Below are 54,758 nucleotides of genomic sequence, written 5' to 3'. Positions count from 1 at the left end.
GGGGTGCTGCAAGGGCGCGTCGATGGCGTGGCCTCTCCGGCGATCGAAAGGGCAAGGCGAGGACAGCATCTTGTAGGAGGCGTTCTAGCGATGCTCCAGGACTAGCTAGCGCAGAGAAAGGGTGAAAGGATGGCTCGGGCGCGTGCGATGAGTGCGGCAGTACCCGCGGTACTTCACCGGCGAGGACGACGGTGACGAGGCATCCGCAGTCGTTCGAGTGTGGCTAGATGGTAGAGGGCATGCAGTAGATGCTCGACGCAGTGGTAGGGATGCAGGAGGAGGACGGCATCGCTCGAGCGCGCGACGTACTGGCGCGTCCAGAGCGCGCTCACCGCGTTGGCTGACATGCTTTGGCAGGGTTTTGGACGCGGGCGTTCTGGCCAATGGCGTGTGTTGGCGATCGAGTGCAAGGTACTGGCGTGATCCTTGAGTTGCAGAGATGCTACAGGACAAGGAGAAGAGTTGAGAGGGAGGCTAGATAGAGGGATGCCCAAAAGTGGCCGGGTGTGCATGACATGGCATAAATTAGGGTTCTTCTCCACTTTAAACGACGGGGCAAGTACAGGGTTTGATGCAGGGAGGCTCAGAGAGCAACAATGATCAAGAGTAGAAAGGGGTTTAGGCTAAGGACCGATGGACAAAGGGATGTGTTACAATTCAGAAATTCTGCCTGCCAAGTGTTCGATCAAATGGCCGCATGGACTTTAAATTTGAAATTTGAAATTCTTTTTGGTGGAACTCATACATATTAATTATAGGTTAGTTTGGTGGTGGTGGGGTTCAATTTGGAAAAGAATTGCAGATTTTCAAATTGGAGGTCATCTTCATATTGATTCAAAGTCTCCTCTTGTCAACTTCCTACTGGTCAACCTGGTCAACTTTAACCCTGATGGTCAACATGAAAGTTGTAGACTTTGACATGGTCTTGGATGACATGGCATTGGTTGACTAAGTTTAGTTTAAGAGTTGAGAGAACCAGAGGGGTAAAGTAGTGAAGAAAATATTTTTGGGCCATATGACCATTATCATATGTATGAAGAAATTTTGATTTCCTTGTGTTTGATTCTTGATCCAAGGATGCAATTGTGTTAGTTTATCATATTAAAGTATTTTACAAGCAAGAGGGCAAGCAATTATGGCCTAGGGTGAAGATTTGCAATTTGGCATATTGTGTATGTAAGTGAAATATGAGTTTTTCCCATTTTCTTCATTTCTTCTCAAACTAGGGTTTGATCATCTTTGTTAGAGTTCAAATAGCAATTGATAATCATACTAACACTCATCATGGCAATTGCACAAAAGAAAATCACTCAAAAGCATGAAACTATATGTGGCACTATATGAAAGTTTTTGTTTGTTGCAAATTTTGAGTAATCGAAACTCTCTCTTGATTTTATTATTGTTGAAACTTGGGATGTTACACTATGCATGGCCACCGGAATATTTTGAGGAGATTTTTTTTATTGGAACATTTGAAAACGGCCCCCTTTTGCCAGCCAAGAACCACATGCCTTCATCTGCATGCCACCTCGAGTCGGTGGAAACAAATATAGCTACGTACACTGTAAGTGCATTGTCGGAGAGGGCATATGCACCGCTTGATTGTCGACCAAACAAGCTGCTAGCAGCAGCATGCCAGTCTTGGTTCTTGGATAACACGGCACCGGCATACGCTCACAAAAGACAGCTAATACGCTCACAAAAGACAGCTAACACGGGGTGGCGTTGAAACCTAACGGTTGCTTAGCTAATAAGGTATTAGTGCAGAGGGTAATAGAACTTTTTAATCTTAGCACGGGTTGACGATCGTCTGAGCAAAGCATGCAGCAGTGCAGCACATGCCATGTCCCACGGCAACAACAAATGACTACCGTGCAACTATACTCCATGGAAGATTCACTCATTGACTTGAACTCGTCAATATTTAAAAGAATTTGATCTGAAGGTGCAGTGCTCAACCGCACGACACAATGTATATTTTGCTCATGTGGTTGAAGAACCGATCTGCCATCATATGGTTGACCTTAATTAACAGCTAACGATACTCAATTGCTCCACTACCTTAGGACTACCACTGTTAGTACTGTTTACTGAAGATCTACTATTTAATCTCTTGGATTTGGTTACTAAGCACCACGTCGAGCTTACTAAACACGGAATGAATTGGCGGTACACATGAGCAATTACATTGCTCTGTCTCTTTTGCTACACCCCACGTCGAGCTTAGGACTAACGCTATTAGAAAATGGAGTAATGAAATACCACCAGCAGCACGTTCGTTCCTGGATGAATGGCTGAGACAGCACCAAGCCGGCGGGTCAACTGGAGGAAGTCGTCGGACAGGCCGTCTAGGCAAGCGCGATCGTGGGGAAGAGAGAGCTGCGGTAACGAGGGAGGAGGGCGAGGTGGCGCTTACGGCGCAACCGGCGGTAGACATTACCTGGATTCTCGGCTCCAACTTCTTCCCTGAATAGCTCCATCTGTGGATAAGAAGCAAACGGCCAGATCTCACATGGCAGCGGCCGGGAGGTGATGATAAAAAACCTAAACAGTGGATGGGCCTAACAGCAATGATCGATGTATCGGGCACCTCTGTCTGTGACAATGTAATTCAGATCAGAGCAAACGCACTACTAGTAAATCTTATCTCTTGCTTAATTTGACAAGATGGCAGCCTGCATTTTCTTTTCCACGTTGCTTGTTGCTGTCACAGAAGCCAAGACAAAACGACATACGCGCCCAGCTTTCCACGCAAGGATGAGGAAAAAAGATCGCCCAGCCCGGTCCATGACAATGAACTTTGCTCCCTTGATCAGGATGGTGATCTTGTACTTGTCTCACTAGTGCAGTGCTATTTTCAATTCAAATTTGTGTAGAATCATTGTATCATGTAGAATTGTTTGGGGATTAATTATAAAATTGAGGAGTTGGAGATAGGAGGGAAGGAGCCAAACAAGATAAGAAGAAGTGAAGTGGAGGCCATCTGCTCATCATGTGAGGCAGAGGGAGACCAGTCTCCATCATCTTGAGCTGGAAGTGGGGAAGCCCCGCCCACTGATCATGGACAGCACCGTTAATCATCCATAGCTTTTGCCTTTTTGGTTCGAGCAAACATAACTCATAGTACTTTCATATCATGTGGGCTCAGTTTTGTGGGCACAGTTCTAGTAGATCTGAACTCTCAAGTGAGTGATGCTGCTGCTGTGCACTTGACGCTTCCCCAAACAAAGGACATGATCAGGCTGGGGCTGTGCTTCTAGAAGCTTTATCCTGTTGGGATCATAGGCTGTCGTTTGGGAGTGAATCATTCTGTGTGTGGCTAATTCGAGCGATGTGCCAGAGACAAGAGCTTCCAGCGCACTAGCTTGCGCGCTGCACCGGTGCATGGTGGCAGTTTGGTTAGGGATGCTTTTCTCGCAGATTTGACTATGCGTGGACACTGGGGATATTTTGACGAGATCACGTATATTGTTCTATGCCAGAAAGCTCTCTCCACTCATAACCTCCTACTCGTTGATACAGGGAAAGTTCAGATTTTATTTCGTAGACGATTTTTTCATGGAAGGAAACGATGACAACTACTAGTAAAGTGTGGTTTTAACCTCTCCCCGAATAAGTTGAGCATGATAAATCTTAACTGATAGAGTTGGTTGGACGGCCACAAAATGGCAGCAGGTGACACCAAGTTTTTTTTTGTCCAAATCATTGCCATTTGATTTCTTCCTACAAACAACCGATCTATTGCAACATAGATCCCAAACATAAAAGAATTGTCCCAAATGATAGTCCGACACTATACAAGGGCAAGTACAACTAGATGATGCCTCCCTATTCTTTCGATATCAAATACCCCCTCCATCCAAAAATAAATGTCTACAATTTTTGTGGATACGGATGTATCTGTAACATATCTACATACATCTGTTCTAGATGAAACTAAGACATTTATTTTTAGAGGGAGGTAGTATTATAATTTCATGCGCAAAGGCGATTTTTTTTTTGTAAACGGTGCTTATCTTCTCTTAGCTACACGATGATCTCTTAACACTTAGAATAAAAAAAACAATTCTCGCACATGATTTCACCCTTGATGAAATATTTTATAATACTCCATCCAATCCATATTATTTTCCATTAAAATGAATGTGTGTACAATTAAAATGTGTCTAGATACATCTATATTAATGTCAAGTAATATGAATCGGTTGGGAGTATAATTTTGATCGCCATATTGCACTAGAGGCATCAAACATATTTTTTTATAAAGGAAATATACTAATATCATGAAGATACCAATTACATCCAGCCTCTGCAACGATGCAGTACCCCTAATGATAACACCGATGCACACAGCCAAAAAAAAGAAGCTAAAAAAAGTCTTGCAACACCAGCATAAACACCACCAAGACAACACCTGAAATTCAGGTCCTCCAAAAACGACGCCTCCAAGAGGAAACAGTGCCTAAGCGCCGTTGTCGCCCAATCGAGGATCTTAGATTTTCATCCTGAAGATAGTCTCCACTCTCAAAACAATGCTTTCAACAAGACCATAACCACGCACAACCATACAAGGACATACCTTGGATTTTCACCCTGAAAGGTAAGACTTTCAGTTCGCCTCTGTTGTCTTCCTCACATGCATACTGTTCCTACGAAACCCGAAACACCAAGCAAAATCCTCACCACCGTAAAGATTCGAACCGCCATTACTAGTTCTCAAATCCTGGATTCGATGACATTCCCGCCTCTAACTTTACCATGAACCAAAACATGTCACGTGATGGCAACAGATAGCAGAGCTTCACGTCGCTTCCTCCTGAACCAAACGGTCGTGTGCACGACCAAATCCCACCCGATCCAGCAATCTTCATGCATAAGGCGAACTAGGAAGCTCGCCGGCGGAGCCTTCCGAAACTCGTCACTTTGGCCAGATTAAGGAGGACCAACATCAAGCAAATCATCGTCTAGATGCGAGAGAAATCACAGAACCGTCACTTTTAGTCGCTGGGCATATGATTGGTTCTTAAGGTGTCAAGTAGTGGATCCTACCAAAGTCCCACTTATTGTTCAATTAGTGATTTCTAGTTTAAAATTTAGACCCAAAATAAAGTATTTCATTCAATCCATGCATAATAAAGAGTGATTTTCATGTGAGCCATCTTGGCTCACTGGAAAAAGATTTATTCTACCAGTTTATAGGAAACCCATTACTACATGCCACGAAGTCGAGTCGGTGGAAACACATATAGCACCTGTGCGAAACAAGAGTGCTCAACGGCGGGCACGGCAAAGAAGAAGCGGTGACAGCCAGGTTAACGTTAACACCTAACGGTAGCTTTGCTAATTAGAGATAGCTGCAGAGAGTAAGATTACTTTAATCTTGTATTGGAATCTAGGCACCGCGTCGACTGAGCGGTGGAGCGTACAGCTCGACTGCGTGCATGATACAGTATGGTTGAAGAAGAACCGATGATTGATACCATATGGATATGGTTGACCTTAACTCCTAACGATACTTAATTAGCTGCTCCACTACCTTAGGACTAACCGTATTACAGTAGTATTTTTTAAACATATATTTAATCTTTATTTGGTGGTTATAGTGCATAGTATCATATAGTAGTATCATGCATATGCTACTTGTCTATGATACTATCTCTATATTGGGTGGTATTATAGAGTAATATCATAATCTTCTAAATTTATTATTTTGTAGAATCTCAATACAAATATGTGTATAAGATCTATTTAGCACTAACTTTTCTCGTAACATGCGCTATGATACAATATCCACCTATGTTACTCTAATTCTATCACTCCTCCTTAATTATATGCCACATCAACATATTTGTGGGTCTAGGGGATGCATAATACTACCTAACATACTAGCACTATGGTCAGCCTAAGCATTCACCGATCTTAACCAGGGGCGGACCTGGGCCCCGGGCAGCCTGGGCTACGGAATATATTTTATTATCTATTTAATGATATTAATTTTGTATTTGCAGTATATGATTTTTGGTAAAAGCTTAATTAAACTTGACATAGTTTGACTTTCTAAAAAAATATAAGCTTTAAGCTTTAGGATGAAGGTAGTAACATTCAAAGGTTATCTTATTTCTGATATTCCAGATATACAAGAAAATAGCAGCAGTTAATAAGGCGCCAGACTTTACGAAAGGTTCGTAGGACAACAGTTGGATCCCAAACACGAACCTAAAGCACCCCAAACCACTTCGGACATGGCACAAGAAAAGAACAGATGATTAGCACTTTTAATGTTGTCACGAAAGGAACATTTCAGAGATCCAATCCATTTTCTTTCCGTTAAATTTTCTCTACTCAAGATATCATTGTAATGTAAAGGAAAATCTGAATTTTTAAAGGTAATTTATATTTTGAATCCATTTGTTATGAGCTCCAGTAATATTTCTTTTCCCTAAAACCGGTACATAAACATAGTAGAAAAACACTTATTAGATATAGCTCCAAATGATAAAATCTGGTGCGGTATTAACAGGGAGCTGTGCAACAGAAGCTTTGATAGAAATCCAATGATGCAAAAACTCAGGGGTCAAATGTCTTCTAAGAGGAATACTGAAATTAGAATTCTCAACATGATAAATGCTAACTTCTTGGGCCATAGAAATACCAAATAACTGAGGATACCTCACAGGAAGTGCCATATTATCCAACCAGGGATCCAACCAAAATCTAACCAGGTCTTCCTTCAAAATAAGTTTCTTTTACTTTCATCAAAGCTTTCCAACAAGGAGAATCATTGACTATAGTTTTGGCAGAAGCCATAGTTTTATTTCTAAGATACATTTGTTTTTATAGTTCTTTGCCAAAACCCCATCTCAAGTTTCCAATTTCCACCATCACTTAGTAAGGAGAATAATGTTTTGTTTTCTAAGACCTTTAACCCCTAGGCCTCCTTTGCTTTTGGATCTGCACACTCTTTTCCATAAATATAACCATATAATAGGTTTTTTCTTTCTCGTTCCAACCCAAAAGAATCTCCTTCTATGTTTATCCAACTTCTGCATAAAGGTTTTTTCAATAAAAAAATACCCATAGAATAAGAAGGTATCCCAGACAAACATATTTCAAGAAGGGTTAATCTTTCTAGAGATGAGGGAGAATTTAAAATCCAAGCATCAAGTTGTTTGATTAAGTTAGCATCCAGAAAATCTGAATCAATATTTTTTTCAAATTTTAAAAAATTAACCAACACTCCTAGATACCACTAGTAGAAAAAGGGGCAATAGGCCCGGTCCATTTGGGCCTTCAGACCCGGTTCCCGAACCGGGACCAATTAGGCGGGACTAAAGGGGGTACCCTTTAGTCCCGGTTCAAAGATCAACCGGGCCTAAAGGCCTCGACACGTGGTGCGGCCAGGGAGCTCGCGGTGGAAGGCCTTTGGTCCCGGTTCGTGGTACGATCCGGGCCTAGGTTTCTCTGCCGCGGCAGAGAATTGCTATTTCTCTGCCGCGGCACAGATTTAGGCTGTACCAGCGTTGCTCTGCCGCGGCAGAGAAACAGGGCGTTTCTCTGCCGCGGCAGAGTTTCAGCAATGCATATATATCATTCAAGAAACCACAAAAAATCGTCATGAATATATATAGACATCGTCAACAGTACACGACATAGTCAACACAGTACACGTAACGCATGCATATTTACAATTCAACATCTCCTCTACGAAGATCCTCGATCGTCACGATCTGCCGCGGATAGTGCTCTCCACCTGGGGTAAGGGCCTCGGTAATAAAGAATCCCGCGATTTCCTCTTGAATTGCTTTTATTTGATCCGCTGTTATGAGAGTGTCCCTGCAGGCGTGTCATCTATATTTAAAAAAGGAGATCAATATATGAATGGAACTCAATACAATAGATGGTACTAATTAAGATTAATTGTGAAAATTTGTTATCGTACACGAGTGTGGTGTATTTGGGCATCCCCACCCTTGGGACAGGACATGTCACGCATGAAGGTGCAGACGTAGTGTCCACATAAGTTATTCCCTTGTTCCTGCCTCATACACTTTAGGAAAAAATAGTTCGATCAAACTAATAATCAAGCATCGTATTGAAAGTAAATATCATATATAAAGTTTCACGGACATAGCTATATATATAGTACTACTTACAGGGTAATCTTTAAATGTAAGCTCCGGTTTCCATTTACCCGGAACGAGTATTGATGAACCGTTTCCAAGCCCTGCCCGGCAAAAAATAATGAGTAAATGAGTAATTGATTAGTTGATGATATCTTCGAATTAGAGCAGATGAAGATGCCAATACGAAATTGATTGAAACTACCTCTGGAGGATGGCAGCCATGTCCGCCCATTCCGCATATTCTTTACGTTTCGAGTCCATGACTTTTACGACTCCAAGGTGAAGATCAATGATTAGGAGAATAAAGTGGAAACTGCACAAGCATAGCTCAATGCTTACGAGAATAAAGTGGAAGGTGCACAAGCATAATGTATGTTATATATAACACTCACTTGAAGTTGTAGGGAAAGAATATATCCTCTTTGTCTGCTTGCTTCTCTAAAAACATTACGATGTTGTCCTCTCGTGTCCTTGGCGAAGTCTCGAACCGTAACTTCATGAACTGTGTTTGGGTCTATGAACCCCAACGGTAGGAGCTTGCCTCTTTTGTATTCCAACTTCTTCATTCTGCATAATTAAATGTATAGCGTACACAAAGAATATAATGAGGATAATTGTTAGTGCAAATGAATGAGCTACAAACTTAATTACACAAATAAATCACTTACAGTGCGTAGCAATCGATGACAGCTTTGTCGAGGGCGTCTTGATTGAATAACCGAAACAGTTCTTCTAACTCAAGGTTTATCTCGTCTTTCCCCGGAAGTAATGCTCATCTCTAAGATACACCGTGAGGTAGGCATCACCTCTTCGACAGGCTTTCAGGTACCATTCATGTAACCTTCGCATCTGAGTCCCTAGACGCGCGAGCTCGCCAGGTTTGACGAGATCAGATCCGTATCTATACGTGTTTACCACTTGAGCCGTTGGATAGTAATCTTCGTACTCAACTGATGCTCCCCGAGCTCTAGCCGCCCGTTCGATCATCGATGCCGTCTCCGGATCATGATAGGGCTCCACGACGAAGTGGGGTGCGGCCTCGAATGTCCTCGCTGTCCAAGTTGGGCGACTTTTTTGCTTCTTTGCTCGCTCTAGAGGACTGTCCAAGAGAGCGGTCATAATCAGCTCTCAGCTCAGGTCTCTTCATTCTCGTCTCGGCAAAGTGCTTCACTGTCCGCGGTGGAATAAACATCTTCTTCGGCGCAAGAAACGCATTTTGCTCTTCGGTCTGCTTCATGTGGTAACAACTCCGGAGTCCGTGCCCTCATTGGAGTTGATGATCTCTTCGGAGCTGTAGGAGGTGCCGCGGACCGCTTCCTCTTTTGCTTAGGTGGAGGCGGCGGAGTCTCCTGACGAGGAGGAGGAGGCGGCGGAGTATTTTCACGCGGAGGAGACTGGTCATGGATAGGGGAATCATCATCGCGCAGAGGAGAATCATCACGCGGAGGAGACTGCACAGGTGGCGGAGGAGGCGGAGGTGGCCTCGCTTGTTGGCTTCTCACCCGGAAACACAATGTTCTCCTTCCGCCATTGCACGGTGGTTCTACGGGCTTCTCCCGAGTTCTTTGATTTCCCCATCTTCACCCGCGGGGTGCTCAAGCACCAACCCCTCATACTCTCTCAACACTTCATCCACCATCACAACAACAAAGTCGTCTTGGACCGGACGGCAATGGTAAGACCTTGTAGGTAAGAGGATGCCGACCGCCGCCTTGAAGGATAGGTTGAAAACTTTAACATGCAGCTCACAAGGACGGCTCTCGGTGAGATCATCCACGGGGGGTAGCGAGGAGGCTCGACCACCTGGTCATCATCATCATCATTATCCACCTGTCGAGAGGAAGCCACACTGCTTTTCCGGTGTGGTTGAGATTGCAGCGGGGCGAGGGCATTGAGCAATGCAGGATCTACAGCCTGCCCCCGAGCCATCTGAGATGTAAGTACTTGGGTTACCATGGTTAATTGGGCTTTCATGGTGCTCATATTCTCCTCTAGGTTAGCCAGACGGTCTGTTTCCCTTGCCTTCCTCCTCTCATGGCTTTTATCAGGAAATCTCTTCCTTTCCGCAGGAAAGCCATACTTCCACGGAACGGAGCCTTCTGTGCCTCGTGTTCGTCCGCCGTGTTCTTTGTTCCCAAGGGCGCGTGTCAGCTCATCGTTCTCTCTTTCGGGATGGAACAACCCCGCCTCCACGTCCCTATGTGCTCTTTCCAGGGCATCAATGGGAACCTTCAGATGAGCTTTCTTATAGATGCACTTCCCTGTTTCTGGATCCAACGTTCCCCCAATCCCGTAGAACCACTCCTCGCACCGTTCGATCCAACCGTGTGTCCCAATCTGATCCCTTTACTGGTCAGTTCCGCCTCAGCTGCCTGCCACTTAGGACGGTTAGCCACCGTATCCACCGGACCCGAATTTGGTGATATAGCTTCAACGCAGCATTTGCCTTATTTATTTCCGACCTTCTCTTAAATTCTTCCGACTCCGTGTCTGTACTTCACGAATTCGTCCCGATGATTTTTACCTTCTCACCGTCCGGAGTCTTCTTTAACTTGATAAGGCGGCGCAATCTTTTCTTGTGGCTCTTGAATAGTTCGGCCATCTTCTTCTTGCCAAACTCGCGGAGGGCCTGCTCCATCTTGGCCTTTTCAGCGTCACCCCCTCTTCGGGTACTATGTTGAAATGTGACATGAGCTTGTTCATAATGCTGTTTTTGGCTACATCATTGATATAAAGACCTTGAGCTTCTTCCTCTGCAGAGCAGCACTAGTCCCTTCGGCTTGTGCCATTCTCGAACGGTGATCGGGACGTGGTCCCTAACAAGCACTCCGCATTGAGCTATAAATGTCTTTGCACCTTTCTCTGGAGCAATCGGTTTACCATCCTTTTCGATGTGGGTGATGTCGTGCCTAACACCGTCATCCAACTTTTTGGCCGGGCCTCGATTCCTCGACTTTACAGAAGAAGTGCTCGATCCGGAGGGCTAAAAAAGAAATAGTTCATAGTCAGTACAATTTAATTAGTTAATGCATCTAGTCGATCAACAACGGCTTAATTAATTTATATACCTCGGTGATAACTACAGTTCGGGAGCCATTATGATGATCTTGTTCCTCACCGGCGCCACTAGGATCTTCTTCCTCAATATTCTCCGCTCCCTCACCGGAGTCATTCAAATAAGTTGCGGTGACATCGTCACCGCCATCATCCGGAATAACGTCGTCGTCGCGATCATCCGAGTACCGTTTGCTATGAGTTCCTCCATGAAATTTTCTTGAATTTCATCTCTGTCCATGCTTTCTACAACGACCCGCAAGCTATACATAGGAACCATCGTATGATCAAATTAAGGATAATGCGAGAAAACGGAAAATGGAGTTACATATGTAGTTCTTAACTAAGGATCGATAATATAGTGCTGAAAGCAGATATTGCAGTTACATGCATACATAGATCGGGTTCATGTTTATTTAACCCTAATACATATCAATCACTACTACAACCACTCAACCGCGCAGACCGGGTCCTAGAGGGCACCGACCGGGTCCTGAGCCGCGCTGGGTGTACCCCCAAAGCCACGGAACAACAACGGGAGCATAGCTAACATGAGATCCCCGCATAACGCTCCATCCGGTCCTATACATGTTGTCTAACGCGTACATGTAACGGCGAACGTGCTGGTCCTCCGCTTCAATGCGCTGAGCTACCTCCTCCGGCGGGGCCGGCTCCCTCTGAAACGACCGTGGCCCATAAGACCTCCACCAAAGAATATCCGGGTCGACAACGGGACACGGAATCCGCACCAAGGTGCGCGACCCGGAAGCTAAGACCTCCCAGTGCCACCCCGGCGGAGCCCAGTCCCGGACCTCCCCCATCTGCTCCATCTCCTCTAGAAGAGTCAGACCACGGCGCGGCGGCGGTCGCGGCATCGTAGCTACGAAAACAAATCATATATGTACTAATATAAATAAAAAACATGATATTGTGCTAAATAAAAAACTTCACTACTTTTGTACTAACGCTGCGTTCCACGACCCCGGATCGATCGATCCGGATCGGGGGTCGGGAACGACAGCGGGAGCGGTAGCGGGAATTGAATGACCCTGTTTTGGGGGCGTCGGCAGGGGCGCCGGCAGTACCGGCACCGCCACGGACTCGGCGCTCCTCCTCGCTCGCTCTTTCTCTATTTCGCGACCCTAAGTCTATGTCGCGGCGGCACCGCTACGGACTCGGCACCGCCACGGTCTAAGTCGTCGGCGCGCGCGGGGGGCGGCGCCGACATAAATGAATTTTACTAACTTTTTTATAACTAATTTTACTAACACTAACTAACTAATTTTCTAACTTTTCTCTAACTAATTTTACTAACACTAACTAACTAATTTTACTAACACACTAACTAATTTTACTAACACACTAACTAATTTTACTAACACACTAACTAATTTTACTAACACACTAACACATTAACAATATATACTAACAACTATACTAATTAACAACTATACTAACAAATTTTATAATTAACTATACTAACAATTAATAATATACTAACAATATACTAATACACTAATTAACAAAAATAAATAAGAAAAAAAAGGGGGCCGGGGCGCGCGCGGCTCACCTTGCCGGCGGAGGAGGGGCGCGGCGGTGGAGGAGGACGCGGTGGTGGAGAGAGGAGGCGGCGGCGGGCGTGGAGGAGGCGGCCGGCAGTGGAGGAGGAGTCGTCGGCGGCGGGCGGAGCGCGGGCGGCGCGGCGGAGACGGTGCGCGAGGCGGAGGGCGGCGACGGTGCGCGAGACGGAGCGCGGGCGGCGCACGGCGGCGGCGGCGGCGGTGCGCGAGGCGGAGGGCGGCGGCGGTGGTGCGCGCGGCGGTGGCGACGGCGGCGGAGGCGCTGTCGGGCGGGGCAGCCTGGCGGCGCTGTGGTCTCCTCCTCGCGGAATTGATTTGCGCGAGGAAGGAGACGAGCAGTTATACTGCCCCCCCCCCCTTTGGTCCCGGTTCGTGGCACCAACCAGGACCAAAGGCCCCCCTTTGGACCCGGTTTGTAATACAAACCGGGACTAAAGGCCATTTTTGCTGCGTTTTCGCTGCGCGCGCAAAAAAGGCCTTTAGTCCCGGTTTGTAATACAAACCGGGTCCAAAGGCCACTTTTTTAAAAAAGTTTCATTCCCGCCTTATTTCAAATGAAAAAAAAAGCCACCGCACTGCCACACGTGTCCACCGCCGCCACCGCCATGCATGTACAGGCCACCGTCGCCACCGCCGTGTACTGGCCACCGTCGCCACCGCCACCGCCTGGCCACCACCGTCACCGCCATGTACGGGCCACCGCCGTGTACGCCCACCACCGCCACCGCCATGTACTGGCCACCACCGCCACCGCTACACGTGTCCCTTCCCCGTGCCACGTGTCGCCGCCGCTTCCACGTGCCTCGCCCCGCCGCCACCGCCGTGCGACGTGTAGATCCCGCTTCCCCGTGCCACGCCCCGCCGCTTCCCCGCGCCACCTGTCGCCGCCGCTTCCACGTGCCACGCCCCGCCGCTTCCCCGCGCCACCTGTCGCCAAACTTGCCGCGTCGCTGTGCTATAAAGCGCCGCGTGCGCGCGGAACCACACGTCGTTGTCGCCTCCGTTCATTCGTCGCCGGGATGCCGCCGCGCCGTCGCGGCTCGTCCGGCTTCCGTGGCGTCCGAGCGCGTCCGAACGGTAGGTTCTACGCCGAGATGCGCGCCGGTGGCTTCCGGCTCACCCTCGGCACGTACAACACCCCGAGCTGGCGGCGCGCGCTACGACGCGGCCGCATGGCGATTTCGGCGGCCACGGCGCGACATGAACTTCCCGGACGTCGAATCGCTAGAGGAGGCGGAGTTCCTCGCGCCGACGCCGTGCCTCGTCGACGACGAGGACCGTCGCCGCCACCGCCGGTGCAGCGCCGGATCGCAATCGCCGAGCACGACGAGGAGTTGATGCGCCGGTGGAGGGCGCAGCTCCCCAACGACGTCGACAACACCGCCGCGTTCTTCGCCGACCTCCGGCACAACGCAGGTCCAACAGGCGCCACCGTCGGGCCGTCGCCGTGTTCGAGCTCGATAACCCGAATACAACTTGGGCCGACAACGACCCTCGGTGGGACGACATTTGGACCGAGACAACCTCCGACGACGAGTAGATCGACTAGACTAGTTGTTTATCTATTTTATTGTATTTTCAATAAAGTCGTTGTGGCAGACGCTGATGATGAGAAAAGTTTCCCGCCAGATTACATGTGGAATTAAAGTACAGAACTCAACTGAAAATTAATTAAGATATATGGCCAGATAGTACTCGTGCCTAGCTCAACTGAAAATTAATTAAGATACATGGCCAGATTCGACTGTTCGAGTCATTCAGTCATACTCGTGCCTAGCCCTATAGTACTCGCCACTGTAGTCGTCGTAGTCGCTGTCATCATCGTCGCTGGCATCGGGGTCGCGGTAGTCAAACCTCGGCGGGAGAGCATGCGTGGGCTGGGACTGAGGGTAGCGCAGGCGGGGGCCACGGTGGGCCATGACGCCCTGGAGAGTCCGGTCGCGCCACCACAGCCGACGGCCGGCCTCGTTGAAGTTCGAAGGAGGCGGGCCGCCCTCCTCGTGCCTGGCGAGCGCCCTCTCACGCCGATTGATGAAGAAGCTTTCCCAAGTCGGGCTATAGTCGGGATGCCACTGGGGATTCCTCCGCTGCTCTAGCGTGAGCTCGAAGTAGTAGTGGTTCGTGATGGCCATCTCGCGCGCCACACCTAGAGGGACAGGAGGGACCGGTACCCCTCCGACGCTCAGCAACCAGCCGGTAGGGACGCGGTAGCCCGGCAGGCAGGGGTAGTTCGACGCGCAAAGCGCCTCCGCCTCCCGGAGGGTTAGAGATACGATGGAAGCCATGTGACCCGGTGATGAGGTTTGCGAGATATGAGTCTAGATGTGATATGTAAATGGAGGCCAAGCCAACATATATATAGTGAAAAAATGGCGGGAGGACAGAGGCGGGAAGCGGTGGAAAGCGCGGGAAGAAAAATAGGCGGGAACGCAGGTGGCGCCAAAACTCGTCGGTGGGATAAGGACGTGTGGGTAACCTTTAGTCCCGACCGGTGGGTACAACCGGGACTAAAGATCCTTTTTTGTGTCATCTAACAAAACTGTCGGTGGGATAAGGACGTGTGGGTAACCTTTAGTCCCGGCTGGTGGGTACAACCGGGACTAAAGATGTCGGCGAGATAAGAACGCATGGGTGGACGCACCGCTCGATGAGATAAAGCATGTAGTGCACGACGCCCGTCGAAGGAACAAGACAAAGTAGAAGAGGTGCCGTGCCTATAAAAGGAGCATCGATACGCCTTGCCAAGTAGATCAACAAGCCAAGCGAGTTTCATTCCCATGGATGAAGGGAAGGGTTGGGAAATCTCCGTGGCGCAGCTTCTCGAAGATGTCGTTGGTGCACACGCCCTACGACATCTTCGGAAGCTGCTCCTCGGAATTTTTCCCTGCAAGCCCCTAAACGACTACATCTCATCTAACGGTGTTGGGGAAAGGGTTGGGAAATCTCCGTGGCGCAGTTTCTCGAAGATGTCGTTGGTGCACACACCCTACGGCATCTTCGAAGCTCGCGCCTTGGAATTTTTCCCTGCAAGCCCCTAAACGACTACATCTCATCTAACAGTGTTGGGGAAAGGGTTGGGAAATCTCCCGTGGCGCAGTTTCTCGAAGATGTCGTTGGTGCACACGCCCTACGGCATCTTCAGAAACTGCGCCTTGGAATTTTTCCCTGCAAGCCCCTAAACGACTACATCTCATCTAACAGTGTTGGGGAAAGGGTTGGGAAATCTCCCGTGGCGCAGTTTCTCGAAGATGTCGTTGGTGCACACGCCCTACGGCATCTTCGGAAACTGCGCGTTGGAATTTTTTCCTGCAAGCCCCTGAACGACTACATCTCATCTAACAGTGTTGGGGAAAGGGTTGGGAAATCTCCCGTGGCGCATCTCCACTTTTAATATCTTACATACAGTTACATGATTACACAAAAATAAATGGGAAATTGATTGCCATGTTGAGATACTCATTTGTGCCATGAACATTCTTCAATTAACTTGATGATGGAGCATCTTCATCATTTAATTAATCTTCTTCGGCTGTAACCATGGAGCATCTTCATCATTTAACTTGATGCTTGGATCAATGTTCACTCGAAGGGTGGAATTTCATCAAACTGATTATAATCTTCCGACATGTCCGTCTTGTCCTCCACTCCCACGATGTTTCTTTTTCCGTAAAGAACTATGTGGCGCTTTGGCTCATCGTTTGATGTATTTGTTTCCTTATGTTTCCTTTTTCTTGGTTTGGTAGACATATCCTTCACATAGAAAACCTGGGCCACATCCTTGGCTAGGACGAATGGTTCGTCTCTATACCCAAGATTGTTGAGATCCACTGTTGTCATTCCATACAACTTGTCTACCCGAACCCCGCCTCTGTTTTGTTGACCCATTTGCACCTAAACAAAGGGACCTTAAAAGAAGGTCCATAGTCAAGTTCCCATATATCCTCTATGTAACCATAATATGTGTCATTTGGGCCTTCATTCATTATTGCATCAAACCGGACACCACTGTTTTGGTTGGTGCTCTTTTTATCTTGGGCGATCGTGTAAAATGTATTCCCATTTATCTCGTACCCTTGGAAAGTCACTACGATCGAAGATGGTGTCCGGGCCGACAAGTACAAGCTGATCTTCAATATCTTTGTTATTCAGGAGATGTTTTTGCAACCAACCGCCGAAAGTCGACATGTGTTCACGTCTAATCCAATCGTTCGACCGCCCGGGTTCTGGGAGCGTAGAAAGTTCTTGTGGTCACCGATATACGGAGCCACCAAGGTGGAACTTTGTAGAACTATGTAGTGTGCTTGAGTCAAAGAAATCCCGTCCCTACATATCATTGATTTCCTTCCTAGCGTGCCTTTTCCACTTAGTCTCCCTTCATGTCGCGATTCAGGAACACCAATCGGCTTAAGGTCAGGAATAAAGTCAACACAGAATTCAATGACCTCCTCTGTTCCATAGCCCTTGGAGATGCTTCCTTCTGGCCTAGCACGATTATGAACATATTTCTTCAAAACTCCCATGAACCTCTCGAAGGGGAACATATTGTGTAGAAACACAGGACCGAGAATGGAAATCTCATCGACCAGGTGAACGAGGAGATGTGTCATAATATTGAAGAAGGATGGTGGGAACACCAGCTCAAAACTAACGAGACATTGGACCACATCATTCCGCAACCTCGGTAGAATTTCTGGATTTATTACCTTCTGAGAAATTGCATTGAGGAATGCACATAGCTTCACAATGGGCAGTCGAACATTTTCCGGTAGAAGCCCCCTCAATGCAATCGGAAGCAACCATGTCATTATCACGTGACAGTCATGAGACCTCCCTTTATATTGGACATAGCTTCCTCTTAATTATTGTCAGCAACTTTCCAAATCCTGAGTCAGTGACACCGTTCTCTGCCTTCCATTGCAACAATTCCAGTGTGCTGCCTAGCTTTTTATGGCCATCTTCGCAAGTTGGGTATAACAATTTGTTGTGATCTTCTATCATCTTGTCGAAGGCCAACCTTTCCTTTTCAGTTTCACATTCTCTCCTTGCATCAGCAATGGCCCGGCCAAGATCATCATCGGCGAGGCTCATCCGGTGCCTCTTGATCTTCTACTTCATTGTCTTCATTGCCTTCTGCAGTATCATCGTATTCGGGAAATTGGGATAACCGTCATCATCCTCTTCCTCTTCGTCATTGTCTTCCATCATAACCCCTCTTTCTCCGTGCTTGGTCCAACAATAGTAACTCGGGCATGAAACCGGATCGCGAAGGTGGTCTGTGAATGAGACTCGAGTGAGCGTAATTTACGGTATTCTCGCAGTCCACACATGGACAATACATGAAGCCACCATGTTTGTTTGCCTCCGCCACAGCCATAAAATTATCCGGGCCCGCAGATGAACTCGTCAAACCGTTCGGTCAATGTACATCCATTGCCGATTCATCCGCATGATATAATTAAGCTGATCAAAACCATTACGGAACATCACGATGTATATATACACATGCATTTTATCAATTGCGGATGAAAAGGATAAAGTTGTTAACCTCGATGAAGAAGAAAAAAGCAAGTTAAGTGTGGCTTGATTTGTGTAAACTCAAGTGGCAAATCCTCTTAAGCATTTCATCGAACACCTCTTGTGCATGTGAAGAAGAGAGGAAAGCAATACACCCCTCTTGTGAAGATAGTGAAAAAATGGCCAAGTGTGGCTCACACTTGGGCAGGGGCAAGGTTATATAGCCAGAGGCGGGGCCTTTGGACCCGGTTTGTATTACAAACCGGGACTAAAGGGTTCCCCACGACTGACACGGCCCGCGGCGCCTGCGGTGGACGCTTTAGTCCCGGTTTGTATACAAACCGGGTCCAAAGGCCACTACGGGACGAGCGCCAGCGGGTAGGGTCGTCCCGGCGAGAACGAACCGGGACCAATGCCCCCATTGGACCCGGTTTGGTTCAGCACTGGGACATTTGCTTGGGACCAAAGGCCTCTTCTCCACTAGTGTACTTCATAGGAAGCTTACAAACTTACAAATTGAACAGATCAGAACATAAAGCCATTGTATTAATGGCCCCACCAATGTTAATAATCTCACTCTTCATGTAGTTTATCTTTAAGCCTAGCATCATCCCAAACATATACAAAAGTAACATAAGGTTACTAGCTTGCTCAGGGTCCTGATTGATACACAAAATTGTATCATCAGCACTTCGTAACACAACGGCACCCTTATCAATCAAATAAGGAGCAAAACCAATGATAAGGTTATTTTCCTGAGCCTGTAAAACCATCTTAGTAAGGCATTGAAATGCAATGTTAAAAATGGTGGGAGAAAAGGGTCTCATTGTCTCACCCATTTAGCACTCTGAAAAATATAAGCCCATAACATTGTTCAGTTTCACACTAGCGGTACCATTATGCAAAAAAAAAGAAAGATCAAGAGCACCATTGCTCAGAAAACCCTCTTGCTCCGCGGCAGTCAATCAAGAAATCCTTAATCTTGAGAATGTCTCAAACTTGATTCTTAACATGAGGATGATGCATCAATTCATGTAAGGACAACAGTCCATCCGTAATATGTCTTCTTTTAATAAAGGCATTTTGATGATATCGGATATGGATACCTTAATACGGATTCATGACCGAGTTCGACGCGAAAATTATCCTATTCGTTGATACACCTAATCCAGATGGGTGCATAAGAGCAGCCTATCCTCATTTCAGAAAACACAAGGACCCACTGATTACACCCGACAAACAAATATGTAGCTGGGTTTATTGCAAGAGAATTATTTATTGAAATGCTGTTGTGATAACCTGTACGTGCGCAACAATGTTTCTCCCTAAGAAAAGACGGGATTCTGTTCAATGGCGCAGGTGCACATCTTCTTCAGTTTTTGATTTGTGAAGTGTACTTCACACCAAAACGCGATAGACAAGTGTGTCCACCAATGGCACAGAAGCGACGCGGCGGACGCACCTGGCACCCAACCATGGTTGATGCTCGTTGCTCCCCCATCTCCATGTGCGGCCGCCGGCTGGGGCGGATTGTGGTGGGCAGACGACGTCGGTCGACAAAGTCATGGCTTTCCTTCAGGATCAGCGAGGACAAGGTCATGTGTGGAGAAATCCATCCGATGTTTACACATTCCTCAGCATCACACGCGTACAGAAGCCATGGAGAAGACGAAGCCGGCAAACTCCGGCGGAGGGGGCACCACGGTCCAGTTTTTGGACTTAACATCGAACACCCAGAGCGCGTGCCCGCCGGACTCGATGGCGCCGGTGACCACCACCCGCTCGCCCCCTCCGACGGCCACCGCCCGCGCAGTGCCGGCCTTGAGCCCCGGAGGGTAGGGCCCCACCTCGATCCAGCCTCGGCGCTCCCCGCGCCACTCCATCATGGCCGTGCCCTCGATGCACCACACCCGGCCGCGCACCACCACGTGCGCCGCCGACGGCGGGGCGCGCACGCGCTCCAAGCGGCGCCACTCGCCGGTCGCCGGGTCGAACCACTCCGCGTCGCGCTCGAACCCGCCCTGCCGGCCCGTGCGGTACCCGCTCACGGCCATGAACTTGTCGCCGGCGACGGTGGCCATGCCGTCGCACTCGTCGCGCTCCTCCGACATGTCCGGCAGCGGGTCCCAGCCATCGGCCTCCACGTTGTACGCCTCTGCGGTTTTGAGCGCGTTCTTGAGCTTGTCGTGGCCGCCGGCCACATAGATCTTGCCACCCGCCTCGGCGCACGCGAAGAAGGACCGCGCCGACCGCATCGGCGTGCCCTTGTGCCACACGCCTGTGGCAGCGTCAAGAACGTGGACGTCCGCCACGGGCTCGAAGGTCTTCGAGTCCCAGCCGCCCATCACCGCCAGGCGGGTGCCCACGGCCGCGCACTGCGCGAACATCGGCATCGGCGGCGCCGCGCGCTCGCGGTGCCACTCGCCGGTGGTGACGTTGTAAACGGCCACCCCGTAGGCCGAAGAGTCGTCCTTGGGGGCGTCGTCCCCGGCGGCCGGGCTGCCGAACTGCAGGAGGTACACCAGATCCTCGTTCGCGCCGGCCTCGGCGCGCGCCATGGCGAACTCCGGCGCCGCGGCGGCGCTCTTCCACCCTCGGCACACCCGCCGCATGGAGCGGAAGGCGTCGTGCGGGACGCGCGCCAGGCAGTCGACGGCGATGTCGTCCGGCATCCCCGGGATGAGCTCGATGTGCTCGACCATGCACTCTTCCACACGGCTCTTTGAGTTCCTCATTTTCACTTTCTTTCGAGAGATTGATGCTTTGCTTCTCGATACGGATGGCTCACTCACCTCCTCTGCCTCGGCTTAAATAGAGAGGAAGGCTAAGCAAATATAAAATGTAACAACTTGATGATAATAATAAAAAGCTACATGTGATTGTCTATTACAACAAAACCACGATGAGATTGGTAGTAAAATTTTATCTTGTGTTCTCAGGCTGGACACAAAAGTTGATATTGATAGGAATTGTAAACCATGGGTGTTATGTTTTTTTTTTTGTTTTTTTTTTTGCTAAATAGAAGACTCAAAGTCTTACTTTTCTTAAGGTGCTATAAAGTGAGAGGGGTCATATACAACTAAAAACATACTCGCATTTGTTATTAACTTCGTGTTCAGTTAAATTTTACACCATTTAATTTACACCGTGATTTGTACTAATCATGATTTGCAACATGATTTGCAACCGAAATTTGATGACATCATCTGACTGAGGATGAATATAGTTCCTAATCGACTGAAAAAGAGTCATACCCTTTGTTTTCACGGGGAAACCAAAACCAATTTGTTTTGGAAAAGGTTGTTTCTAGATCTGTTTGCCTACCATTTCAGCATCAGGAAACATCGAACAATCATTGAAATAATTTGCTCGAGTTCATCAATAACACCATATGAGGTGCCGGTGTATGTTAGTGGGTAGAACTATCCATTTAAATTGCCTTAGTAGTACATCGACCCAATATTGATTGCTACCAAGGGATATGTTATTGTGGGTTGCCACCTTATTATGGGGTTAAGAACACGTGCTTACGGTGGGTTTTTTTAATAATAAAAGCATAAGCTATGTCTCATGATCCGTAAGAAACATATAATTGCAAGATTTTACTACTATACTGTATATTGAAGTGATACTTATCACTTTACTTGTCATCTATACAATGCATCATAATTGGCATATCGATGTTTTGCACACAAACAAACAACCAAACTTGAAGCAATGCATCATTGCACATGCCAGTCGAGCCATTAACTCATAATATTGCATTATTTGTGCATTTCTTTCTTAACGGGCATCCAAAGTGAAATATATGGTAGATTTAACACACTATTGTATAGCGACATAATGTTTTAATCACAATTGTCACGTAATGCAGCTACCTGATTCAAATATTATAAAACATTCTAAGTGAAACTTATGCAAGTTTCACGCGACACTAGATGCAAATCATAAAGGCTAGTGATAGATACATGGTTTAGTATGCCACCGCGATATCATCGAATTGCTAGAAGCAAACATAAAAGGCATCAAAAGAAGTGATGTCAAAACCGATACATCACTTCCATGCCACTCACTCGCTAGACTTTGATGATATGGACATCTACGCCTTTGATGTCAAATCGTACATGTCAGTACTCACTACCACATCATTTGCGGTCATAAAGTGGTATCCAACCGCAACAAGTACTTCATTGTGCATGCAAGTCCAACTATGGGAACACTGATGTTCTAGATGCATTTCGTGCCCTACGGGCACAAAAACTACAAGATATGCTAGGTTATGTATATTATTGTTATATTGTATAACCACTCGAGGAATTACTCGTATTTATCACATCTTGTAGTTGTTCAATTCAGAATGATAAAGGGTTCCCAAGTGAAATCAACGTGAAGTTCCACCGTGATACTGTCAATCCAATCATAATGGCTAGTAATTGAAGCTTGGTTTCATGCAATTGATAGATAAGCAAACATAAAGGCATCCAAAGTGGTGATTGCAAATTTGGCATGCCACTACCATGCCAGATTTTGATCATACTATTAGGCACCATGGTTATAAGTCCATTTCAAGGACTTGGGAAATTGAGAACTGCCGCATAATCTCAAATGTATCTTGTTGCTATCATGTTGCCTCACAAAATGTTGGCTTTAACATCGGTAAGACAACATTTTTATTCTAGAAATTAAATCATTTTTGTCCTATTTGGTAATATGTAGGAACAACCTAGTGGGGAGGGCCACAATGGCACACCCTGCTGAACAGGGTACCAATCTTCCTTTGCAGAAATTTCAACAAGGGCTCCTACCCTTTTGGACTAGTTTAAATTTCGTAAAAAAGAATGCTGACATTTCGGTAAAATTTATAGACAAACAAAAGTAAAAGGTTACCATTTCAACTATTAGGAACGGGTGTGTCTTCACCGTTGACATCCGGAGGATGAAGAGATCAAGAGAGAACGGTGTCGAAGGAAGCAAGCAAGCAATTTTCGTTGGAGGCAACATGCATGTGTATTTTAAAAAAAAAAACTGAAAATAGTGAGTGCATACCTTCTCAACCCGCGTCCAAATTATGAAACATTTCCCAAGTGACCAATTGGATTTTCTTTATATAGAAGCCCACAACAAATGCTATGGTGAATGCCATCTTTGACAAATATGCAATCCAGCCAATGAATCTCCTTTCATTTTTATGTGAATATATGGACAGTCCAAAAGTAACACGGGTTGGGGCACTATCCAACGGCTGGCTTGGCACTTTTTTTTAAACGGAAGTAAAAAACTTTGCCTGGTCTCATTAGTTAAGAAAGAGTTTTAAAGCGACACCATACAAGAGAGCAAACGTTCAAGCAAGAGATCAAAAGGATGCTCGAAAACTAAAGCGCACTCTCCAGGCATGAGTGATCCCAAAAGTTTTGCTCACCCGATGTTCCAGAAGGACATCTCCACTTTGATCTTTGCCATAACGAAGGTATGCATGGTGAAAGTGTTGTGGAAAACTATAACGTTCCTCTCGTTCCATATTTACCATGTATAAGGTGAGCATAATGAGAGACACCAAACGAACTTTCTTCTAGTGCACATGGTGTATTTGATTATATAAGATTTGTGAGCAGTTCTCCTCAAATGCATCTTGTTTTGCTAGAAAAGTAATACTAGTTCCTTGGAAAAATGGTAAATCCAGGAAACCAAGAACCCAAAAAAAAAAAAAAAAAACTGAAAAGTCGACATACAAACCCGCAGCTAAAGGGAAGGTTTTGGCTGGACGAGCGCCCCCAGAAGCTGAAGGGAAAAAACCCTTGCCCAAGTTGCTTCCATCTTGATAAGCACCGCTGATTTTAGACTAGTTCAATTTACTTATTCAGCAATCCAGAAGGCCATGTTGCAAGAGAGATAGAGATGGGCGGTCCTAAATACGGTCGGCACCACGCCGTGAATCTGGCGGCGCGGGTCAACTGGAGAAGTCGTTTGGACAGGCCAGAGGGACCGTGGTTCAGGGAAGTGCATGCGACCGTGGGGGAATACAACTGCGGCGACGACGGATGAAGGCGAGGTGGCGGCAACCGGCGGTAGACACCCGCCGTTGTTTACTTGTTTACTCTGATTCAGCATAGCATGTTCCCGACGGAGCACCTGGTTTGTTTCTCCGATTTCAGCCTTCTTCTTCCTCTGTGACCAAAGAGGCCACATGGCAGCGGCCGATGAAAAATCAAAAAGCTTGGGGGTAACAAATGAATGATGCATCGGCATCTCCCAGATAACAACGACAATAACAGAACAAACGGGCAAGTAAATCTTATCTCTACCTTTGACAAGATGTGGCTGCCGCGAGTGCATTTTATTTTTCCCAACTTGCATGTGTTGCTCTCCTCTCACCCAGAGAATCACGGACAAGACGACATACAAGCGCCCAACTTTCCACGCACAAGGAAAAGTAAAAAAACGATCCGGTCCATGACAACGAGCCTTTTTGCCTCGATAGGATGGTGATCTTCACTTGTCTCGCTGCAATTTTCAATCCAGTGTTCTGTCTTCTCATGTAGAAAACCACTTCCTCCGTTTCATATTAACTGTGTCAGATTTACCTAGATACGGCACATACAGTTTAACCGAGGTTCTATTCGGGGGAGTGCATTTTCTTTTCCAACTTGCATGTTGCTCTCACTCGGAGAATCATCGCAGACAAAACGACATACGCGCACCCAACTTTCCACGCACAATGAAAAGGAAAATGATCTGGTCCATGACGGTGAACTTTGGATCATATCAATGGCATCCATGACAATGAACCTTTAATTTTTTCGATAAAGAATGAACCTTTAATTTTGTGCCTGGATCAGCATGGTGATCGTGCTTGTCTCAAGTTGACAACATAGGGATACACGCATGGCCTATAAACCCAATCGAAGTGAGTAGAAAAGCATTTGGTGATTAATTGTGAGTTTGAGAAGGCATGGTCGGGAAGGTGGTATCATGACTCCATCATGATAAGAATAGAAGCAAGGCAAGGGAGCCAAACAAGATAAGAAGAAGTGAAGTGCGGTTCATCTGCTCATCATGTGAGGCGGAGGGAGACCAGTCGCCATCATCTTATTTTTTGAACCTATCATCTTGAGCTAGCTGGAGCGGGAATCCCAGCCGACCAGCCCACCGATCATGGATGGCGCCGTCAATCATCCACAGCTTAATTTGGCCTTTTGGTTCCAGCAAACAGACGGCGTACTTTTGTATACCGTGGGCCCAGTTTGGTGGGCAGCAGTTCGGCTAGATCTGGAGGGGGCTGAGTGAGCACTGATGCTGCACTGCATGCTCACTTGACGCTTCGCCACACAAAGGACATGATCAGGGCACGGCTGTGCTTCTAGAACCTTTATCCTCTTGGGGAGATAAGTTGTCGATTTGGCCAGAACACTTTGTGTTATTGATTCCAGGAGCACTAGCTTGTTAAGCTGGTAAAGGATGCTTTCTCTCTCGGATCTGCCTATATGGCCACTCGGATCGTTTCGGGGAGAGCACGTACTGCGTTATACAAGAAAGCTTTAACCCTTTTCTCGTTGCTCTGAGAAAAAATCACATTTTATTTCCAAAAATAAGAACTTCTATAGAGTGAACCGATCTCAACGAGTAAACTATAAGGTTTAAGCTTTATAAGTGCTAGGAAAATTTACATTTTCATGATACTGATAGAGGCGGAGAAAGTCATTCTGACTGCGATCGGAGGTTTGCAATGACATAGAGGTGTATTACTTGCGATAAAGACTTGCTACACCGGTTCTTCCTATGTGTCGAGTGTTTGATGACTTGTAATAGTGGACTTGGCAAGAGGGGTGGTCAGATTGGTGGATTGCATTTTTGGTGGTTCTATTCGAGTATCCGATAGCGATTTTCAGGGTGAACTTACAAGGTATGGTCATTATTGGTTGTACCTAATAGTGGTCTTGCTAAAAGCATTGTTTTGTGAAGTTGGACTTTCTAGAGGGTGAAAACCAAAGATATTCGATCGGGCGACGCAACGCTTGTGCATTATTTCCTTATTAAAGGTGTTGCTTTTGATGAATCTCTTTTGTAGTCCGGGTGTTGTCTTAGGTTGTGGATGGAGTGCTGTTGTTGCGGGTGTTTTATCACAGTGACGAGTGTCTTTTTTTTAGAAACACAGTACAAACGCGGACGCTCACATACACGCGCATAAACTTACCCATATGAATGCACATCCTAACCCTATGAGCACCTTTGGAAGACTGAGCCGGCGGATCGGATCCTGAAATTGACGAAGTCACCACAGGCGCCTCGCTGTCAACGGGAACGTCGCCTCCTACTGAAAGAATATTGCACCTTTATGAGACACACATATATCAAACCTGGGGTTTAAACTCTGGTGGGCTGGCTAACCACCCAACTTCAGGTTGGTTATTTATCCATTTTTCATTTCTTTTGTCTTGGCTATGCTCACCCTTGATGTCTTTGGACATATTGTTCTTGCAGGGGTCCAGAATGAAGACTGCGAGGAGAACATGTCCTCCACCGTAGGCCAAAACTCAAAATAGCACTCAAGTCTGTTTATCTGAGCCATAATCTCTTGATTCATCGACTTTGTCAGGTATCCCATCAGAGGGTAAACTCGAGCAAGCCAGGTCGCATAGGGCATGTTTGGAATTTTGATCTTCTTCTTGTCTTCATCCTCAATCTCCATGGTTTTGACCATGTTTGGATTTTTTTGGGGCGGCGGTGGACCAATGGATCCCGATATGCATGGTTTTGTTTAGTTTTGTCGGTGGTGGATCACGGGATACCACGGTCAGGTTGTTGAAGGCGGCGGTGGATCAATGGACCGTGGTACCATGGTTTTGTTTGGTATTGCCGGTGGTGGATCATGGGAGACCACGACCAGGTTGTTGAACGCGGCGGCGGATCACTGGATCACAATATCTATGGTTTTTCCGGTAGTAGATCACGGGAGACCACGGCGCGGTTGTTGAAGGCGGCGGCTGATCGTGGCGAGTTTGTGGGTTTGGGTTTTGCGTGGCAAGACCACTGGGGGATTTTTTTTTTTTTTCGGGTGATATGTCTCGATGTCAAGGAGGAAGCTGCTCGGATACCATGTCGAATTCATGCACTAGTCAATTGTTCCAAAAGTTTAAACTGATGGAAGAAAGGCTACACAATATATTTATATTCAACACCTTGAAACTATGAGTTTCTTAGTTATAGAAAGCACGGTTTTGGGCGCCGTGAGCTTTGAGTAAGCTCAGGATCCAAAACACCGCCGCACTAGTCCTGATCATGACTTTTGATCCAAAACACTGCACTAGTCTTGACCATGAGTTGTCAGTTTAATTTTTGAAGACATTTCTCTTAATTAATAGACTGCATATATCCGCTAGCTTATACCGCGGGTTCCGGTGAAGCGACATCCGGATCATATATAGCTAGTTGTGTGCGCGAGAAGAAGAAGATGAGCAAGGAGTAGAGCTATCCATTGCAGGCGATACGTGTGTGGTTTAGGCGCCCCGCCTCGTACCGATCGATTCATCCACAGGTTAGCTCGTCGTCTTCGTTGTCGTCGAGAGTGATGTCAGGATGGAGAGTTGCACTTGCCTAGCCAACCGGACAACGAGAGGCTAGCTAGCTACATGTCAAAGAAAAATCTACATTATAACTTGGTGTGCCGGGTTGAATACAGAGAACCGATAAGATGACAGCTAGCCACCGACCATATATGCATGTTTTTTTTTCGAAATGGGGAATAAAACCCCGGCTTCTGCATCATGATGATGCACACGGCCTTTATTAAATGTATGATAGTACAAAGTTAAAACACCTCAGGCATCGCCAAGAATTGATACAAGAATCAACCAGCGAAAGAAAACAAAAGAAAACGGACTACACATCACTGTATCCGCCTATTGTGCCGCCAGCCAGCCTGGCACAAGATATCCTGAGCGACCATCTGGAGCCGTGTGCATCCAATAGCCATAGCATCCCGCTGTCCCTCCGGTGACAGAAGAGCCCACAACTGGACCCAATGTGACACCATATGGATAACCTATACTCGAAGACCCATCTCTCAACTGTGCATTTCTCATAGCTTTTTCCATTTGAAGCATATCCCCACCAGGCTGGCCACCCAGTCTAGCACTAGTCCTCACATCAAGCGAAGGCTGAGGGATTCCTCCAAATGCAATAACCTCCTCCATATATGCATGTATGGTTGACATTGTTAGCTCCTAACCATTGTTAGCTTCTATAGAGATGGACATGTAACGTTCTGTCAACCTTTTTTATTTGGAACCAACGAACTCTCATGTACTAATAGAAAGCCTTTGTTTCATCAGAAAAGCAATACTACACACAAGGCAAGGAGGAAAACAAACTGAATGAAATGCCACGTGTTATTGCAGTGGACGGGTTGAAAGAAGAGAATATCCACTGCGGCTTGAAAGCAAAAGTCGTCTCCGGCTCTACAAAGCTAAGCAAGACCACTGATTCACTGAATCAGGTCGGCACAGCAATTCGTCGTTGTCTACACCGCGCGCCGGTGTTTTCCGGCGGGTGGACCCCACCCACGTGCTGCGTCGTCGTGGGCGGGACGTGCTAGTCCCCGTCGGATTTCAGGATAAGCAAAGAGGAATGAGCCACGGTGGCAGCCTGATCCGTGCGGTCGGCAGGTCACGTGACCATACTTGGTTAATCATTCATTCACAGGCACAGTTGATTTTAGGCACAGCTGGACAATGTGAGCTACTACGGTTGATTCCTCACGATAAAGGCCAAAACTGTCATTTAGATCGAGCTGGGGACACTAAATCAGCTGTCCGACCACCTTTGTACGTTTGGTTTAGGTAGCTCAGCAGCCTGACATATTTGGCTTGCCCAGGAGCTGTTTGAAAATATCTTCTCAATTTCATTGGATAAGCCAATATATAAGCGAAAGAGACCATGCAAGTTAATCTTTTTGCAAACAATAGAGGGCTAATTTAGGAAATCAAATGGTTCACACGCAATAGTAACCAACTTATAATGCGAAATGACACAAGTTTAATGCGAAATAGGCATAGAAATATAGATATGCGAGGAAGATCACACATTGGGCTGGAATATGATGGCTCACTTCTTCTCAACTCAAGCCCTTTGTGCCAGATCTATGTGGCTCAAGTCGACCAGCATTATCTGACTGTTCTCCGTGAGCAACTTGGCATCGGACTCCCTCTTTTGGAATTCAATAGCTTGTTTTCTGAGGTCGGTGAAGGTGGCACAAGTGGCCTCTTACACTCGGCGCCGCTTCTCCTCCCTCTTGACAAGGGGTTCCTCCTTCTCATCCATCTCCGCCTTTAAGGTCTCACTAAATACAAGTATCGAAGCATCGCGCTTGAGATCATCCTTGGTGACTCCTTGGTCGAGATGGAAGGACACCATTTCCTGGGGCGTTGGGTTGGCCTGAAGTTCCACGGCTGTCCATTGACGTTACGGCTAAAATTTCTCTCTTGCCAACCACCAACGCGTTTTATGTGCAATCAAAAAGTTGATCCCGAATCATTAATACAAGGGGAGGGAGACTTGTTTTAAAGGGTCATGAATTTGTTTTTAAGGGTAGGTTCAATTTACAAAATTTGAAATACACTAGTTTCATGTAAAATTAAAAAACACCATTTATTTTACAAGTTCGAGAACCGGCACCGGCGCGACGCACTAGTGAAGAAGATTGCGGGAGGTTTGGTATACATGGACACCATAGATATCTTTTTCAAAAGGAAAATCAAATATCTAATATCTAAGTTTTTAAATGATTTTTATTGAAGATGGCGATGTATATCACAAACATGGAAATAAAGTGTATTTTGTGGTAGATGGAAAGGAAAAAATATGTGGATTTGAATCCATATTTCTGAATATCCTAAAATACCTGGTTTTGTCATTTTTGTGGTTTTTTTCGAAATGGGGGTATTCCCCGGCTTGTGCATCGGCCTTTTCTTAGAAATTCAAAGTAGCATTGTTTACAACTCACACATCATCAAGGATTGATACAAGAATCAATCATCGAAAGAGTAACATATTATAACTACAAATCAACATAACCTTCTAGTATGTCGCCAACCAGCCTGGCACAAGATATCCTGAGCGACCATCAGGAGACATGTGCATCCAGAAACCATGACATCCCGCTGTCCCTCCGGAGAGAGCAGGGCCCAAAGCTGGACCCAATGGAAAACCATATGGATAACCTGCAAGAAATGAAAAGAGGATTTTTTCATTAAAAATTATATAATTCCTGCTCCTCCAAATAGACCAACATAAAGCAGAAACCTCAATCCGGATATACGCTTTAGATTGTCTATCTACTCCATTTAACCAATTACCAAACATATTGGTAATATTGGTGGGAGGTGGAAGATCATAGGTAAAATTAACTGTACGCCATAAGAGCTTAGCTAAAGGGCATTCAATAAAAAAGTGTCGGATGGTCTCCTGTTCCCCACAGAAAACACATTTTGTACACTCATTTCAATGAAGTTTAGCTAGATTGTCATTAGTTAGCAACACCTTATTACTCAAGAACCACATAGAAATCTTAATTTTTAGCGGAATTTTAACCTTTCATAGATATTTTCTCAGAAAGGGGGTATGGTCACACATAAGATCTTCATACATCGACTTCACTGTAAAAAAACCATTTGGTGTTAACTTCCTGACAAAACGATCTTCCTCTTCATTCAAATGTACAGCCATGAGTTTCCGACATAATTGCAACCACAAAGTCCATTTATTACCATTTAACACTCTTCTAAATGTAATATTCAGCGGTGATTGTCCTAACACATGTGCAACTGTGACATTCTTATGATGGAAAATATTATATAGCGACGAATATTGTTGAGCCAATGGACTCTTCCCTAATCAGGTATCTTTCCAGAAGCGGATCTGCAATCCATTACCCACTCTGAAAAAACCCCTAAAAAAGAACTCATGTTTGACCTCCATTAGACCTTTCCAGAATGGAGAGTCAGTCGGTTTAGCTTGAACCTCCGATAATGTTTTCTGTCTTAGGTATTTGTTATGTGGAAATTCCTTCCACACCCCATCCTCATTAAGAAGTTTAAAAAGCCATTTACTCAATAAACATCTGTTTTTGATTTCAAGAACTTCAATACCTAAGTCCCCTTGACCCTTCGGTCTACAAACAATGTTCCATTTTGTAAGACGGTATTTTCTTTTGTTTTCGTCGGACTGCCAAAAGAATCTAGATCTATAGAAGTCCAAACATTTCCTTACCCCAACAGGTATTTGATGGAAAGACAACATAAACATCGGTAAGCTAGTTAATACTGATTTAATAAGCACTAACCTATCACCATAGGATAGTAACTTCCCTTTCCAGCATCCTAATTTACTCTCAAACCGTGTTTCTACCGGATACTAATCTGCATTCCTGAGTTTTTTTGTAATGGATTGGAATACCTAAGTATCTAAAAGGAAGTTGTCCAACATCACATCCAAAGATCTGTTTGTACTGGTCTTCCTCCTCCTTTGCCTTTCCGAAACAAAAAATCTCACTTTTATGAAAATTAATCTTGAGTACCGATAATTCTTCAAAAAGACACAAAATTAGTTTCATGTTGACAACTTTGTTGATGTCATGTTCCAAAAAAAAGGATAGTATCATCAGCCTATTGTAGTATAGAGAGACCTCCTTCAACAAAATGAGGAATTAATCCTCCGACTTGACCATCCTCTTTGGCTCGTTCAATTAAGATGGAAAGCATATCCACTACAATATTAAAAAGCATTGGAGACAAAGGGTCCCATTGCCTTAGACCTTTTTTTTGTTTGGAAATAATGACCAATGTCATCATTTACCTTCATCCCAACACTACCTCCTTGCACGAATTGTTGCACTAATCTACCCCATTCTGGAGCAAATCCTTTCATTCTTAATGTTTGTTGTAAAAAAGGCCATTTCACCTTATCGTATGCTTTCTCAAAATCAATCTAAAATAACACTCTGTTCATCTTCTTACTATGTAGCTCATGAATCGTTTCATCAAGTATGACTACCCCTTCCAAAATATTTCTACCTGGCATGAATGCTGATTGAGTTGGCCTTATAACTCTCGGGGCAATCCCGGATATGCGATTAGTACCAACTTTAGTGAATATCTTAAAACAGACATTAAGTAAATAAATAGGTCTATATTGTTGAATCTGAACCGCATTCTCTTTCTTGGGTAATAATGTGATAACTCCGAAATTCAATTTATAAAGGGGCAAATCCCCATTAGTGAACTGTGCAAACAGAGCCATCCGGTCATCTTTTATTACTTCCAAATTTTTTTGATAGAATTCGGCTGGAAAGCTATCCGGCCCAGGAGCTTTATTCAGTTCCATTTGTGAGATAGCTTGGAATACCTCCTCTTCAGTAAAAGGGGTCGTCAAGATCTCATTTTCAATAGTTGAAATTTGCGTGATATCATGAATCCCGTCCTCAACTAAAGAAATATTTGCTGGTGCCGGTGCTCCAAATAACTTCTTATAGAATTCAGTAATATATACCTTTAAATTATCTTCCCCAACAATAGTCCCCTCTTGCTATTCAAGTTGGAAGATTTTCTTCTTTCGGTGTCTACCATTTGCTATTAAGTGAAAATATCTCATATTATTACCCCCTTCGTGAATATATTTGACCTTCGCTCTATGAGCCCATTTGGACTCCTCTTCTCTTCTTAGTTTATTCAAACTATCATTTGTCTTTTTTAATTCTTCCCTTTCATTTGTATTCAAAATGTTTGTTTCCTCTTTCAAATCTAGATAGTCAATAATGATCAATAATCTCTCTTTCTCTTTCTTGTACTTTCCACTCTGATTTTTTGCCCATCCCTTAAGAAATATTTTTATATGTCTTAGCTTATTCAACCAAACCTCCATCAGACTAGCTCCACCTATAACTGAGTTCCACTCCTTTACTACCATGTCAAAAGAAAACCTCTGGACGCAACCAATGTAGCTCAAAAGAGATTTTGCTTGATTACCCAGGTGTGCTTTCACTCCTGAATCAATTAGTATTGGAGTATGATCAGATTCAGCTCTAGTTAGAGCTCTAATAGTCACCAAAGGAAATTTTTGTTCCCACCAGATTGATGCTAGAACTCTATCTAGATTTTCATATGTAGGTTCATTTCTCCTACTTGCCCATGTAAATTGTCTCCCAGTGAGAAAAATTTCACGCAAGTTCAGGTGCTCGATAATTGCATTAAAAACAAAAGGCCAAAACGCTTTGAAATTATCATTATTTTTCTCATCCCTTTTACGAATAATATTGAAATCACCCCTACCAACATAGGTAGCGTTTCAGATTCACAAGTTCTCACTAATTCAGCAAAAAATTCTGCTTTGTGCTCATCTTGGGCAGCCCCATAGACCGGCTCCAAAATCCATTCAAATCCATCTCTCTTACATTTGATATGAAGCTTAATACAAAAATCTCCCGTACTTACTTTTAACACTTGTAGCATATCGGAGTTTATTCCCACTAGAATACCTCCTGAGAGGGCATGCTGTGGTAAGCAAAACCAAGAGAAATTATATCCTGGCGCTAATTGGTTCAAAAAAGGAATCAAGAAATTAGATCTCCCAGTTTCCAACAAATCTACGAAATCTAATTTATATTCTCGAATCGCCTCTTTGACAAACAAATGCTTCGCAGTATTGCCAAAACCTCCTAGATTCCAATTAATCCCTTTTAGATTCTGCATTATGAAAAATGTTTTTTAATTCTTTTCCTAGTACTCTTACGGATATTGCTAGTATCATAAACTTTCCTTTGTCTATGTTTTTAACCTTCACCACTTGTTTAAGATGTTCCAGGTGATCATTCAAATCCAGGGGGATATCACCATCATCAATCAAATCCTCACAGAGGGTGGCTACTTTTGACAATACAAGAGTCTTCAGACCTTCCTCCATATTCTCAATCTCATTATTTTTTTTTCCAAAATTGTTAAAATACGTTCCTCTTCCACCATTTTAAGCCCTTTAACAGATTTACCTATCTCACCAGCTGAATTACCTAAGGATATACCTAAGCGATCCGCTCTCTTAACTATCTCAGAATCTGGAATATTAATAATAGAGTGCATGAGAATAATGAACTGACCTGAAGAGAAGTACTCATCACGCAACTGCGCCTTCTTCATTGCCTTTTCCATCTGAGGCATGTCTGCATTTTTGTGGTGTCCATAGTAAAACGAATTCCGCACTGCAGTTTTGCATGCTTGTAGGATATATCACTGAAAAAATCCTGAATTATTTTCATTTTTAAAACTTATAATATTTTATTTTTTAAAAAATTTAGAGGTATCACTGGGCTCATGTGCCAAAAGAATTCGTCGGAGGTTTTTTATACGTTTTTCCTATTTGTTTTTTTACCTATGCATGCACAACTGAAGAAAGAATTGATAAGAACAAGATGACATGTAAAGCTAATTGTCTGGATAATCACAATCGAGTGCTGCTATTACCAAACCAACGCTGTCGATTTAATTTTGTTTACATCCTTCCTTTTCAGACGGCTGATCTAGATGGCAAGATAAGTTGCCTTTCCTCATTCCAGGAGCACAAAGGTCCCACTACGAAGCTGATAAGCAACCATGTGTGGGAAAGTGTAAGTAACAGCTTTAATCTCCATGTTGAGCGTCACAGCATCTAAAACAACGCCCACACTTAACCGAGAGGATACGTAAAACAACCAAGAAAGCATTTAGATTCAGGTCTCCTTCAAGACTGGAAGGAGCATAATACAACACCGTTTGTCAGACAAAGGTTAGCCTGCATGTTCTTGTCATTTGTCAAGATGCGTGAATTTATATACGATTCATAAATCCTAATTATGGACCACCCTCACACTTTGTCTGATCTTAACAGCAGGCTACGTACATATGGTATTAGAGTACTAATGCAGTATTACATAACGTAAACATGTTCTTTCCTTTCAAAATAAATAAAAATAAAATAGACATGTTCTAACTCTAATTAACCTTCACTCCGGCACCTTGCATGTACTGAAAGTCTAAAACCGATCACGTATTCTGGGTTCTGTCTCATCGATCTATCAGACATCTAAGCAGGCACTACGAAAGCTCAATCACTCTACAGTTTATAATGCTTCTAGAAGCATTTCAACACGTCAGCAAAAGTGGCATTCCTGAGAAACCGTAGAAGCACAAAAACCCACTAGTAGAAACAAGGGCTTTGGTTTTTTGCCTCAGATGTCATTTGCACCGGATTTGGTACGAACCGGTGCTAAATGGGGTCATTAGCACCGGTTCGTGGTGAGCAGCGGGCCGAGGGACCTTTAGCACCGGTTCGTGTTACGAACCGGTGCAAATGATCTATCTTTTGCACCGATTCGTAACACAAACCGGTGCAAAAGGTTCGTCGCCAGGCACGTGTCAGCCGAGGAACCTTTAGCACCAGTTCGTGTTACGAACCGGTGCAAAAGATAGACCATTTGCACTGGTTCGTAACACGAACCGGTGCTAAAGGTCCCCAGCCCTATTTCAGCTCAGCTACCCGGCCAAACAGCCCACTCACTTCATTTTTGCTAGGAGAAGGTGTGTGTGTTGAGTGCTAAGTTGCTTCTCTTTGGCATGCACATAAGGTGCTCGATGAAATGTGTGAGAGAGTGATGCCGCTTGATTTTACACCCAACAAAAATGAGATGAGGTGCCGGAGCGACACTTAAGCTTTCTCCTCTTTCTTTCCTCCTCGATCAAGGTTTAAGCAACAACTTAACCCTTTCATTTGTACGGTGCTAATTTCCACTATTTATAAATATTATGATGTTTTGTAATTTTTTATTGATAAACTTAATTAATTATTTGTTGTAGATGAACCGGCGGCAATGGATGTACGTTGACCGACGTCTACCCGAGTTCAGATCGGGCCTGGAAGAATTTATCCGTGTGGCTCAGGAAAACCCACGAGCGGATGGTTTTATGTGTTGTCCATGTGTTGATTGCCATAACTTGAAGCAATACCCCGAATGGCAAGTCATTCACTCACACCTGCTTTGGAAAGGTTTCATGCCCAGCTATAATTGTTGGACCAAGCATGGAGAAAGAGGGGTTATGATGGAAGACGACGAAGAAGAAGAAGATGATGATGATATGTACCCTAACTACGGTGATACTGCAACAGGGCATGATGAAGATGAAGATGCAGGAGGAGGTGATCAAGATGAAGAGGCATCAGATGAGCCCGTTGATGATGATCTTCGTCGGGCCATCGCCGATGCACACAGAGATGCGAAACGAGAAAACGAGAAGCGAAAGTTAAAGGGCATGTTAGATGATCACAAAAAGAAGTTATACCCAAATTGCGAAGATGGCAACACAAAGCTCGGTGCCACCCCGGAGTTGCCGCAATGGAAGGCGAGAGGTCGGTATATGTGACAAGCCATTTGAGAAGTTATCGAAAATAATGAAGAGGAGGTTTCCAAAGAATAACGAATTGCCCGACAATGACGTACGAAGCAAAGAAGGTTCTCTGCCCTCTAGGATTAGAGGTGCTCGAAGATACATGCATGCATTAATGACCGCATCCTCTACCGCGCTGAGTATGAAAATTTGGAAAAATGTCCGGTATGCACTCGCACTTCGGTATAAGATCAGGCGAGATGACCCTGGTGATGTTGAGGGCGAGCCCCCTAGGAAGAGGGTTCCTGCCAAGGTTATGTGGTATGCTCCTATAATACCACGGTTGAAACGTCTGTTCAGAAACAAAGAGCGTGCCAGGTTGTTGCGATGGCATAAAGAAGACCGTAAGAAAGACGAGATGCTGAGACACCCCGCTGATGGGTCGCAGTGGAGGACAATCGATAGAGAGTTCCCGGATTTTGCAGATGACGCGAGGAACTTAAGGTTTGGCCTAAGTACGGATGGAATGAATCCTTTTGGGGAGCAGAGCTGCGAGTCATAGCACTTGGCATGTAACTCTATGTATCTATAACCTTCCGCCTTGGTTGTGCATGAAGCGGAAGTTCATTATGATGCCAGTGCTCATCCAAGGCCCAAAGCAACCCGGCAACGATATTGATGTGTACCTACAGCCATTATTTGAAGAACTCTTACAGCTGTGGAGCAAACCAGGTGTACATGCATGGGATGAGTACAAACAGGAGTCATTTAACCTACGAGCGTTGCTTTTCGTGACCATCAATGATTGGCCTGCTCTTAGTAACCTTTCGGGACGGACAAACAAGGGATACAATGCATGCACGCACCTGTTTAGATGAGACCGAAGGTGCCTATTTGCATAAATGTAAGAAGGTTGTGTACCGGGGCATCATCGATTTCTTCCAAAGAGGCACCCCGTCAGAAAGAAAGGCAATCATTTCGGAGGTGAGGCAGATCGCCGGGTGAAGCCTGAACTCCGTACCGGTGATGCTTTACTTGATATGGTCAAGGACCTAAAAGAAATCTTTGGAAAGGGTCCTGGCGGTCAATCTGTTCCGAATGACGACGTTACCGGACACGCACCCATGTGGAAGAAAAAATCTATATTTTGGGATCTACCCTATTGGAAAGTCCTAGAGGTCCGCTCTTCAATCGACGTGATGCACGTGACGAAGAATCTTTGCGTGAACCTGCTAGGCTTCTTAGGCGTGTATGGGAAGACAAAAGATACACCAGAAGCACGGGAGGACCAGTATCGTATGAAAGTCCGAAAAGACAAGCAAGAACAGGATTACAAGGATATAGGGAGTCGCTTAAGTCCTGCCAGCTACGCTCTTACCAAAGCAGAGAAGGATATCTTTTTTGAAGTCCTTTATAGTATCAAGGTCCCGTCTGGCTTCTCCTCCAATATAAAGGGAATTATAAATATGGAGAAGAAAACATTCCAGAACCTGAAGTCGCATGACTGTGATGCGTGTGGTTGGCACGTCCGTTGGGAACCCCAAGAGGAAGGTGTGATGCGCACAGCGGCAAGTTTCCCTCAGTAAGAAACCAAGGTTTAATCGGACCAGTAGGAGTCAAGAAGCACGTTGAAGGTTGATGGCGGCGGGATGTAGTGCGGCGCAACACCAGGGATTCCGGCGCCAACGTGGAACCCGCACAACACAACCAAAGTACTTTGCCCCAACGAAACAGTGAGGTTGTCAATCTCACCGGCTTGCTGTAACAAAGGATTAACTCGTATTGTGTGGAAGATGATTGTTTGCGAGAAAACAGAGAGAACAGTATTGCGATGAGATTGTATTTCGATAAAGAGAATTGGACCGGGGTCCACAGCTCACTAGAGGTGTCTCTCCCATAAGACAAACAAGCATGTTGGGTGAACAAATTACAGCTTGGGCAATTGACAAATAAAGAGAGCATGACCATGCACATACATATCATGATGAGTATAGTGAGATTTAATTGGGCATTACGACAAAGTACATAGACCGCCATCCAACCGCATCTATGCCTAAAAAGTCCACCTTCAGGTTATCATCCGAACCCCCTCCAGCATTAAGTTGCAAAGCAACAGACAATTGCATTAAGTATGGTGCGTAATGTAATCAACAACTACATCCTTAGACATAGCATCAATGTTTTATCCCTAGTGGCAACAAGCACAACACAACCTTAGAACTTTCCGTCACCGTCCTGTGTGTCAATGCAGGCATGAACCCACTATCGAGCATAAGTACTCCCTCTTGGAGTTACAAGCATCTACTTGGCCGGAGCATCTACTAGTAACGGAAAGCATGCAAGATCATAAACAACATGTAGATATAACTTTGATAATCAACATAACAAGTATTCTCTATTCATCGGATCCCAACAAACGCAACATATAGAATTACGGATAGATGATCTTGATCATGTTAGGCAGCTCACAAGATCCGACAATGATAGCACAATGGGGAGAAGACAACCATCTAGCTACTGCTATGGACCCATAGTCCAGGGGTAGACTACTCACACATCACACCGGAGGCGACCATGGCGGCGTAGAGTCCACCGGGAGATGATTCCCCTCTCCGGCGAGGTGCCGGAGGCGATCTCCCGGATCCCCCGAGATGGGATCGGTGTTGGCGGCGTCTCCGGAAGGTTTTCCGTATCGTGGCTCTCGGTACTGGGGGTTTCGTCACGGAGGCTTTAAGTAGGCGGAAGGGCAAGTCGGGAGGGGCACGGGGCCCCACACCATAGGCCGCGCGGCCAAGGGGGGCGCGCCACCCTAGGGTTTGGGCACCCCGTGGCCCCACTTCGTTTCGTCTTCGGACTTCCGGAAGCTTCGTGGAAAAATAGGCCCCCGGGCTTTGATTTCGTCCAATTCCGAGAATATTTCCTTACTAGGATTTCTGAAACCAAAAACAGCTAGAAAACAAAGAATCGGCACTTCGGCATCTTGTTAATAGGTTAGTTCCGAGAAAATGCACGAATATGACATAAAGTGTGCATAAAACATGTAGATAACATCAATAATGTGGCATGGAACATAAGAAATTATCGATACGTCGGAGACGTATCAGCATCCCCAAGCTTAGTTCTGCTCGTCCCGAGCAGGTAAAACGATAACACCGATAATTTCTGGAGTGACATGCCATCATAATCTTGATCATACTATTTGTAAAGCATATGTAGTGAATGCAGCGATCAAAACAATGTATATGACATGAGTAAACAAGTGAATCATAAAGCAAAGACTTTTCATGAATAGCACTTCAAGACAAGCATCAATAAGTCTTGCATAAGAGTTAACTCATAAAGCAATAATTCAAAGTAAAGGCATTGAAGCAACACAAAAGAAGATTAAGTTTCAGCGGTTGCTTTCAACTTGTAACATGTATATCTCATGGATATTGTCAACATAGAGTAATATAATAAGTGCAATAAGCAAGTATGTAGGAATCAATGCACAGCTCACACAAGTGTTTGCTTCTTGAGGTGGAGAGAAATAGGTGAACTGACTCAACATTGAAAGTAAAAGAATGGTCCTCCATAGAGGAAAAGCATCGATTGCTATATTTGTGCTAGAGCTTTGATTTTGAAAACATGAAACAATTTTGTCAACGGTAGTAATAAAGCATATGCATCATGTAAATTATATCTTATAAGTTGCAAGCCTCATGCATAGTGTACTAATAGTGCCCGCACCTTGTCCTAATTAGCTTGGACTACCCGGATTATCACCGCAATACATATGCTTTAACCAAGTATCACAAAGGGGTACCTCTATGCCGCCTCGTACAAAGGTCTAAGGAGAAAGCTCGCATTTGGATTTCTCGCTTTTGATTATTCTCAACTTAGACATCCATACCGGGACAACATAGACAACAGATAATGGACTCCTCTTTTAATGCTTTAAGCATTCAACAACAATTAATTCTTTTCTCATTAGAGATTTGAGGATGTTTGTCCAAAACTGAAACTTCCACCATGGATCATGGCTTTAGTTAGCGGCCCAATGTTCTTCTCTAACAATATGCATGCTCAAACCATTCAACTCTAAAAATGCATAGCAACTCACATGAAATTCAACAATGAAAAGTTGATGGCGTCCCCAGTAAACATGGTTATCGCACAACAAGCAACTTAATAAGAGATAAAGTGCATAATTACATATTCAATACCACAATAGTTTTTAAGCTATTTGTCCCATGAGCTATATATTGCAAAGGTGAATGATGGAATTTTAAAGGTAGCACTCAAACAATTTACTTTGGAATGGCGGAAAATACCATGTAGTAGGTAGGTATGGTGGACACAAATGGCATAGTGGTTGGCTCAAGTATTTTGGATGCATGAGAAGTATTCCCTCTCGATACAAGGTTTAGGCTAGCAAGGCTTATTTGAAACAAACACAAGGATGAACCGGTGCAGCAAAACTCACATAAAAGACATATTGAAAACATTATAAGACTCTACACCGTCTTCCTTGTTGTTCAAACTCAATACTAGAAATTATCTAGACCTTAGAGAAACCAAATATGCAAACCAAATTTTAGCATGCTCTATGTATTTCTTCATTAATGGGTGCAAAGCATATGATGCAAGAGCTTAATCATGAGCACAACAATTGCCAAGTATCACATTACCCAAGACATTAATAGCAATTACTACATGTATCATTTTCCAATTCCAACCATATAACAATTTAACGAAGGAGAAACTTCGCCATGAATACTATGAGTAGAAACCAAGGACATACTTGTCCATATGCTACAGCGGAGCGTGTCTCTCTCCCATAAAGTGAATGCTAGGATCCATTTTATTCAAACAAAACAAAAACAAAAACAAACCGACGCTCCAAGAAAAAGCACATAAGATGTGATGGAATAAAAATATAGTTTCAGGGGAGGAACCTCGATAATGTTGTCGATGAAGAAGGGGATGCCTTGGGCATCCCCAAGCTTAGACGCTTGAGTCTTCTTGATATATGCAGGGGTGAACCACCGGGGCATCCCCAAGCTTAGAGCTTTCACTCTCCTTGATCATGTTGCATCATACTCCTCTCTTGATCCTTGAAAACTTCCTCCACACCAAACTCGAAACAACTCATTAGAGGGTTAGTGCACAATATAAATTGACATATTCAGAGGTGACACAATCATTCTTAACACTTCTGGACATTGCATAATGCTACTGGACATTAGTGGATCAAAGAAATTCATCCAACATAGCAAAAGAGGCAATGCGAAATAAAAGGCAGAATCTGTCAAAACAGAACAGTTCGTATTGACGAATTTTAAAATGGCACCAGACTTGCTCAGATGAAAATGCTCAAATTGAATGAAAGTTGCGTACATATCTGAGGATCATGCACGTAAATTGGCTTAATTTTCTGAGCTACCTACAGGGAGGTGGACCCAGATTCGTGACAGCAAAGAAATCTGGAACTGCGCAGTAATCCAAATCTAGTACTTACTTTTCTATCAACGGCTTAACTTGGCACAACAAAACACAAAACTAAGATAAGGAGAGGTTGCTACAGTAGTAAACAACTTCCAAGACACAAAATAAAAACAAAGTACTGTAGGTAAAAACATGGGTTGTCTCCCATAAGCGCTTTTCTTTAACGCCTTTCAGCTAGGCGCAGAAAGTGTGTATCAAGTATTGTCGAAGGGTGGTGCATTCTCAGCGGGGTGCGGAGTTTTCTCAACCAGGCATAATATATTAGATACATAAGTTTTAGCATCTCCTTTTTCATTAGTCTTAGGCGTGCTACTCTCATCAAACAAATTTTCAGGAACAAGCCAAGCATAGTTATTTTCTAGTGCACCATTCATAGCTAGGAGTTTACATGGTATTGGTGCTTTGATCTCCCCACCATCATCAATATTATTAGTGCATCTTATTCTATCCATGTCCATCTTTTCAAGGAGACTAACAAAATTAGTATGAGAACCAAGCATATTAAATTTAGCAAAGACCTTCCTTGCTTCTCTTGCTAGACCACCAAATTCTCTAAGAAGGGTTTCTAAAACAAAATCTTTCTTTTCCCCTTCTTCCATATCACCAAGTGTGAGAAACATGTGTTGGATTATAGGATTAAGATTAACAAATTTAGTCTCCAACGAAGCGAACTAAATGCGCAGCAGCAATTTCATAAGTAGGTGCAAGGTCTACCAAGTGTCTATCTTCAAAATTTTCAATAGTACTAACATGATTGAAAAATTCTTCTATATTATTTCTCCCAACTATAGACCCACATCCTACAGGTATGTCTTTTGTGGTAAAATTAAAAGGAAACATGATGAAATAAGTAAAGTAAATGCAAGTAAACTAATTTTTTTGTGTTTTTGATATAGCAAACAAGATAGCAAATAAAGTAAAACTAGCAACTAATTTTTTTGTATTTTGATTTAGTGCAGCAAACAAAGTAGTAAATAAAACTAAGCAAGACAAAAACAAAGTAAAGAGATTGAGAAGTGGAGACTCCCTTGCAGCGTGTCTTGATCTCCCCGGCAACGGCGCCAGAAATTTGCTGCGTTGGCGTGAAGTTGGCGTGGGAGATAGAAATCTTTGTGGTGTAACTTTTCTTCAGATCCCTCGGCAACGGCGCCGAAATTTGCTTGATGCGTGTGGTTGGCACGTCCGTTGGGAACCCCAAGAGGAAGGTGTGATGCGCACAACGGCAAGTTTCCTCGCAAGAAACCAAGGTTTAATCGGACCAGTAGGAGTCAAGAAGCACGTTGAAGGTTGATGGCGGCGGGATGTAGTGCGGCGCAACACCAGGGATTCCGGCGCCAACGTGGAACCCGCACAACACAACCAAAGTACTTTGCCCCAACGAAACAAGTGAGGTTGTCAATCTCACCGGCTTGCTGTAACAAAGGATTAACCGTATTGTGTGGAAGATGATTGTTTGCGGAAAATAGTAGAACAAGTATTGCAAGAGATTGTATTTCAAGAAAGAGAATTGGACCGGGGTCCACAGCTCACTAGAGGTGTCTCTCCCATAAGACAAACAAGCATGTTGGGTGAACAAATTACAGTTGGGCAATTGACAAATAAAGAGAGCATGACCATGCACATACATATCATGATGAGTATAGTGAGATTTAATTGGGCATTACGACAAAGTACATAGACCGCCATCCAACTGCATCTATGCCTAAAAAGTCCACCTTCAGAGTTATCATCCGAACCCCTCCAAGTATTAAGTTGCAAAGCAACAGACAATTGCATTAAGTATGGTGCGTAATGTAATCAACAACTACATCCTTAGACATAGCATCAATGTTTTATCCCTAGTGGCAACAAAGACAACACAACCTTAGAACTTTCTCGTCACTCGTCCTGGTGTCAATGCAGGCATGAACCCACTATCGAGCATAAGTACTCCCTCTTGGAGTTACAAGCATCTACTTGGCCGGAGCATCTACTAGTAACGGAAAGCATGCAAGATCATAAACAACACGTAGATATAACTTTGATAATCAACATAACAAGTATTCTCTATTCATCGGATCCCAACAAACGCAACATATAGAATTACGTATAGATGATCTTGATCATGTTAGGCAGCTCACAAGATCCGACAATGATAGCACAATGGGGAGAAGACAACCATCTAGCTACTGCTATGGACCCATAGTCCAGGGGTAGACTACTCACACATCACACCGGAGGCGACCATGGCGGCGTAGAGTCCTCCGGGAGATGATTCCCCTCTCCGGCAGGGTGCCGGAGGCGATCTCCCGGATCCCCCGAGATGGGATCGGCGTTGGCGGCGTCTCCGGAAGGTTTTCCGTATCGTGGCTCTCGGATCGGGGGTTTCGTCACGGAGGCTTTAAGTAGGCGGAAGGGCAAGTCGAGAGGGGGCACAGGGGCCCCACACCATAGGCCGGCGCGGCCAAGGGGGGCCGCGCCGCCCTAGGGTTTGGGCACCCCGTGGCCCCACTTCGTTTCGTCTTTGGACTTCCGGAAGCTTCGTGGAAAAATAGGCCCTCGGGCTTTGATTTCGTCCAATTCCGAGAATATTTCCTCACTAGGATTTCTGAAACCAAAAACAGCTAGAAAACAGACAACTGGCACTTCGGCATCTTGTTAATAGGTTAGTTCCAGAAAATGCACGAATATGACATAAAGTGTGCATAAAACATGTAGATAACATCAATAATGTGGCATGGAACATAAGAAATTATAGATACGTCGGAGACGTATCAGCATCCCCAAGCTTAGTTCTGCTCGTCCCGAGCGGTGTAAAACGATAACACGTATAATTTTCGGAGTGACATGCCATCATAATCTTGATCATACTATTTGTAAAGCATATGTAGTGAATGCAGCGATCAAAACAATGTATATGACATGAGTAAACAAGTGAATCATAAAGCAAAGACTTTTCATGAATAGCACTTCAAGACAAGCATCAATAAGTCTTGCATAAGAGTTAACTCATAAAGCAATAATTCAAAGTAAAGGCATTGAAGCAACACAAAAGAAGATTAAGTTTCAGTGGTTGCTTTCAACTTGTAACATGTATATCTCATGGATATTGTCAACATAGAGTAATATAATAAGTGCAATAAGCAAGTATGTAGGAATCAATGCACAGCTTCACACAAGTGTTTGCTTCTTGAGGTGGAGAGAAATAGGTGAACTGACTCAACATTGAAAGTAAAAGAATGGTCCTCCATAGAGGAAAAGCATCGATTGCTATATTTGTGCTAGAGCTTTGATTTTGAAAACATGAAACAATTTTGTCAACGGTAGTAATAAAGCATATGCATCATGTAAATTATATCTTATAAGTTGCAAGCCTCATGCATAGTGTACTAATAGTGCCCGCACCTTGTCCTAATTAGCTTGGACTACCCGGATTATCACCGCAATACATATGCTTTAACCAAGTATCACAAAGGGGTACCTCTATGCCGCCTCGTACAAAGGTCTAAGGAGAAAGCTCGCATTTGGATTTCTCGCTTTTGATTATTCTCAACTTAGACATCCATACCGGGACAACATAGACAACGAGATAATGGACTCCTCTTTTAATGCTTTAAGCATTCAACAACAATTAATTCTTTTCTCATTAGAGATTTGAGGATGTTTGTCCAAAACTGAAACTTCCACCATGGATCATGGCTTTAGTTAGCGGCCCAATGTTCTTCTCTAACAATATGCATGCTCAAACCATTCAACTCGGTGTAGATCGCCCTTACTTCGGATAAGACGAACATGCATAGCAACTCACATGAAATTCAACAATGAAAAGTTGATGGCGTCCCCAAGTAAACATGGTTATCGCACAACAAGCAACTTAATAAGAGATAAAGTGCATAATTACATATTCAATACCACAATAGTTTTTAAGCTATTTGTCCCATGAGCTATATATTGCAAAGGTGAATGATGGAATTTTAAAGGTAGCACTCAAGCAATTTACTTTGGAATGGCGGAAAATACCATGTAGTAGGTAGGTATGGTGGACACAAATGGCATAGTGGTTGGCTCAAGTATTTTGGATGCATGAGAAGTATTCCCTCTCGATACAAGGTTTAGGCTAGCAAGGCTTATTTGAAACAAACACAAGGATGAACCGGTGCAGCAAAACTCACATAAAAGACATATTGAAAACATTATAAGACTCTACACCGTCTTCCTTGTTGTTCAAACTCAATACTAGAAATTATCTAGACCTTAGAGAAACCAAATATGCAAACCAAATTTTAGCATGCTCTATGTATTTCTTCATTAATGGGTGCAAAGCATATGATGCAAGAGCTTAATCATGAGCACAACAATTGCCAAGTATCACATTACCCAAGACATTAATAGCAATTACTACATGTATCATTTTCCAATTCCAACCATATAACAATTTAACGAAGGAGAAACTTCGCCATGAATACTATGAGTAGAAACCAAGGACATACTTGTCCATATGCTACAGCGGAGCGTGTCTCTCTCCCATAAAGTGAATGCTAGGATCCATTTTATTCAAACAAAACAAAAAACAAAAACAAACCGACGCTCCAAGAAAAAGCACATAAGATGTGATGGAATAAAAATATAGTTTCAGGGGAGGAACCCGATAATGTTGTCGATGAAGAAGGGGATGCCTTGGGCATCCCCAAGCTTAGACGCTTGAGTCTTCTTGATATATGCAGGGGTGAACCACCGGGGCATCCCCAAGCTTAGAGCTTTCACTCTCCTTGATCATGTTGCATCATACTCCTCTCTTGATCCTTGAAAACTTCCTCCACACCAAACTCGAAACAACTCATTAGAGGGTTAGTGCACAATATAAATTGACATATTCAGAGGTGACACAATCATTCTTAACACTTCTGGACATTGCATAATGCTACTGGACATTAGTGGATCAAAGAAATTCATCCAACATAGCAAAAGAGGCAATGCGAAATAAAAGGCAGAATCTGTCAAAACAGAACAGTTCGTATTGACGAATTTTAAAATGGCACCAGACTTGCTCAGATGAAAATGCTCAAATTGAATGAAAGTTGCGTACATATCTGAGGATCATGCACGTAAATTGGCTTAATTTTCTGAGCTACCTACAGGGAGGTGGACCCAGATTCGTGACAGCAAAGAAATCTGGAACTGCGCAGTAATCCAAATCTAGTACTTACTTTTCTATCAACGGCTTAACTTGGCACAACAAAACACAAAGCTAAGATAAGGAGAGGTTGCTACAGTAGTAAACAACTTCCAAGACACAAAATAAAAACAAAGTACTGTAGGTAAAAACATGGGTTGTCTTCCATAAGCGCTTTTCTTTAACGCCTTTCAGCTAGGCGCAGAAAGTGTTTATCAAGTATTATCGAAGGGTGGTGCATTCTCAGCGGGGTGCGGAGTTTTCTCAACCAGGCATAATATATTAGATACATAAGTTTTAGCATCTCCTTTTTCATTAGTCTTAGGCGTGCTACTCTCATCAAACAAATTTTCGGGAACAAGCCAAGCATAGTTATTTTCTAGTGCATCATTCATAGCTAGGAGTTTACATGGTATTGGTGCTTTGATCTCCCCACCATCATCAATATTATTAGTGCATCTTATTCTATCCATGTCCATCTTTTCAAGGAGACTAACAAAATTAGTATGAGAACCAAGCATATTAAATTTAGCAAAGACCTTCCTAGCTTCTCTTGCTAGACCACCAAATTCTCTAAGAAGGGTTTCTAAAACAAAATCTTTCTTTTCCCCTTCTTCCATATCACCAAGTGTGAGAAACATGTGTTGGATTATAGGATTAAGATTAACAAATTTAGTCTCCAACAGGCGAACTAAATGCGCAGCAGCAATTTTCATAAGTAGGTGCAAGGTCTACCAAGTGTCTATCTTCAAAATTTTCAATAGTACTAACATGATTGAAAAATTCTTCTATATTATTTCTCCCAACTATAGACCCACGTCCTACCGGTATGTCTTTTGTGGTAAAATTAAAAGGAAACATGATGAAATAAGTAAAGTAAATGAAGGTAAACTAATTTTTTTTGTGTTTTTGATATAGCAAACAAGATAGCAAATAAAGTAAAACTAGCAACTAATTTTTTTGTATTTTGATTTAGTGCAGCAAACAAAGTAGTAAATAAAACTAAGCAAGACAAAAACAAAGTAAAAGAGATTGAGAAGTGGAGACTCCCCTTGCAGCGTGTCTTGATCTCCCCGGCAACGGCGCCAGAAATTTGCTGCTGGCGTGAAGTTGGCGTGGGAGATAGAAATCTTTGTGGTGTAACTTTTCTTCAGATCCCCGGCAACGGCGCCAGAAATTTGCTTGATGCGTGTGGTTGGCATGTCCGTTGGGAACCCCAAGAGGAAGGTGTGATGCGCACAGCAGCAAGTTTCCCTCAGTAAGAAACCAAGGTTTAATCGGACCAGTAGGAGTCAAGAAGCACGTTGAAGGTTGATGGCGGCGGGATGTAGTGCGGCGCAACACCGTGGATTCCGGCGCCAACGTGGAACCTGCACAACACAACCAAAGTACTTTGCCCCAACGAAACAGATGAGGTTGTCAATCTCACCGGCTTGCTGTAACAAAGGATTAACCGTATTGTGTGGAAGATGATTGTTTGCAGAAAACGAGTAGAACAGATATTGCAGTAGATTGTATTTCAGTAAAGAGAATTGGACCGGGGTCCACAGTTCACTAGAGGTGTCTCTCCCATAAGACAAACAGCATGTTGGGTGAACAAATTACAGCTTGGGCAATTGACAAATAAAGAGAGCATGACCATGCACATACATATCATGATGAGTATAGTGAGATTTAATTGGGCATTACGACAAAGTACATAGACCGCCATCCAACTGCATCTATGCCTAAAAAGTCCACCTTCGAGGTTATCATCCGAACCCCTCCAGTATTAAGTTGCAAAGCAACGGACAATTGCATTAAGTATGGTGCGTAATGTAATCAACAACTACATCCTTAGACATAGCATCAATGTTTTATCCCTAGTGGCAACAGCACAACACAACCTTAGAACTTTCTCGTCATCGTCCCAGTGTCAATGCAGGCATGAACCCACTATCGAGCATAAGTACTCCCTCTTGGAGTTACAAGCATCTACTTGGCCGCAGCATCTACTAGTAACGGAAAGCATGCAAGATCATAAACAACACGTAGATATAACTTTGATAATCAACATAACAAGTATTCTCTATTCATCGGATCCCAACAAATGCAACATATAGAATTACGGATAGATGATCTTGATCATGTTAGGCAGCTCACAAGATCCGACAATGATAGCACAATGGGGAGAAGACAACCATCTAGCTACTCGCTATGGACCCATAGTCCAGGGGTAGACTACTCACACATCACACCGGAGGCGACCATGGCGGCGTAGAGTCCTCCGGGAGATGATTCCCCTCTCCGGCAGGGTGCCGGAGGCGATCTCCTGGATCCCCCGAGATGGGATCGGCGTTGGCGAGCGTCTCCGGAAGGTTTTCCGTATCGTGGCTCTCGGTACCGGAGGTTTCGTCACGGAGGCTTTAAGTAGGCGGAAGGGCAAGTCAGGAGGGGCACGGGGGCCCCACACCATAGGCCGGCGCGGCCAAGGGGGCCGCGCCGCCCTAGGGTTTGGGCACCTCGTGGCCCCACTTCGTTTCGTCTTCGGACTTCGGAAGCTTCGTGGAAAAATAGGCCCCTGGGCTTTGATTTCGTCCAATTCCGAGAATATTTCCTTACTAGGATTTCTGAAACCAAAAACAGCAGAAAACGAAGAATCGGCACTTCGGCATCTTGTTAATAGGTTAGTTCCAGAAAATGCACGAATATGACATAAAGTGTGCATAAAACATGTAGATAACATCAATAATGTGGCATGGAACATAAGAAATTATCGATACGTCGGAGACGTATCAGACTGCCACATTATTATGACGCAGTTGCTTCCGGTTGCACTGAGGGGGCTTCTGCTGGAAAATGTTCGAATACCCATTGTGAAGCTATGTGCATTCCTTAATGCGATATCTCAGAAGGTAATCGATCCAGCCTAGTCTTCCAAGGTTACAGAAGGATGTGGTGCAATGTCTTGTTAGCTTTGAGTTGGTGTTTCCACCATCTTTCTTCAATATTATGACACATCTCCTGGTTCACCTTGGCGAAGAGATTGCCATCCTCGGTCCTGTCTTTCTACACAATATGTTCCCCTTCGAGAGGTTCATGGGGGTCTTAAAGAAATATGTTCATAACCGTGCTAGGCCAGAAGGAAGCATCTCCAAGGGCTATGGAACAGAGGAGGTCATCGAGTTCTGTGTTGACTTCATTCCTGACCTTAAGTCGATTGGTGTTCTCGAATCGCGACATGAGGGGTGACTAAGTGGAAAAGGCACGCTAGGAAGGAAATCAATGATATGTAGGGACGGCATTTCTTTCACTCAAGCACACTACACAGTTCTACAAAGTTCCACCTTGGTGGCCCCGTATATCACTGATCACAAGAATATTGTGCGCTCAGAACATCTGGGGCAGTCTGAAGACTGGATTACGCATAAACATATGCAGACATTCGGCGGTTGGCTCCGAGAACATCTCATTAATAACAACAATATTGTAGATCAGTTGTACATGTTGGCCGGGTCACCATCTTCGACTATAGTGACTTTTCAGGGGTACGAGATAAATGGAAATACCTTCTACACGTTCGCCCAAGATAAAAAGAGCACCAACCAAAACAGTGGTGTCCGCATTGATGCAACAAACACTAGCAGTGGCAAAAAGGACACATATTATGGTTACATAGAGGAGATATGGGAACTTGACTATGGACCTTCTTTTAAGGTCCCTTTATTTCGGTGCAAATGGTTCAAGCTGGATGGAAAAGGGGTAAAGGTAGACCAGCTGTACGGAATGACAACGAGTGGATCTCAACAATCTTGGTTACGAGAGACGAACCATTCGTCCTAGCCAATGATGTGGCTCGGGTTTTCTATGTGAAGGACATGTCCTCTAGACCGAAGAAAAGAAAACATAAGGAAACGAGCTCATCCGATGAGCCAAAGCGTCACATAGTTCTTTCAGGGAAAAGAACCATCATGGGAGTCGAGGACAAGATAGACATGTCAGAAGATTATAATAAGTTTGCTGAAATTCCGCCCTTCACAGTGAACATTGATCCAACCATCGCGTTAAATGCTGAAGATACTCCATGGTTACGGTCGAAGCGATCATAATGTATTAATTATTATCCTGTACCTTGAGCTCATATTGTGAAGCGTTTGTTGTGATATGTACCAATAACATTGGTCGTTTGAACTAAATGCAATTATCCAAGTTTATTATTTTTCTAGATACACATGTTTGGAAATTTATCCTCACCTACTGGTTGTTGGGTGTATACTAGCAGCTTCCGAGCGGGACTTGCGGGAAGAGTTACTCGGGCGGAGCTTCCGAAGATGTCTAAGACGGCCGTCCATCTAAGACATCTTCGAGAAACTCCGCCGGAGAGGCTCTTTCCTTCGAGGTCGCCGTCGTCGGGTTATATACCAGCTCCCTGGAAGCTCTCTATGCTCTCCCCTCCTTACCCTGAGCTACTGTTTGTTGGGTGTATACTAGCAGCTTGCGGGAAGAGTTCTCGGGCGAAGTTTCGAAGATGTCTAAGACGGCCAGCCATCTAAGACATCTTCGAGAAACTTCGCGGAGAGGCTCTTTCCTTCTTGGTCGTTGCATCTTCTCTCTTTGTTCTCTCTACTCTCCCCGGAGGGGCTATATATAGCGGTGTGTGCCTCCGGATAATCCCCTCCCCGCGATGAAACCACCCCGGATAAGGCAAATAACGGATAAGCCTCCCCCGATTTAGCCCCCCATCTTTAGCACCGGTTCCAGCCAGGAACCGAGATAAAAGGATATATAAACTAATCCACCATCTTTATCACCGGTTCCGACCATGAACTCGGGATAAAAGGGGTATATAAACTAATCCATCGTCTTTATCACCGGTTCCAGCCATTAACCGGGATAAAACGACAACGACTTTATTGAAATTTAACAAGATACGTTAACTAAACTTAAACTAAAACAACGACAACACTGCTTTATTGAAATTCAACATTAACTAAATTTAAACTAAAATAACAACTTCTACTAGTTCTTCCGCGCATCCGCTCGCCGCCCTCCCGGCTGCCGCCTCCCGCCGCAGCTCCTCCTCACGACGACGCTTATGCATCTCCTCACTATCCGGATCCGTCACACGCGGCCGCTTATGCAGCTCCCGGAGACTCCGCCTCTCAAATGCTTCTATGGTAGCCGCTAGCGCCGCCTCCTCCCACTCCTCTATCTCTCGCGAGCTGCGGGTCCACCTCATCCAGCTGCTGCCCTCCCCGGTTGCCGCCTCTTGCCGCAGCAGCTCCTCCCACTCCTCTATCTCCGCGAGCTGCGGGTCCACTTCCACCGGCGGCGGGTGCGGCTTTGGGGGCATTGTGCAATGGGCTAGGGTTTGGTGATGAGTGAAATGGGAGAGACGGGGGCGTACTATTTATAAAGGGTGTGTAGGCGGGAAATCTCCGCGCTGCGCGTCGTGGCGGGAAAATATCCCGCGCGGCGTCGTGGCGGGAACATATCCCGCGCGGCGTCGTGGCGGGAACATATCCCGCGCGGCGTCGTGGCGGGAACCGCGAAAAAAAGGAGGAAAGAAGGAAAAAATTCAGTCAAAATTTGGGTCTTTTGCACCGGTTTGTGGCTGGAGCCGGTGCAAAAGAGTCTTTTGCACCGGTTCCAGCCACGAACCGGTGCAAAAGGCCCCTCTATTTGTTCCCCGCGCGCGCCCCTTCTTCTCCATTCGCGCGAGGAACAGAATTTGGGGGAGGTGCTGCCGAATTTTTTCGTGCCGCCGCCGGCTGCCTCTCCTCCGCGCCTGCGCTGCCGCCGGCCTCTCCTCCGCGCTGATACGTCTCCGACGTATCGATAATTTCTTATGTTCCATGCCACATTATTGATGATATCTGCATGTTTTATGCACACTTTATGTCATATTCGTGCATTTTCTGGAACTAACCTATTAACAAGATGCCGAAGTGCCGCTTGCTGTTTTCTACTGTTTTTGGTTTCGAAATCCTAGTAAGGAAATATTCTCGGAATTGGACGAAATCAACGCCCAGGGTCCTATTTTGCCACGGAGCTTCCAGAAGACCGAAGAGTCAACGAAGTGGGGCCACGAGGTGGCCAGGAGGGCAGGCGGCGCGGCCCCACCCTTGGCCGCGCCGCCCTGTCTCCTGGGTCCCTCGCGTCGCCCCCTGACCTACCCTTCCGCCTACAAATAGCCTTCGTCCCGAAACCCCCAGTACCGTGAGCCACAATACGGAAAACCTTCCAGAGACACCGCCGCCGCCAATCCCATCTCGGGGGATTCAGGAGATCGCCTCCGGCACCCTGCCGGAGAGGGGAATCATCTCCCGGAGGACTCTACGCCGCCATGGTCGCCTCCGGAGTGATGTGTGAGTAGTTCACCCCTGGACTATGGGTCCATAGCAGTAGCTAGATGATTGTCTTCTCCTCATTGTGCTTAATTGTCGGGTCTTGTGAGCTGCCGAACATGATCAAGATCATCTATCTGTAATTCTATATGTTGTGTTTGTTGGGATCCGATGAATAGAGAATATCATATTATGTTGATTATCAATTTATATCTATGTGTTGTTTATGATCTTGCATGCTCACCGTTATTAGTAGAGGCTCTGGCCAAGTTTTTACTCTTAACTCCAAGAGGGGGTATTTATGCTCGATAGTGGGTTCATGTCTCCGTGAATGCGGGGAAGTGACAGAAATCTCTAAGATTATGGATGTGCTGTTGCCACTAGGGATAAAACATTGATGCTATGTCCGAGGATGTAGTTATTGATTACATTACGCGCAATACTTAATGCAATTGTCTGTTGTTTGCAACTTAATACTGGAGGGGGTTCGGATGATAACCTGAAGGTGGACTTTTTAGGCATAGATGCATGCTGGATAGCGGTCTATGTACTTTGTCGTAATGCCCAATTAAATCTCACTATACTCATCATAATATGTATGTGCATGGTCATGCCCTCTTTATTTGTCAATTGCTCAACTGTAATTTGTTCACCCAACATGCTTGTTTATCTTATGGGAGAGACACCTCTAGTGAACTATGGACCCCGGTCCAATTCTCTATCTTGAAATACAATCCATCGCAATACTTGTTCTACTCGTTTTCCGCAAACAATCATCTTCCACACTATACATCTAATCCTTTGTTACGAGCAAGCCGGTGAGATTGACAACCTCGCTCGTTTCGTTGGGGCAAAGTACTTGGTTTGTGTTGTGCGAGTTCCATGTTGGCGCCGGAATCCCTCGGTGTTGCGCCGCACTACATCTCGCCGCCATCAACCTTCAACGTGCTTCTTGGCTCCCTACTGGTTCGATTAAACCTTGGTTTCATACGAGGAAAACTTTCCGCTGTACGCATCACACCTTCCTCTTGAGGTTCGCGTCTTGTACGCGTATCAAGATCTGTTTTACGGCGCCGCTGTCGGGGAGATCAAGACACGCCGCAAGGGGAGTCTCCACATCC

The 54,758-nt window shown here is 44.8% G+C and overlaps 1 protein-coding gene across 1 annotated transcript; it reads right to left on the bottom strand.

Annotated features, from left to right (window-relative positions):
- Positions 1-19,872: 19,872 nt before the first annotated feature.
- Positions 19,873-21,069, bottom strand: LOC124699589 (F-box/kelch-repeat protein At2g44130-like). Its single transcript, XM_047231865.1, has one exon. It carries the CDS (start codon positions 21,004-21,006, stop codon positions 19,912-19,914), a length of 1,095 nt encoding a protein of 364 aa, XP_047087821.1. The 5' UTR covers positions 21,007-21,069; the 3' UTR covers positions 19,873-19,911.
- Positions 21,070-54,758: the final 33,689 nt, after the last annotated feature.

Source organism: Lolium rigidum, chromosome 3 (assembly GCF_022539505.1).
Source record: "Lolium rigidum isolate FL_2022 chromosome 3, APGP_CSIRO_Lrig_0.1, whole genome shotgun sequence".
In the NCBI taxonomy this organism is placed as follows: Eukaryota; Viridiplantae; Streptophyta; class Magnoliopsida; order Poales; family Poaceae; genus Lolium; species Lolium rigidum.
The sequence above is the reverse complement of the archived record's forward strand: the minus strand, read 5'-3'. Positions and strand labels throughout refer to the sequence as shown.

Coding starts and splice junctions, on each gene's coding strand:
- LOC124699589 (XM_047231865.1), bottom strand. CDS start 21,006: ATGAGGAACTCAAAGAGCCGTGTGGAAGAGTGCATGGTCGAGCACATC.